Source organism: Astyanax mexicanus, chromosome 10 (assembly GCF_023375975.1).
Source record: "Astyanax mexicanus isolate ESR-SI-001 chromosome 10, AstMex3_surface, whole genome shotgun sequence".
In the NCBI taxonomy this organism is placed as follows: domain Eukaryota; kingdom Metazoa; phylum Chordata; class Actinopteri; order Characiformes; family Acestrorhamphidae; genus Astyanax; species Astyanax mexicanus.
In genome coordinates, this window is record NC_064417.1 from 27,838,077 (window position 1) to 27,898,573 (window position 60,497).

General features: G+C 37.6%; 3 protein-coding genes and 1 long non-coding RNA gene across 4 annotated transcripts; 2 read left to right on the plus strand and 2 right to left on the minus strand.

Annotated features, from left to right (window-relative positions):
• The first annotated feature begins 7,909 nt into the window (after positions 1-7,909).
• LOC111195708 (uncharacterized) lies at positions 7,910-8,526 on the plus strand. The gene is made up of 2 exons (XR_002651745.2): positions 7,910-8,122; positions 8,332-8,526. It is a non-coding gene; the product is annotated as an uncharacterized LOC111195708 (long non-coding RNA).
• Positions 8,527-9,680: 1,154 nt separating this feature from the next.
• On the plus strand, positions 9,681-45,253 carry zgc:154054 (Glyco_transf_54 domain-containing protein). Its single transcript, XM_007229860.4, has 15 exons — positions 9,681-10,027; positions 14,521-14,670; positions 14,763-14,882; positions 16,944-17,077; positions 21,915-21,961; positions 25,571-25,684; positions 25,822-25,897; positions 26,594-26,708; positions 28,425-28,555; positions 30,692-30,799; positions 30,948-31,141; positions 38,546-38,624; positions 39,873-39,948; positions 41,412-41,524; positions 44,153-45,253. Exons 1-15 carry the CDS (start codon positions 9,934-9,936, stop codon positions 44,168-44,170), a joined length of 1,569 nt encoding a protein of 522 aa, XP_007229922.3. The 5' UTR covers positions 9,681-9,933; the 3' UTR covers positions 44,171-45,253.
• A 1,905-nt stretch (positions 45,254-47,158) lies between these two features.
• On the minus strand, positions 47,159-50,337 carry scocb (short coiled-coil protein b). Its single transcript, XM_007229862.4, has 4 exons — positions 50,219-50,337; positions 49,244-49,313; positions 48,910-48,990; positions 47,159-48,653 (listed from the first exon to the last, which is right to left on the minus strand). The coding sequence occupies exons 2-4, from the start codon at positions 49,260-49,262 to the stop codon at positions 48,511-48,513; spliced, it is 243 nt and encodes an 80-aa protein (XP_007229924.1). The 5' UTR covers positions 49,263-49,313; positions 50,219-50,337; the 3' UTR covers positions 47,159-48,510.
• A 1,185-nt stretch (positions 50,338-51,522) lies between these two features.
• Positions 51,523-57,452, minus strand: mgst2 (microsomal glutathione S-transferase 2). The gene is made up of 5 exons (XM_007229864.4): positions 57,302-57,452; positions 55,905-56,004; positions 55,115-55,185; positions 54,736-54,817; positions 51,523-52,619 (listed from the first exon to the last, which is right to left on the minus strand). The coding sequence occupies exons 1-5, from the start codon at positions 57,363-57,365 to the stop codon at positions 52,496-52,498; spliced, it is 441 nt and encodes a 146-aa protein (XP_007229926.3). The 5' UTR covers positions 57,366-57,452; the 3' UTR covers positions 51,523-52,495.
• Positions 57,453-60,497: the final 3,045 nt, after the last annotated feature.

The window sequence follows — 60,497 nt, forward strand, 5'->3', positions numbered from 1 at the left end:
GTTACAAACCGCCCGCGACCGTTAGAACCCTTGGACGAACGTTAGAAACCCCCATGACCGTTAGAACCGTTGGACGACCTTTAGAACCCTTGGACGACCGTTAAAACCCTCAGACGACCGTTAGAACCGTTAAACGACCGTTAGAAACCACCCGCGACCGTTAGAACCCTTCTACGACCGTTAGAAGCCTTGGACGACCGTTAGAACCGTTAAACGACCGTTAGAAGAGTTGGACGACCGTTAGAACCCTTGGACGACCGTTAGAACCGTTAAACGACGTTACAACCGTTAGAGACCGTCATAAACCACCCGCGACCGTTACAACCGTGAAACAACTGTTAGAACCGTTGAACGACCGTTAGAACCGTTAAACGACCGTTAGAACAGTTGGACGACCTTTAGAACCCTTGGACCTCTCTGGCGACCGTTACAAACCGCCCGCGACCGTTAGAACCCTTGGACGACTGTTAGAAACAGTTGGAACAGTTGGACGACCGTTAGAGCCCTCAGACGACCGTTAGAACCCTCAGACGACCGTTAGAACCCTTGGACAACCTTTAGAACCCTCAGATGACCGTTAGAACCATTGGACGACCGTTAGAACCCTCAGACGACCGTTAGAACCCTTGACAACCGTTAGAACCCTCAGACGACCGTTACAAACCGCCCGCGACCGTTAGAACCGTTGGACGACCTTTAGAACCCTTGGACGACCGTTAAAACTCTCAGAAGACCGTTAGAACCCTTGTACGACCGTTAGAACCCTTGGACGACCGTTAGAACTCTCTGGCGACCGTTATAAACCACCCGCGACCGTTACAACTGTTAAACAACCGTTAGAACCACTGAACGACCGTTAGAACCGTTAAACGACCGTTAGAACAGTTGGACGACCGTTAGAGCCCTCAGATGACCGTTAGAACCCTCAGACGACCGTTAGAACCCTTGGACGACCGTTAGAACCGTTAAACAACCGTTAGAAACCACCCGCGACCGTTAGAACCCTCAGAAGATCGTTAGAACCCTTGTACGACCGTTAAAACCCTTGGACGACCGTTAGAACCGTTAAACGACCGTTAGAAACCACCCGCGACCGTTAGAACCCTTCTACGACCGTTAGAACCCTTGTACGACCGTTAGAAGCCTTGGACGACCGTTAGAACCGTTAAACGACCGTTAGACCAGTTGGACGACAGTTAGAACCCTTGGACGACCGTTAGAACCCTCAGACGACCGTCAGAACCGTTGGACGACTGTTAGAACCCTCAGACGACCGTTAGAACCCTCAGACGACCATTAGAACCCTTGTACGACCGTTAGAACACTTGTACGACCGTTAGAACCCTTGGACGACAGTTAGAACCGTTAAACGACCGTTAGAACCCTCAGACGACCATTAGAACCATTGGACGACCGTTAGAACCCTCAGACGACCGTTAGAACCCTTGGACGACCGTTATAACTCTCTGGCGACCGTTACAAACCGCCCGCGACCTTTAGAACCCTTGGACGACCGTTAGAAACCCCCCGTGACCGTTAGAACCGTTGGACGACCTTTAGAACCCTTGGACGACCGTTTAAACCCTCAGACGACCGTTAGAACCCTTGGACGACCGTTAGAACCATTAAACGATCGTTAGAAACCACCAGCGACCGTTAGAACCCTCAGACGACCGTTACAAACCGCCCGCGACCGTTAGAACCCTTGGACGACCGTTAGAAACCCCCCGCGACCGTTTGAACCATTGGACGACCTTTAGAACCCTTGGACGACCGTTAAAACTCTCAGAAGACCGTTAGAACCCTTGTACAACCGTTAGAACCCTTGGACGACCGTTAGAACTCTCTGGCGACCGTTATAAGCCACCCGCGACCGTTACAACCGTTAAACGACCGTTAGAACCACTGAACGACCGTTAGAACCGTTAAACGACCGTTAGAACAGTTGGACGACCGTTAGAGCCCTCAGATGACCGTTAGAACCCTCAGACGACCGTTAGAACCCTTGGACGACCATTAGAACCGTTAAACGACCGTTAGAAAACACCCGCGACTGTTAGAACCCTCAGAAGACCGTTAGAAACCTTGTACGACCGTTAAAACCCTTGGACGACCGTTAGAACCGTTAAACAACCGTTAGAAACCACCCGCGACCGTTAGAACCCTTCTACGACCGTTAGAACCCTTGTACGACCGTTAGAACCCTTGGACGACAGTTAGAACCATTAAACGACCGTTAGAACCCTCAGACGACCATTAGAACGATTGGACGACCGTTAGAACCCTCAGACGACCGTTAGAACCCTTGGACGACCGTTAGAACTCTCTGGCGACCGTTACAAACCGCCCGCGACCTTTAGAACCCTTGGACGACCGTTAGAAACCCCCCGCGACCGTTAGAACCGTTGGACGACCTTTAGAACCCTTGGACGACCGTTTAAACCCTCAGACGACCGTTAGAACCCTTGGACGACCGTTAGAACCGTTAAACGATCGTTAGAAACCACCAGCGACCGTTAGAACCCTCAGACGACCGTTAGAACCCTTGGACGACCGTTAGAACCGTCGGACGACCGTTAGAACCGTTAAACGACCGTTAGAAACCACCCGCGATCGTTAGAACCCTTGTACGACCGTTAGAACCCTCAGACGACCGTTACAACCCTTGTACCACCGTTAGAACCCTTGGACAACCGTTAGAACTATCTGGCGACCGTTACAACCGTTAAACGACCGTTAGAACCGTTGAACAACCGTTAGAACCGTTAAACGACGTTACAACCGTTAAACGACCGTTAGAGCCCTCAGACGACCGTTAGAACCCTCAGACGACCGTTAGAACCCTTGGACGACCTTTAGAACCGTTAAACGACCGTTAGAACCCTCAGACGACCGTTAGAACCCTCATACGACCGTTAGAACCCTTGGACGACCGTTAGAACCGTTGGACGACCGTTAGAACCGTTGGACGACCATTAGAAACCACCCGCGACCGTTAGAACCCTCAGACGACCGTTAGAACCCTTGTACGACCGTTAGAACCCTTGGACGACCGTTAGAACTCTCTGGTGACCGTTATAAACCATTCGCGACCGTTACAACTGTTAAACGACCGTTAGAACCGCTGAACGACCGTTAGAACCGTTAAAGGACCGTTAGAACAGTTGGACGACCGTTAGAGCCCTCAGATGACCGTTAAAACCCTCAGCCGACCGTTAGAACCCTTGGACGACCGTTAGAACCCTTGGACGACCGTTAGAAACCACCCGCGACCGTTAGAACCCTTCTACGACCATTAGAACCCTTGTACGACCGTTAGAACCCTTGGATGACCGTTAGAACTCTCTGGCGACCGTCATAAACCACCCGCGACCGTTACAACCGTTAAACGACCGTTACAACCGTTGAACGACCGTTAGAACCGTTAAACGACCGTTAGAACAGTTGGACGACCGTTAGAGCCCTCAGATGACCGTTAGAACCCTTGGACGACCGTTAGAACCGTTGGACGACCGTTTGAACCCTCAGACGACTGTTAGAACACACCACTGGCCGTTAGAGCTCTCGGGCGTCCGTTAAAACCCACAGGCAACAGTCAGAACCTACCTGCGACAGTTATAGACTACCGGGAGCCCTTCGAGTAGACCATGTGTGATCAGTGTCGGATGCGTTCGTTCAGTAGAGTCCAGTGCAGAGGAATCGTCTGGGCGCGGCTGGGCGGCCACTGTGGAAGCTGGATCTGCAGCCCTCGGAGATGAAAACGCCGAAGCGGCCGAAGAGGTGAGCACCGTGGTAGCAGGGGATGCTAACTGAGTTAGCCGCGCCACCGAATAGAAGGCTGGAGCTGCAGCCACTGGAAACGCTAGCAGGTTAGCCACTGAAGCTAGCTGAGGAGCCGCTGAAACGGAGCGCGCCATGGGAGGCAGGCGGACAGAAGACGGCGTCTTGAGGACCGGGGATGCTGGAGATTCGGTTCGGGGCAAGGGTGGCCTCCTCCAGGAGGTCGAGTGGACATCGGAAAGCCGGGTGCAGAACAGACCCTGGAGGAAGCGGCAAGCAGGCTTGCGTAGGAGGGTAATCTTCTTCTTCCGAACTGGACGCGGCTGCCACGTAGTTTCAGAAGTCCTCATCGCCAGTGTCTCTGACCACCTCGCCTCCCCCGCGGTTCGAAACAAGGCCAATAGCCCCAACGGTGATGCCCCCCCCAAGAAAATCCTCCGGAATTCGGGATCCCTTAGAGCGCCTAGACCGAGGCCCTCTCCGGCCTCGAGGCCTCGGATTTTCCTGCGCCGGGATCCCGAAAGGGGGGCGGCGGATGGCCAGCCCGGACTCAGACAGAGATCTACCCGCTACGTCCATTTTTTAAAGGTCGGTCTTTACGTAACGGAGGGGGAGCAGACGGGAGGCGGACGTAAATGCGGGTAAGCAAAGATTTATTAAATAAATAACAAAAACAAATAAACAAATAAACATAGAACAGAGAAACAAACCAAAACAACCGAAGGGTAACGATAACAAACCAGAGATAAACTAACATAAACAAACAGGGAGAACAACAAAAGGCAAAGCTAGACAGATAATAACTAAAGAGGACTGGTGAAATAAACATGGAAACAAACTAGTAATAAACAAGGAATAAACGGAGATAAATACTAAACGAAGAACTAAAGTACGTGGAAATAACAATAGCAAACGTGGCAAGACAGACAACGTGAGAAGGTGCAAAGACCGACAGATAAACATGGACTAAAGTGTACTATATATGGGAACATGAAACACTGAACACTATTTATTGATTTATATATTTATTTATTTATTCATTTATATGTGCATATATTTATTTATTCATTTATTTATTTCAACATTTATTTATTTATTCATTTATTTTAACATTTCCACATTTATTTATTGATTTATTTCCACATTTTTTCATGTATTTATTGATTTATTTCTTTTTTTATTTCTTTTTATTTATTTCTTAATTTATTTATTTCTGTATTTCTGCATTTGTATGGTAATTAGGTGGGCGGTCCTATCCTCGCTCCACAGCACGATTGGTTGCGGCTCGCTTGCGCGCCAGGACACACAGCAGCTGGCGCGCCGGTGTTAAGTGAATTCAGTCCCCCTGTTCCCCATTCACTGCACATGTCGTAGCGCAGCGCAGCTCAGATAGGCTCCATTTGTTCTCATTTGCCCTCTTTTTTTCTGATTCTTCGCGTCGGCGACTTTTTACTTATGTTGTAAAATAGTGTGCACGTACTTTAAAATGTAAAAAACAGTCAGAATCAGAATCGATTGCTCTAAGACTGCAAGGGAAGCTCAGTTTCCCCTAAAATATTAAAACATAAGTGATCAAATATATACTGTTGTGTGTACATGTCATTGACTAAATATGCGCTACAACGAGCTCAACTTTTGTCCAGAATCAGCTTCTTATCACTGGTAACGATGCTGCTCTCCTCTCACTCATTCCCGCAGCTTCACAGTCCTTTAAACAGTGCGGACGCTGAGCGTCCACAAAAATCAATAAAGAAACAAAGAGTGAAGCGAAACGAGACGAATAATTGGATAAATGCTGGCCTTTGTCCCGCCCATCGGACGCTCAGCATCTTTGGGGGTCTATGGGGCAGTGGGCTGGCCTCAGCTGGTCTGGACGCTCAGCTTCTGCATGATGATTGGATGATCTGTCTGACCTCTATCGCAGTTTCTGTCCCGCGGGTGCTGCTGAGCCCATTCACCGTCACAAAGCCCTCACAGACGGACATGCCCCTAGCTAGGTAGCAAGCTGCACATAATGTCAGACAGTTTTAATGTTGTGGACAGGATTTTGGAGAAGCCATTTGATAGTCTTCCTTATGAAGAAAAACAGGTCTTTTCAGCTGTACAGGGGCCTCATGTGCTAAAGGTGCGTACGCACAAAAACATTGCGTACGCCATATTTCATGCTCATGGTCAGATGTACTAAATTTGACTTGAACGTGAGAAAGTGCGTTCCCCCACGGCACTTTCGTTTCAGGCGTACGGCTTTTTTTGTAGGAAGTCCACGCAAGTCTTACTACATGAGGCCCCAGGGGGACTGAATTCGAGCGAGCCGCAACCAATCGTGCTTTACAGTGAGGATAGGACCGCCTACCTAATTACCATACAAATGCATAAATACAGAAATAAAAAAATAAAAAAATGTGGAAATAAATAAATAAATCCACAAAGAAATGTGGAAATAAATAAATCAATAAATAAATATTGAAATGAATAAATAAATAAATACATGTTAAAATAATAAATAAATAAATAAATAAATATATAAACAAATAAGAAATGTGTTTGTCAATGTATTGTGGCGTGAGGAGGCGGGGGAACCGTGGGTCCGCCCCACGCCGGAACTCACAGCCATGTCTGTCCCAGCCGGTGTGCATTCAGGACTGATTAAGCCGCCAGCTGGGACAGGCATAAAAACTCTGCCTCAGCTCACACTCGAGGGAGACTTGGACTTGGGAGGAGTGAGCTGAGGCCGCACGGACCTTTAAAACGACCCCGAAGTGGTTTATAGACTCTAGAGCCCCATTGGGCCGAGCTATGTTCTTTTAAGTTTGTTTCTGGGTGTGGTGGAGGGCGTTAAAAGAAAATAAAGGTATGTTTTGAGTTTCATTTACTCCCCGTGTCTGTGTTCTCTGTGTGCTTCCTCCTTCCGGGTCACAGTGGTCACGCCCCTAACCCCAGGGGCCTACCACAGTATTTATTTACCTATACAATTATTTATGCGTGTATTTATTTATTTATTAATTTATATGTATATTTATTTATATATATTTATTTCAACATTTATTCATTTATTTATTTATATTTTTATTTATTTATACATTTATATGTGCATTTATTTATTTATATTTTATATGATCCTCCATAACACTATGCCCCTTTTACTAGAACTGTAAGCCTCTTGGAATGGAATGCTGGGGGTTGAAGGAGGAGTGGCTAGTCGAAAAGTCCATAATCATTGTCATGTTTCACTACACCCTAAGTGCATTTTACACCAGATTTCTCCTTTAAATTTGCAGAACAGAAAATAAGAGCAAAATCTTTGACATATGCCCCACTAAAGACCCACTGTAGCCCACAGATAAAAAAAAAAACTGTTATGGTAACTCAACCTGCAGGGTCTTTTCCAGTTCCAGTTCCAGTGTTACAGTAATTTAATTATATTTTGAGTTGTCTGTATAGCTTCCACCCAGGCATACCTGTCTGTTCACAGAAAGCAATATAACAATACTGGATTTACTGCCATCTTGTCCTGACTGCCTCACCCTGAGACAGGTGGGAGGGTGACCAGAGGTCTCTTTACGTTTTGAGTAGGACACTTTTATATTTTCTGCTTTAGAATTTTATTTGTCAAGAAACAATGTAAACCAGTTTTAATGAAAGGGATTGGATTAATTGTGCCCACATTTTCTACAGTTATTGGTTTACAGTAAGAGTTTAATTCCTCTATTTTAAGCTCTCAGTAACTCACCTCATCAAAATACTGAACTTTTAAAAATATACTGGGAAACACCAGCATTTACATTTAATCATGACTAATCACAGAATATTGTTTTGATTTAATACATCTGAAACCAGTAACATAAATATAATTACTTTATTATTAAATAGTCAATATAAAAAAATATCAGAAGAAAATTTGTAAATAATCACAATTTATCACAGAATTATTTTGTGAATTATTTTTATCTAGTAAATCTCATTTAGTACCACCAAATGAGTAAATGAGTTGTCCACAGTTCCATCAGAAAAAATAGGGACTGAACACAGGCCATTATTATTGCAGCCTAGTTTGCAAATTTGTAAACTAAAGAGTAAAACGTATATTTAAAACATATATACATTGAAACTACGTTTTCATACATTTGAGTATAAAGTGAGTAAAGTACGTTTTAAAAGCTTTTATGTGCGCTGGATATAACGTGTTGAATGCACCACTAGAGGGCACTGCATACACACATACGCTTCTTTTTTATTTATTAGCTATGACCATCACCTCTATATTTTAGCAAAAGAACGCAAAGGCCCCGAGTCTGGCGTGGACACATACAGGAAACAACTGAATCTGATGATGAGGGAACAGGTCAGTATAGTATGTAGTAAATGGTTTTATACACTAAGATTATAGGAATAATAAGCATATATTAGGGAAATATTTGTTTTCTGTAAAAGGGATTTTACTTTATAGTTTGTAGAGATTTTCCTCATATACTGAATATATACAAATCTATAGGATGACATAAGTTGAATTCCTGCATTATTCCCTGCTAATTTTTTTTTTTTCCTTCACAGAGCTCTGTGAGAAGACCGACATGTCTGAAAGTGAGGCTAAACCTGAACCAGAAAAGAATGCTAAATAAATGCTGGATATCATGATCATGATTCTTCAGGTCTGGTTAACTAATAATGCCCCAAGAATCATATTTGCTATTTTCTTGTGTGACTTTATCAATTTCAATAAATATTCTGAAATTAAGTAAAAAAACAGGGAGCTTGATCTTATTTGCTTCAGTAACAGCGTCTCCTCTACTGTGAAGTCCTCAGATCTATTAAAAATTTGACTGTATTTAGATACAGAAGACCATCAGTGAGGTCTGGTACTGATGTTGGGTGTAGACCTGGACGAGTAATAGAAAATTAATTTAAATAATATGAATGCTTTTTTTTTTAAGTCATTCATAATTTAGAGTAAAATGTTAAATTTGAGTTCATATTGGATAGCAAGTTCTGAGACTCTAAATTATTCCAAAGATATTTAATAGGCCAACTAAATACATCCAAGAGATAACTGTGATGCTAATACTTCGTGTATCCTTTAAAGAAGGACATCAATGTAATTTTATTTGTGAACATTTCTGTATCAAAAGATGATTTTGAGGCATTCAGAATATTTTGACATATGGATCCCTTTAAAAGACTTGGAACAATTCTGACTCTGATTGATTCTAAAACTGCAATTCACACTAAAACTGACATTAGTCGTTTAAATAAAAGGACCAATTATAAAACATTGGTGTAATTGTTCCTTAATTGACAAATAAATTATTTAAAAACGATTTTAATAATTTAATAAATGCATTTAAAAATGTGCTTCAGTTTTCACAAAGCCGTATTAAACATAGTGTGTTCCTAATAATTAAATTTATAGGTAAGTGTACTTTCTGAGCATTTTTTTTTATTAAAATGTGTGTACGGAAAGTATGTAAAAAATGCATGTGTATATATTTATAGTGTATATTTAAAAACGTCTCCAAAACATTAAGTAGATCTGGTGGTGTGATCCCAGTATGCAGTAGTCAGTACCTTCCAGTGAAGGAGAACACTGGAGAACCTGGGGCAGGGAGAACCTGGAACCTGTGGTCACTGATGCTCATGGTGGTCCCACCTCACAACGTGAATACCAGGGCATACATTATCTGAATGTTGAACTTAGTCTTAGTACCAGATACCACAGGACTCATTCAGAAGTGTTTGTGCAGTCAATGCCCTGATGGATCCGAGCTGTTTTTTAAGCAAGGTGGACCTACACGATATTAGGCGGGTGGAATCAATGTTTTGGCTGATCTGGTGGATGAGCGTTTTTGGTGGACCTGGCAACCCTGATATATCTGGCCACTCCCTCTGGTTACTCAAGCATGGCAACAGGTAGGAGGAAGGAGGCGGCAGAGCTGCACGTCGCCCAGTCAGTCTGTCAGTCAGCCTGTCTGCTGGAGTTAGTTTACAGTGAGGAGATGAAGATGACACCAATCTGAGACTCTTCACACCACACCAACCGGTTCCATCGGACAGAACCCGCCAGAAATGAACACAACTTCCTCCGGACCGTAGCGGCGCACACCTTCATTTCCCGGTCTTGTTTGAGTTGGACGTGTAGCTGGACGCGTGTGGACTGAGATGAGGTGCCCCCGTTATGGCCCATTTCTACCAACAGTGCTGGCCCTCTGCGGGTGTATGTTACTGTTGAACACCTGGCGCTCTGTTCGACCAGGTAAGACCCAGTCAGGATCTGACTCAGCCTAAAATCACACCTGCCATACTAAATCAGTATTTACTAGTAAAAAACAAAATTACTCAAATTACAATCGCTGAAATGTAGTTTTTACTAGTAAAAGCCCAAATTAATCAAATTGCAATCTCTGAAATGCAGTTTTAAGATATTACAGAGTTAAGATATTACATTTATACTCGGTCATAACTTAATGAATCCATTCTGACTAGATATTTGATCATATCATTAACATTATAACATTCATAATCTGAATGTAATTTTGCCTAGTCACAAATAACCATTTATTTACATGAAGTCACTCGCTCTGTCTTATCTATAATATTTTTTTAATTAGCAAAAAAACTGTAGTTACATATGTTTGCTATTACATTCTGCAATTTTGGATATCTATACTGTAATTCTGTACAGTAGAAATTGTTTTAATTAATTGTAATATTACTAATTAAAACTTGAATTGTATATGTCTGTATTGTTGAACATTTTGTCATAATCTGTTTGCAGATATGGAGCTTTTAAAGTCAGAATTAGTGTTAATATGTTATTAATTACATTTTACAGTTTCTACTAGACAAAGAATATCTATCTAATCTAATTGTTTTTACTACAAAAAATAATTATAGATAAAAAAAGAGTGAAACTCAATGTCACTACATGAAATATGCAAATCAGCTGTAATATGTGACTAGTCCATATGACTAGTGTTGGTAATGTGGCAGTAAACTGTTCTAATGGCTGGTTTAAATGGTTCAATTGATTAATAATTGAAATATACACTATTCTAGAATGGGCCATATACCAGTTATAGTGTTCATATAAATTGAGCTTCTTATTATTACAAGACTCCAGAGTGAGGAATAAAGTTAGTTGTTCTGGGTGAGCGTTTGGCCACCGTCAAAGTCAAAGTGGTTTTTATTGTCATTTCAGCTATATACAGAGTACACAGTGAAACGAAACAACGTTCCTCCAGGGACCATGGTGCACATAAACACAGTGTAGACAAAACAATAAGTGCAACAGTACAAAAGTGCAGACAGACAATACAACACAATACAGACAAACAATAATAAATAACAAGACCGTATGCAAATTATGCAGTGTGCAAAAAAGACCAGTGAGGTAGTAATTACCTCTATTTCACAGTGTGCAATAGAGTCCAGTGAGGTAGTAGGGTTTTTAGTGCTTTCCATTTTCTGGGGTAAGTGGGGTAAGAGTGTGTGTGCATGTACAGAAAAACCATCAGTTCAGTCTCTGCAGTTGAGGAGTCTGATGGCTTGTGGGTAGAAGCTGTTGCAGAATCTGGTCGTGCTGGACCGGATGCTGCGGTACCTTCTTCCCGAAGGCAGGAGGGAGAACAGTTCGTGTGAGGGATGGGTGGGGTCATTCACAATGCTGGTTGCTTTGCGGATGCTGCGGGTGGTGTAAATGTCCGTGATGGAGGGGAGAGAGAAACCGATGATCCTCTCAGCTGTCCTCACAATACGCTGGAGGGTCTTGCGGTCAGAGACGGTGCAGGTCCCAAACCAGGCAGTGATGCAGCTGCTCAGGATGCTCTCAATGGTCCCTCTATAGAAGAGTGTGAGGATGGGTGGAGGGAGACGGGCCTTTCTCAGCTTCCGGAGGAAGTAGAGACGCTGCTGGGCTTTCTTGGCTGTAGAGCTGGTGTTCAGGGTCCAGGTGAGGTTATCTGCTAAGTGGACACCAAGGAACTTGGTGCTTGGTGTCCACTTAGCAGATAACCTCACCTGGACTCTGAACACCTGAGAACTTAGATTCAGTTAGAAACTCTGTTACCAAACTGAGCCATAAAAAGCATACACCAGAGCTAAACATCTACTTAAACGGCTGGTTTTATAGCTTCATAAATGTGTGAAAGGTTAAACCAGGCTAATCTTATTCCAGGTGTTCTCAGCAAAGTGTACTTTCATTTGCCCACTGTACTCTACTGACTGTACTACTGACTGTACATTACTGGCTACACAACTGGCACTACTGGCTACTCTACTCACTGTACACTACTGGCTACTTTATTGACTGGACTACTGACTGTACACAACTGACTGTACACAACTGACTGTACACTACTGACTGTACACTACTGACTGTACTACTGACTGTACTACTGACTGTACACTACTGGCTACACTACTGGCTACTCTACTGACTGTACTACTGACTGTACACTACTGACTGTACTACTGACTGTACACTACTGACTGTACACTACTGACTGTACTACTGACTGTACTACTGACTGTACTACTGACTGTACACTACTGGCTACACAACTGGCTACACCACTGGCTACACCACTGGCTACACAACTGGCTACACCACTGGCTACTCTACTGACTGTACTAATGACTGTACACTTCTGGCTACATTACTGACTGTGCTTTCAAATATGTTACTGACTGTACACTGCTGGTGACATTACTGACTACATTACTGACCCTTTACTGACTACATTACTGACACTACTAACCTCACACTACTGGCTACACTTCTGGCTACACTAATAACTGCACTTAGATGTTTTGATAAACTCTGTTTAATAATATTAGATTAATTACCACCAAAAACCACCATCATTACTTTTTTTTATTATTCTTATCATCACTTATTTTTGTGGATTACACAAGCAAAGTTGTGGGTGTTTTTTTTTTATTATTAGTAATTTGATTTATTGGTATCCCCTGTAAGTCTCAATCCATTGCAAGAGAGGACTGACTTAAAATTTTCTCTATAAATCAGGAGTTGTCTTTACTTATGTATCTGCAAAACAAATTCAGAGCTCATCTCACTTTAGAACAGGACTTGTGATTGTTCATAAGCCCTATCAGGTCACGCATGGAACATATTTGTATCATAGTGCCGGTCCAACCAAATCTATCTACTAAATGTTTTACGCCTGGCCAAAATTCTTTTTTATCTAAATATTTATAAATCTTTTTTCCATCTAAAATTGATAGATCTGATTTGAAAATTATAATGTATTAAATACCCTATTAAATATTTCAAGTCTATCAAAAGTCAAGTGAATTTAATTCAGATATACAAAATGTGTATTCAAATACAAATACAAATGTCAGCTATAAAGCTTCATACTCATCTTACTGTATTTGGACAGATGATCCAGAAATTGCGTACATCAAGAGAATGATGTTTGGACACATGATTCACAAGGTGTGCTCCACCTTCACACTGCAGCGTGTTGTGAAATGTGTTAAAGCATATTCTAGGCTTTAAAATGTCTCCGTCATTTAACTAGCATTAACAAATTCTTTATGTAGCAATTTCTACACTGCAGAGCAATCCAGGAAGGTGGCTGTAGAAAACACCTGCTGTAACCCTGAGACAAATCATTGACTAACAGGCAAAGTACTGAAAACAACATAAAACATGATACCACAAAACAGAATAAATACAGATACACAGATCTGATATTTTGTTTAGTAAAGGAAATGCATGCAACTCAACTCACAGGGTGGCAAATGTTTTGCCTGCTCAAAAACAAGGAAGCAGGTCCCGGCAGACCAATAAACAAATAGAAATGTAGACCCAATTTATGTGGATGATGTTTTTGTCAAAGTGTGCTAAATGTTGATTACAGGTACATGAGATAAGTAATCTTTTAGAAACCATGAGACAAGATTAAGCATGGATTTATATAGAGTTCACAAACATGTTCCAATCATTGATAAACAAATGTTTTAACATATAACTAATAATAGTATATGACTCTGGAAAAAAATTAAGAAACCATTTTAGAATGTTCAGTTTCTATTTTATGTGTCTTGGCATGCTCTCCATCAATCTTTCGCACTGCTTTTGTGTAGCATCATGCCACTCCTGATAAAAACATCCAAGCAGTTCTATTTTGATGGCTTGTGACCATCCATCTTCCTCTTGATTACATTCCAGAGGTTTTTAATGGAGTTCATGTCTGGAGATTGACTGTCAAGTAATTTGAATGACAAAACATTTACTTTTTTATTTTAATAATATACTACTGCAACAAAATAAATGTTGATATAAGAGTTTCATACCATTAGTAGAAACGGAAATAATCTAAAAACATTTGTCTATTTCATTAACAGTAACTTACCAATACCCTGATTTTGTGTAAAATTGACAATAGTGTCACAAAATAAAAAATGTAGCAAAAATAAAGTAATATAACAAAAATCAACCTCAAAAATTAATTGAAGCATATTAAGTGCATGCATATAAACTGCAAACAAACAATAAAAAGTAAACCCAATAAGTAACAATATAAATACACTTCTTTTAAGAATAATCATGATCTGGAGTTTTTAATATTATGTTTTGCAATATTATTTCTTACAATATGATATAGCACCCCCTAGTAGCAGCTTTGGAAAATGGGGTACAGTACATCTGTTATAGCCAGGCCATTTGGTTTTATAACTGATCAGAACTTTATCTGATTAAGGTGTGTTTCTGACATTTAGAAACGGAAGCGGTTGATCTGCAAATAGTCTATGAGAGACTGGTGAGAGCTGAACAGCGTGGAGAGGCCTTGACCTACAAACTGCTTCAGGTACTGGAGAACCTGCAGAACGTGAGCTTCTCCTCTAATCTCACCTCCAACGGCTCCGTGGGTAGGTCTCATTTTCATTGTCATATATGTTCAGATTTGTTACCCGAGTACTACTAACTCTTTGCACCTATGCACTCTTATTTTGCCTTCTAGCTAAATTGCCCCAGGGTATTTTCCCTGTACAGCCCAACGCTTACCTTTACCTGCCTCACCTGAGAAAACACCCAAACAGCCTGAAGCCCATTATCCACCTGGGCCAGGGGCGCGCTGGAGGTCAGTATCTGCCAGGCTCTGTTTCACTCAGTGGTGTAATATAGTCTCCAGTAGTGGATATACTGTGACTATCTATAGCACACCTGCTATACTAGTTGGACAGAAGTATTGGGACACCTGCTCTTTTATTGTTTCTGCGGAAAGCAATGACTCTCTGCTGTCTGTGGAAGAGATTCTGATGGATGTTGGAGCATTGCCGAGAGAATTTGATTGTATTCAGCATCAATAGTGTTAGTGTGGGGTGGGATGCACAAAAATTGAAAAAAATGAAAAGTCAGTTTGAATGTGTGTGTTTTTAGCAGGTTCTTATATTTTTTTACAAACAATTTCACAAATGAAATACTATAAGTGTATTTTAGTTGTGCTTTTCAAAGACAAAAATATAAACTATTGATATAAGCTGTTCAGTATTTTGATTTGTTTGGCTGAGCATAGAAAGTGTTTATTTTTTTAGTCATTTTTAGTAAAATAAATACAAATGACCAAATAATTGATACATCCCTATTCTTCCCCACCTCATCCCCAATTCCCTAACTCTTATCCCAAAAGTATAAGATTGAGAGCCATCATTCCAACGAACACATTTCCACTTTTCCACAGCAGGCGGGTTTATACCCTTTCTACCTAGCCCACACCTGGCATTAATCATGTTGCCAATAGGCTTATGTTGATCTGCTCCAGAGTGACCTATTCTATTAACTATGCATCCCAGCTGTGTGTATGCATTTTTACACCTGTCCATAGCAAAGGGTGTCACTTACAGTAACTGTATGTATTCATTAAACACATTTGGATCCATAGTGTATATGACCAAAAGTCAGGGGTATTAATGGTGTTGCTCCTATTCATCCTTTGCCCAACTAACAACCTCTACTTGTCTGAAATGGTTGAAATGTTGCTGTAAGGACTTCATACGTTATACCACCATATTTACATCTACAGTTACAACTATAGTACCACAATATTTACATCTACAATTACAACTATAGTCAATTTGTGTGGTTATCTTATCAGCTTAGATAAGCTCAGTCAAACAGGCTACCAGGAGTGAGCTGCATTCCATTTACCTTGAAGTTCGAGTGTCAGAGATGGGAATTATCATACCTGAGTTGTCGTTGTTTCAGTAGAACAGATAGTTTGAATAATTGTACTCTATATCAAAGCCTTTTTCAAATAATTTTACCATTGTCTTTTGTTCAATACATCCAAGATTAGCATATTTAGCATTGGCCCATTCGCATTTTTAGCAATGTCCCAGTTTAGTATTTTAGCATTGGCTTAAGTTAGCATTTTTAGCATTGGCCCATTCGCATTTTTAGCAATGTCCCAGTTTAGTATTTTAGCATTGGCTTAAGTTAGCATTTTTAGCATTGGCCCATTCGCATTTTAGCATTGGCCTGTTAGCATTTTTAGCATTGTCCAAGGTGAACATTTTTAGCATTGTCTTAGGTAAGTATTTTTAGCAATGTCTCAGGTTAGAATTTTTAGAAATGTCCTAGGTTAGCATTTTTAGCATTGGCCTGTTAGCATTTTTAGCATTGTCTTAGGTTAGTATTTTTAGCATTGACCCAGGTTAGCATTTTTAGCATTGGCCCAGTTTAGCATTTTTAGCAATGTCTCAGGTTAGCATTTTTAGCAATGTCTCAGGTTAGCATTTTTAGCATTAACTCAGGTTAGTAGTTTGAGCATTCGCATTTAAGCATGGCCTGTTAGTATTTTTAGCAATGTCCCAGTTTAGCATTTTTAGCAATGTCCCAGGTCAGCATTGTTGACGATACCTGTTTTGTACTCTCATTCTGCAACATTTTGCACATTCAAAAACCATAGAAAACATGTCCACAGATTTAAGATGTACTGTACTGTGTGTACAACAGCTTTATTGAGACATATAGATATGCTAAAGGAGGCGTTAATGAACTGTAATGTAACTACTTGGATGTCAGGAATTACAACATTCCAAGTTCAAATGGAATGCAGCATACATTTTTTTTACCTTCACTACACCAAAATACCAGTCTAATCTAAGTGAATGTTTGATTCTGTGGGTGTGTGTCTTTACAGTGTCCCTAGTATTTGCCATACCCACTGTACGCAGAGAGAAGCAAAGTTACCTGGTAAACACAGTGAGTTCTCTGCTCTTTGACCTCACACCTGAGCAGAAGTTGGACATTGTCATCATCATCTTTGTTGCTGAGGTAAGCCTGAAGTTGTGAATTTTTAATTTTTAAATTTTGTTCAGGATTTTGAATTAATTTTGCATTTTTTCCTCCATTAATGGTTTTTTATTTTGTCTTCCAAAGAAAATGCAATTCCTTAAATACAATTTAAAAATATCTATTTAACAAAGCACAATATGATTCCGTCAGCAGTTCTAATCATGAATTTTGTTTTGCGCTGCAATTATAATCATTCATTTACTTCAGCAATGCTACGCTTCACACACATTTTTCTAGATAGCTAGCTACCTCAGGAGTTCTGTTTTACTTATGCAGATATTCTAATAATACATTTATCTCGGCAGTGCTACTAGTGTTAAGACGTGAATGAAATTTACACTGACAAAGGCAGCCATGCTTTTAGTATGTTGATTGACAAATGATAAGGCATAAATTAGCTGAGCTAGCACCATTATATTCCTGTAGAGCTCACATCTTGCAGATGGAAAACAGAGAGTTTGTGAAAGGGTATTCAACTGATACTCAGCATGATAATTGATTTTTATTATAAATTATTTATTCAATTTAATTTATGGGAGTATGTCTGTAAAAGTAAACTTAAGCATACCTTTTATCATCTCTCCTTGCTGGCTCTCTCCCACACTCCCTGAGGGCTGTGTATACAGCAGTATCCCTGGGGGTCATTCTAGGCCTGCCCCTGCTACTAAAAAGTTGACAGGCAGCAATGTTGGACACACATGTGAGACACCTTTTAAAAATGAGTCATCATTAAAACACTAAACATTAGGTTTACAATTGAGTTTTTGTTCCATGTACAGAAACCAGTAGTGATTATTTAGTGACTGATTGAGGTCCCACAGAGTTCAGTTTTAGGGTTTGTGAAATGTATGCTAAATGTGGCAGTAATTAGTAGTTATGAGAGTAAATAACTGAAGTAGAGGCCTGTGTACATGGTTAATGCAGGTAAGCAGTTAAATCTGTTTTAACTTGTCTCTGACAGGCCTTCTTATTACTGTCAATAAAAAATCAAAGCTGTCATAATGCAAGACTTTGGACTGTCTGTCCAATCAGAGAGATATCGGCAGTGCGATGAATGTAGTAGGGAAATAATAAATCAACGTCATGTGGATTATAGGTGAGGGGGCAAATTGGTAAGAGGGTTGTGGTTTCCACATCTAGTCAGTTGCTATGCTGTTGCTATTTGGTCATTATAGGATGAATCTGTTTTTGCTAAGTGGTAGCTATGGTGTTCCGCATGGTGGCTATGGGGTTGCTCAGTAGTTATGCTATTACAGAAAGCTGCTATGTTTTTTTTTTTTTTTGCTAAGTGGTTCGCACTTTCAGGCAGTTGCTTTGCTGTTGTTGCTATGATATTCCAGGTGGCTGCAATAAAAGTTGCTGAGGTGTTTTTATAGTACAGTAAATGCCGGCTCTAGGGTGGACAGTTACAGGGGTTGGACAATGAAACTGAAACACCTGGTATAGACCACAATAATTTATTACGGACAGTTCTGGTGGAAACAGGAGAGTTTAGGTGCACATTGAGTTCTGCCGTGATTTGGGCAGCCGTGGTTTTATGTTTTTTTGGATACAGTCCGGGTTAGCACCCAAACATCCCTTTCAGACAGCTTCCTCTTGCATCCACAGTTAATCTTGTTGGATGTGGTTTGTCCTTCTTGGTGGTATGCTGATATTACCCTGGATACCGTGGCTCTTGATACATCACAAAGATTTGCTGTCTTGGTCACAGATGCGCCAGCAAGACGTGCACCAACAATTTCTGGAACAAACTCTGGAATGTCACCCATAATATTGTGTGCTTTGCAATATTTTTCATTCAAAACGATGCTCTTACCCTGCTAATTGAACCATGACACTCTGCTCTTACTGGTGCAATGTGCAATTAATGAAGATTGGCCACCAGGCTGGTCCAGTTTCATTGTCCAAGCCCTGTAATTCTTATGGCATTGTGGTATGCCACATATGCTACGTTATTTTATTGGATTGTTGGGTGGGTGTTCTGGCATTCCAGTCGATTGCCATAGTGCAAAAAAAGATGCTGGATTTTTACCAGATGGCTGCCACAATGTTTCTAAGTGATCATTAAGGTGTTGCGAAATGGTTGCAAGGTGATTTGTATGGTGTTGATAAGTGGTTGGTAGATTGTTGATGGGCAGCTGCTCTGGTAACACAGGTGGTTGCAGATGGTTCGAAGAAATGTGGTTGGTAGGTTGACTCCTTACCTGCTAATGTGTAATGTGAGGAACTTTGAAGTAAAAAATTTAAAAACAGCAAACAAAACCAAAAATGTTTCATAATTGTGCAAGGAAGTAAAATTAAGTTGCTCTGGGGTTAGCTAGTCAACCCAGTATCTCCAGTTGAACAGGAAGTGTTTGCATCTTTGTCATGCTAATTATGGAGAAGCCCTGCTGCAAAGACAAGTCCTATGTTTCCTCCAGTCTGAGTAGATTAACAGAAGAGAAACGCGGCAACGCCTATGTGCATATGAACACAGTTTCTGTTTCAGCCAATGGCCAGAGCTCTCTGGCCCTGCCCACTCTCGGCTCACAGTTTACTGAGGGGTGTTTGTTTCTGCAGTGTGGGCTTACCCGCTCCGCTGCAAGTGCCCAGCCCAGGTCAGAAGGCCTCTGTACTCACCGCAGAGTCTCTAGTGTCAAAAGAACCGTTACAGTGATGTTCTGGGTCTGGTTGCAGTTCGACACTGTTAATTAAACACAGGGGGGTTCCTCACTGCAGAACAATAACAAGTTAATGTGGCCCAGGAGAATCCTTTTCCTTCAGATCCGGATGTGTTACCACCTCTGTAGGCGTGCATTAGATATTAGAGAATAGTTTTGCATTATTTTTAACTGTCATACTGTTAACAATATTGAGCAATGCTCATACTAATATTATGATTTATCAATTTCTACACTCCTTAAACTCAAATATCAAATCAAATTTATTTATATAACACTTTTTTACAACTGATGTTTTTGAAAAGCAGCTTCATAGAAGTCTGGTAGCAGGACCGAGAATCGAACAAAACTTTAAACCCAAATCTCCTTTAGAACTGGATGAAAAAGAAACCTTGAGAATAACCAAGGACTCCCATTCCCTACTCTGGTCAGACTACTTATAAATTAATTATGAAACGTCATTATACATCCACATGGGTCTTATATATATTCAGGGCGATAGCCTAGCCAGCAATGGATCAATTATACAAATTCTAGGTAGTGTTAATTTAAACTTCAGTATAGTTGGTAGTGGGGGGTCAGCAATTAGTCTGAGGCAGGTGGAATAAACTTGCCGGTAGGCAGCTGATCTGTGGTGGGTGTCAGGAAAGCCTAACTACGAAAGACTTTTATCAGTCTGACCGGACAGGTAACAGGAGAACTTTAGGGTTGAACATTCTTTCAGTATCAGGCTGGACAGGCAGGCAGTCAGTAACTTGAAGAAATTTTATAGAGAACAGACAGTGTGGCTAATGACTTCGGCAGATCTGAATATAACTGCCTGAAGGGAATGAGCCTGAAGGTAACATATACAGGCTGGCAGGAACATTGGCATCCATCCATCCACTCTATCGTCAACAAACCTGAGTGAACATGTGCAATGGGTGGGACGACATCACCATCATCGCAGTTGACCACAATTCCACATGTCCAAAAAACCTGCAACCTTTATTTAAAGGGGAAACATTAAATAACTAAACAAGTATAGTTGAATATACATGTACGCATGCATTTGTTGACAAGTAAAATAGAAATAATTGTGAGGGCTGAGGCAGTAGATCAATATTACAAGTTTTATACTAATATGAATCAGCATTACAGAGTTTTCTCAAAAGATCTCTTGAAGATCCACCATCTACCATAGTTTAGTAGAAGTGTTTCAGCTCAGAGTAGGAATGACAGAAATACCATCCTTCTCAATACAGTCAGTGCAGGATCAACATTTTGATTTGGAAAGCGGTATTAATAAAAAAATGGAAAATTGATAAATAATTTAACACAAAGTTGATTTAAATGTGCTTTTGCTCTCTTGCAAGCATCTGAAGAGGTTTTTTGCAAGAATAAATAGGATCCATCATATAAACATGCTTTTATCTGTTCTTGCAAATTAACTCCTTAATTCTTAATGCAGCTAATCATAGTGCTTCAAGATCTATCTGGCTCAAAAAGATGATGTGCTCCTTCCTGAACTGATGGTTTGCTGAGGTGTGTTGATCAGCTAAAGTTCTGTTTCATTTTTACTAAAGATGCGCTAAATATTTGGCAACCAAAATTATTCAACTGAAAATGTCAACAAAAACACTTCTTGTTTTCAGCTGAATAAGCATTAAGAGAATAAAGAGAATAATTTATTCAGAACAATAACTATATCTTTAATGTCACATTGTGCTCTTTTGGTATGTTTCTTTGGATGTTAAAATATCTAGTGTTCAAAAAAACCTAAAGTAATTTTTTTACCTCTCATCAACCATATCTGTTAATCACACATGATATAAATACACTCTCATTTATTTCATACAAAGTCTTATGTCATATTGTGACTAATGGCAAAAGCTATTAATAAATAAATGATTTAATAAAGATTTATAAAGACATAATTCAACGCTTATGAATGTGTCAAATAAAGTGTTACTAAACATTATAAGGTTCCATTAGAAGCTTGTTTAAGGGATCAAAAGTAGTTCTTGTAAAATTATTCATTTGTAAGGGCAGTACTGTCTATGTTTGTTGTTTTGCTGAATATGCTCATATCCGCGTGTTCCTCCACCTCAGAGCTGTCTTGGAAACTTTCAAACTTTCATTCTTTCAGTCACAAGACTTTCTTTTTCCATTTACAGACTGATGACGCATTTGTGAGCAGTGTTTCAGAAAGTATTAAGAAGAAGTAAGTGACATTTTCTCTTTTGTTTTCTCGTTTAGCATTTTTTTAGTTTCTCTAGGGCTTATCTAACACAATAACAACAAGAAACTAAAGTTTTAGGGTAGTCAGTAAATATTGAAGGCAATTTATACTTTTGCGTCAAACATACCCCGTAGCCTACGCGTCGTTGCATAGTCTACACTGTTTGTCAACGCACACCTCCCTGATAATCTAATTATACGTCGTTATGTACAGCCGCAGCTGTGATTGGTCTGCCGAGCCTCGCAGTCCCGCCCACACATTTACGCCTTTGAGGTTTAAACTGCAGAGCAACAAAGAGCCGCAGATACGTGCACACAGAAGTATAAATGCGCTCCGCTGCGTAGCACACTCACTGACTAGGCGTAGGTTAAGTAAAAATTGGCCTTTAATCTACAAAATTGTTGCATGGCGACTTTACAACAGTAAGTTAAAAATCTTAACATTTACTGAAAGTCATTGTAAATTGTTTAAGTGTTTCTATTTGCCCATTCATTGTCACAATTCACATTTTAAAAAAGTGACACACCAAAAAAAGGGACAATACACTATATGTCCAAATGTTTATAAACAAAACACAAATACACACAGCTTCCATAGTCCCTAAAGAGAAGTATTTCCAATAGAAGTGTTCAGCTGACATCCAGACCTCACTACAAAACAAAACACTTATAGGCAAATTAGTTCAAACAGCATCTATCTTTGCAGCATGACTGGGCATTTATTTCCTGTAACTCCTGTCACAGTATGTCCTCTGATATTTACAGCAATGTTCCATCATTTTTTCTTGGCCAGTAAAGACAGTTACCCCAACAAAAGCAGGATAAACTGCTCTTAATATATGAGAGCAATAAATGAGCAGGTGTCGCCATATTTTTGTTCAAAATATTTAATTGAAAACAAGGGAAAAGGTTTTAGCCCAATACTTACAATAAAGATGTTATTATATTCTGATAAATAACTATTAAATGAGTAATAAATGCCAAGCTTACTTATAATATATAAGCAGTATGCTTAGATTTCTGTTGTTACCGGCACCAGGTTGTCTAACAGCAGCTGTATCAGATTCATGACTTCCGCTGTTGGGCAGAGAGCTGTACAATGCAATACCCAGTTAAACCCTGAGGCGGAAGTAAGTTTGGGGAAACCATGAGACAAACAGCCATGACATCAGACACCACAAATTCCACACAAGCACAGGATGTGAACAGAATAAGCTGTGAAGAAGAAACTGTATTGCTTAGTTAAACATAATAAACAATGCAACATAGGCCTGTCCTGTTTTTTTTAAATGATGTTTTGTCACATAAATTGTAGCGATAAACAACATTTGCTCAGTGGCAATAATTTTACAATAGTGCAAGTAGCATTATAACAATTACACATACAAAAAAAATAACTTTTAGGTGCTTAAGAATATTTAGACATCAGAATTGAAGTATAAAAATGTTAAATAACATTTATTTATGAATGATATAAAAATGCTGTTTTTAAACAAACTTGGCCTACCTGGCCTATTCATGTTCATTAGACCTCCTTGCTAATAAAATCATAATAGAGATTATCAAAGTCAGCTTTAAGGCCTGAAGTCAGACAGGCCTTTGTAAATTGTTAAACTTGGGCTGTTAATATTACCATGGGAGTTATCTGTAAACGTTTTTATTTTTTGGTCTGAAAATGTATTAATATATGATATAACATATATAGAATATAACATAGTATGCATATGTGGCAGTGTGGTAAATTACTTTTTTTTATGTTGACATTTATGCTTTCTCTCCCTCTTTCTGACACTCGCGCATGTACACATGCTGCTGGTGACACCACTAGTTTAAACTGGATCTTTGAGGAGTTCTGGGAAAGCTTTGGAATATTGTTTCTGTAAAGGTGTGGGAACCCGTGGGAGGAACCTGATCATGTGTCAAGGGGATAAATCTGTTGTAAGGGTCAGACACACAGGGACTAACAGCCATTGTCCTACAGAGCAGCAGGGTGTCATCGAGAGGGTGAAGAGTCTGCAATTGAAACAATGGAGGCAGGAGCAGATAATAGAGCAGACAATGAGAAAGTGTGTGTGTCTGTGTGCTCTATCCTTTAAATATAGCTGTTCATTTGCCTTAACTTGAATGTTCAACTGTCTAATGTAAAACATGTATTTCCAAAATGGTGAACTTACAGGAGAAGGCATAAATGTTCTTATAACTAAATGGAAGTTTTTCCATGTACTTCATTTCTATTGGCCAATACAGGGAGAACTATTTGTACACCATGCAGAGGATCTACATGGTCCAAACAATAAGGAATTCATGGACGTACTTCTTCTTTTTTTTATTGGACAGCATCAATAAAATACTGAACATATGTTTCCCTTTGCTTCAGCGACAGGCTTGTTCACATTAGGATGGGATGATATATCAATATCAGTATATTGATATTGTGATCTATTGTACTGTGTTGATATCATATAGGTACGTTGTGTCCAATATAAATAGTGTTAAACATAGGTGCTAACTAAACTCTCTATAAATATTCACCCCCAATTCGAATTACTGAAGTTACTGCTTCATTAGTCACATGGTGGCACATGGTACCCTGTTCATCAATCACATGAATAGGGTAAACCTATTCTCCAATAAATCCATAACTTCTAATATTTGCTTATTAAGGTGTGTATTTATTTTATCCTCTTCAGTTACACAGTTGCCATGAAGTATAGTAGAGAATTATCTTGTGATATATCATTGTTGTCATGGGCAGCATATTGTGGTTATATTATATTGTGTATTAAAGGAAAGATATCTAGTTGGTGGTTCTTCAGTTCTGCTGACATAAATCTCAAAAGAGACTCAGGTCTGGATAAAGCTGACCAATTACTTTAGAAAAGCATGGAAAGCACAACGACTCTCAAAAATGAAGCCACCACAGGTCAAGCAGTGCTGATTGCAGTACAGTATGATGTGTAGCTCCACCTATCCCCATGTGTTTCAAGAAAAAAGCATTTTTTAGTCTTACTTTTTTTTTCATTTCCAGTGCCCTGGCAATTCCAGCAATAATTCTGTGCCTCTGCTATATTGGTACATTTAAATACTGTTTTAAATCGTATTCTTCTATATCGTAAGAAGGTGGGAACACACTTAGGAATTAAATGATTGATAGCCTTCTTCAGAACAGACCTTCTGCAATACATAGAGAAGCTGAGTTGTAGTTGAGCTCTCAGATAGCTACCTTTAGTCATACTTATATTGATCATGTGTTTTATTGGGTGCTGTTTGTTGCATTAACAAAGACACTCTGTACACAGTTCTTTGCAGGTTTTTTGGTAAGACTAATATTTGTGTAAAATGGCCAATGTGATCTAAGTACTTGTTATCCAGCCAGCTAACATTTGTGTAGTTAGATGTGTTGGACTCTGTCTTGGCTACAGCATCCATGTTTTTGTACAGTCATTGGAGCTGACAGAAAGGCTATAGTAACATGAGGGTTATGGACTACAGCTTACAGCAGAAGATCAAGTCAGGATCCATGTATTGTTATTAGTAATGTGCTTAGTGAGGGTATACAATATGTAACATTTGTTTCTGTATTTTTCTCTAGTTTTCCAGAAGATGTGAGTTCCGGCCTGGTTGAAGTCATCTCCCCTTCTCCATACTACTACCCAAACTTCACCAACCTGAAGGAGACCTTCGGAGACTCCAAAGAAAGAGTCAAGTAGGAGCTTTTCATCTCCTCACCTGTTTTATGAATACATTAGGGATTATATTAATCACATTAGTGTTTTAGTGTTTGCTTATTGAAAATATTGCAAACATTCATTATTGCTTATGCTTATTATCTCGTGGTTCCAGATGGAGGACCAAGCAGAACCTGGACTACAGCTTCCTGATGCTGTATGCCCAACAGAAGGGCATTTATTACGTTCAGGTAAGTGTTTGTACCCAGACTTGTACCAACTTAAAGAATAGCTGTCTAAAGTGTGCACTTACTGTTTACTTTTAAACACAAATCCAGCTGTTTAATATACTCTACTGTTGCAATGTCCGGTTTTATCATTGATTTTATTTAATTTACACAAAATATAAAGATATGATCTTACAATTCCAACAGTTAGTAGCATTTACTTCACTCTTCTTCAATGGCCTTTACAGAGCATCCGGTAATATAGGCAGCATAGACACTACTTATATTAAAACAAAAGCATATAGAAAAATGTAAAAATCATTCATGACGATATGGTGTTTTGTCATCCGGAACATGTGGTCATATATGTAGAAGAGACTTTCTAATGTAATTAATGGGATTGGCCGATACATCTGAAAAAATTAAAAGATCTTAGAAGTAATTGATCTAAACTGAGGTTCTGTAGCTGAAGAAGAGAGTTAGGAATTGAAGTGGGGGCTCTTCATGGGCTCTTTTAGTATAAACATCTGAATTCATGTTGTAAGTTTGTAGTTGGCACCATTTTGTTTATGCCCATATTTTATAATCTGGATCTTAAATAGGGTTTTCAAAAAATTGCCTCTATCACATTCTGTGGTAAATAAATAAAACACTGTGTACCACTAGGCTTAATTCCTGTCTGGTAATCTAATCCAAAGTGTCTTTGTTTATTTGCCGTAGTTGGAGGATGATATTGTGGCAAAGTCAGGATATCATGAGACTATAAATAAGTATGTCCAGGAGGTGGTCACTGAGCGCTGGCTCTACCTGGAGTTCTCTCAACTGGGCTTCATTGGTACGTCTCTTCTCTTCTCTTCTCTTTTATTTCGTTATCATCTCCTTTCATTCTCTTGTCTTTTACTCTCTTCTCTTCTCCTATATTCTCCTCTTTTCTCTTTCTATTATCCTCTCTTCTCTATTCTCCTCTCTTTTCTTTCTCTTTTTTTCTTGTAATCACTGCTTTTCTTTTTTCTTCACTTTTCTTCTTTTACTTTCACTTCTCATGTCTTACCAGTTCTTTTTACTTTTACTATCTATTCTCTGTTAATTCCTCATCTCGTCTTTTTTTGTCTTTTTACATCACGTCTCTTGGCTTCTCATTACTTTTATTTTATTTTATTTATTTCACCTCTCCTTCTTGTCCTGTCTTCCAATTTATTAGTTTCTATTATTTGCTTATTCTATTATTTATGTTGTCCTCTTCTGTAGCATTAAGTTTTTGTTCTCTATGTCCTTGTTCACACTTATCTTCTATGTTTGCCATCAGTTTACACCTATATAAAGAAAAAAACACTATGTGTATAAAAACTTTGTCTGACTAAAGGATTCCTTGTGAGCCTCAGACCTTGGATTGGCTATCGAACATTTACATTGTTCCATAATCTTCTTTATTCCTCATCACTCTTCTTCTTAAACATCTCCCAGATGAAGCTCCACAGAGCTCTACTCTACATGTTATCAGCAGACGGGTCAGAGATATCAGTCCCATCACAGCGTGTCTCTTAAGCTTTGCACCATTATATAGAAGTAGCTGGACAGGGTTTGTCCCATCAGAACACCACAACAGTGGTCTTTGTGTTCACGGATCTCAGGTGTCCTATAGTGTTCTGGTTATAGGCAAAGTGGCGTCAGTAGATACAATAGCTCACAGTTCCATTCCAGCATGGTTTCACAAAACGCCACAATGAAGAAACATGATACTAGCGAGTGAATCTGCTGTTATCTACTGTCCACAAAGACAGATCACATACACACACGTTTGTCTTACTATACTTTTGAGGACCTTTCTATACTTGTGAGGACCTCACTGTACTTACCTCTACTTTCTTGCCCTGTCTTCTCAATTATTTTCCCCTTTTCACTTCTTCTCTTCTCTGTACTCTTTACTCTTTTTTCTCTTTTCTTTTCTAATCCTTGCCTTTTTTGTTATGTCACCTCTCTTTCCTGATCTTCTTTCTTTTGCATTATTTTCTCCTTTCCCTCTTCTTATTCTCTTTCCTTTCTTTTTTCTACCATTTTCTTCCTTTTTTTTCCTTTCTTCTCAATCCCTTTTGTCTTCAGTCCATAAGAAAGCAAGACAATCAGAGAGAGCGATCAAGATAAAAATGTCCTACATAGAAGTTACTCGTTTGAAAAAGGGTTTTATAGGAAAAATCAATCCTTGTAAAGCCCACCAAGGCTTGGGTTGGTTAGCAAACCTCTACACTCCTATTTCCTTAAACTCGGAAACCAAAAGCAAATTCCATTTTTTTAGTTTTAGTATAGAACCAGTTTTGTTAAAAAGCACTATACCTTTTGTGGACCATAAAAATTGTCATAAATTGTGAGGACATCTGGCCTCACTAGTATACAAGACCATCATGCTTTCATTTACACACTCAAATAAGAAGAGCAATTTTGTGGTCTCATGAAAGAATGAGTTTTCTGAGCTTTTTTTAAGAACAGTAGATGCCCCATCTCTTGGTTTCTCCAACCACAACTTCCTCCAGTTAATGTTTGCTGTTTTTTATAGGTAAGCTTTTCCGAGCTGCAGATCTGCCGAAGATTGTGGAGTTTATTTTGATGTTTCACAAAGACAAGCCCATCGACTGGCTGCTGGATCACATCCTCTGGGTGAAAGTGTGTAACCCGGAGAAGGACAGCGTAAGATGATCTATTTTTCCTGTATTAAAGGTTCTAGGTCTGGTTATAATGCTAAAAATAAACTGGAAGACATTCTTTGTTTAACATGAAAAAACATGATTAGCTTTGGATATCCTTTTGTATAATAGGTTCTGTGTTTTAACCTCATTTGGATGCTTTAAAACTGAAACCGTTTTAAATCATAAGAAAACTTGGATCATACATGATACATGCGTTTAATATTAATGAATACAAACATATGAATGTATTAATAAATTGTCTGCTTTGTCCTCACTAATATTTTGTAATATACAGTGCCCTCCATAATTATTGGCACCCCTGGTTAAGACGTGTTCTTTAGCTTCTCATAAATTGAGTTTTGTTCAAAATAATATAGGACCACGATGGGAAAAAAAAGTAAAGTCCAACCTTTAACTCAAGTAAATTTTAAGGGGGAAATAAAATCCCTGACTAAGAAATAATTATTCTTCATAAAATCACCTGTTCCACAATTATTGGCACCCCTAACAATTCTTAGGAAATAAATTTAATAAAAGTATTTCTGTCACTTCTACAGTAGTTTACGAAGTTGATCAGAGTATGTAGGAACATTTAATTAGTAATTCACAACTTCCTGTTTCCCTGGGGTATAAATATGACGTGACACAGAGGCCATTTATCTTCAACATGGGAAAGACAAAGGAACATACCATTCAAGTGAGGCAGATGTGTGTTGACCTTCACAAGTCAGGCAATGGCTACAAGAAAATCGCTACTCGCCTACACCTGTCCATATCTACTGTCAGAGGAATTATTAAGAAGTTTAAAACAACTGGAACAGTGGTAAACAAGCCTGGACGAGGACGCAAGTTTATTTTGCCACCACGCACAGTGAGGAGGATGATAAGAGAAATAAAAAAGTTCTCCAAAGCTCACTGTTACAGAATTGCAACAAATGGTAGCTTCTTGGGGTCACAAAGTCTCCAAAACAACCATCAGGCGCTATCTACATGCCAACAAGCTGTTTGGGAGGCATGCACGGAAGAAACCATTTCTCACTCACAATCATAAACGCAAACGTTTGGAGTTTGCTAAGCGGTACTATGACTTCAACTGGGACCGTGTGCTTTGGTCAGATGAAACAAAGATAGAGCTTTTTGGCAACAAATGCTCTAAGTGGGTCTGGCGTAACACAAGAGCTGAGTATGCAGAAAAGCACCTCATGCCCACTGTGAAATACGGCGGGGGATCAGTGTTGCTGTGGGCCTGTTTCTCTTCTAAAGGCCCTGGGAACCTTGTTAGGGTGCATGGCATCATGAATGCTCTAAAATACCAGGACATTTTAAAACAAAATCTGGTGGCTTCTGCCCGAAAGCTGAAGATGGGTCGTCACTTGGTCTTTCAGCAAGATAATGACCCTAAACATGTGGCCAAATCTACACAGAAATGGTTCACCGCACACAGAATCAAGCTCCTCCCATGGCCATCTCAGTCCCCAGACCTCAACCCCATTGAAAACCTGTGGGGTGAGCTGAAGAGGAGAGTGCAGAGGAGAGGACCCAGGTCGTTGGATGATTTAGAGAGAATGTGCAAAGAGGAATGGTCAAAGATCCCTCTTTCTGTATTCTCCCATCTTGTGAAACATTACAGGAGAAGATTAGGTGCTGTTTTGTTGGCAAAAGGGGGTTGTACAAAGTATTAACATCAGGGGTGCTAATAATTGTGGCACACATGATTTGATGTTAAATAATTATTTCTTAATGTGGGATTTTTTTCCTACTGAATAAATTCACTTGAGTTAAAGGTTGTATTTTACTCTTTTTTCCATCGTGGTCCTATATTATTTTGAACAAAACTCAATTTATGAGAAGCTAAAGAACACATCTTAACCAGGGGTGCCAATAATTATGGAGGGCACTGTACATGGTTAACAGACAAAAGGTCTGTATTGTAAATGAGATGCTAAACTGTTTTCATAGTATTACCACCATAATTGTTTTAAAGAGAAGAAAGTCAGTCTGACAAAGATCTCAAAAACAGCAGAAAGGGAGATACAATGTTTTGTTTTTTTGTTTTGTTTAATCTACTGGTGTATTAGTCTGTCTGTCTGTCTGTCTTATCGGAGCATGCTGATTAATCAGTTTTCTCTGTTTACAGAAACATTGCAGTTTAGAGAAAGCCAAAATGAAGCGCACTTTCAAGCCCTCAATGTTTCAGCATGTGGGTGTGCACTCTTCCCTCCCTGGGAAAATACAGAACCTGAAGGTTAGTCATGTTTTCACTGTATTCTCACTTTTCTAATATTTCCTGATTCACAGTCACAGTCAGCTGTTTAGCAGTCACTACGGTTTACATTTCCTAGAATTTAAATCATCTGTGTGTGTGTGTGTGTCATGTCTGTGTCATTGTTTAGGATAAAGACTTTGGAAAGCAGGTTCTGTTCAAGGCCCACCCCAACCCTGATGCTGTTGTTATCAGCAGCTTGAAGGATTATCAAGGTCACTCTGTGGAGAAGGCTTACCTCGGACAGGACTTCTTCTGGGGTCTCACTCCTATCAAAGGGGATTACATCCTCATCACCTTCACAAAACCTCAGATCATTAAAGGGTGAGAGAATAACACCATGCTGTGATGCAAATAATATGTACTTTTTTTTCATACACACATGATATAATCAACTTGCCAACAGGATTCCTAATCTGGAAAAAATAATATAGACTTGAAGTAATAAAACAAAACTTGAAAATTTGCTTAATTTGCTTAACAATTGCTTAAAATCTCCATAGAAAAAATATTGAATACTAGTCCTACAGAATTAGTGACTCTTCTGTCCTGAGTGACTGAGATTTCTTTGTTTTAGTCAAAACATGGGAAAATAGATTAAGCCCTCATTACTGATTGAACCCACAACCCTCTGATCAGTGACCATGCACTGTAACCATTTATTCACATGTACACCAGTTTAGAAAGAGAAAGAAAAAATGTCTTGTTCAAAAGCCCAACAGTTGCTAACTTAATGGACCTGGTTATTGAACGTTTTAAACTTATTGATTAACTATCTGATCAACAAGCTAGCACTCTATTTGTTGAGTAACCCAAAAGAAGTCACTTCACTTATAACAGCTTATACACCAAATGCAATGTTAATAGCCTTGCTCAAATGCTCAGCACTGGCATGTGAAAGAAGCACATGTATTGAGCCCACATCCCTCTGAACAAACCAGTAATCTAACCACTGAACCACTCTAAAAAGAAGTCTCACCAGCCTGCTACATTGACACTTGAGCAAAGAGTTATAAGTCCTTTGCTCTATAGTTTAATGGTGACAGCTTAGTGGACCTACCGTTGAACTCACTATCCAGCAAAGACTAACTTGCTTAAGGGCCCAAAAGCAGCTTAACAGGCCCGGGTATTGAACCCACAAACTTTTGATCATTACCCAGCATTCTGACTACTGAGCCATGCTTTTTTTATACATATACCAGCTTAGAAAGCCAAGGGTAGCCATACTCTGCTGCCCCTAGAGAGGATTAATAGCTTTGCTCAAGAGCCCAACAGACCCAGGTATTAAACCCACAACCCTGTGATCAGTAACCCAGCATTTTAACCCATGATCCAGCCTAAGACTAGGTTTATTTTTGCTATGGTGCCCTTGAGCTCAAGAGTCTATATACCTTACTTAATGGGCCTGAGTATTGAACCCACAATGCTATGATCAGTAACTTCACTAAGTCACTCTTGAAAATAAGTTTTTCTTCACATATAACCAGAGAGTAATTTGCCATGCTCATGGCCCCAATGCCAGCTTAGAAGGAATGACTATTGAACCCACAACCCTCTGATCAAAAAACCATTAAATAATCCTTAAATGAAAGATTTTCTACACGTACAGTTTCTTTTGTTTTTGCATTTTTGTCATACTTACATTTTTCAAATGATATAAAACAAACTTTAATAGGGGACAAATATAACCTTAGTAAATATAAAAAACACTTTTTGAATGAGGATTTCATATATTAATGGGAAAACTATCCAAATCAGTCTAGCACATTGTGAAATAGTGTTTGCCCTCCCATAAATTAATTGGAATTACTCATCTAGGAGGTCCCAAAAGAACCCAGAACAACATCTAAAAAACTGCAAAGCTCACTTGTCTCAGTTAAGATTAAGATTAGTATTAATTATTCAATAATAATAAAAAAGAGAATGGTCAAAAATGATCTCCATGAGAGAGTTCCTGGGCAAAAAATATTGCTGACCAAAAAGAAAATAATGGCCCATTCCCCAGGACTTTGGGTAAATATTTTTTGAACTGACATGACAAAAATGTAACTTTTTGGAAGGTGCATCTCCCATTACATCTGGCGTAAAATTAACACAAAAGTTTAGAAAAGGCAGCATACTGAACGTTAAATTTAATGGTGGTAGTGTGATGGTCTGGGGCTGTTTTGCTGCTTCAGGGCCTGGATTACTTGCTGTAATAGATGGAAGCAGGAATTAGCAGGAATTATCTGCTTTACCAGACAATATCTGGCTATTTGTTTGTGACCTCAAGCTCAGGCATACTCTGGTTCTGCAGCAGGACAATGATCCAAAGCACACAAACAAGTTCACCTCCTAATGGATAAAAAAAATAAAAAGAGAGTTTTGGAGTGGCCTAGTCAAAGCCTGATTGAGATGCTGTGGCATGACCTTAAACAGGCAGTTCATGCTCAAACCCTCCAGTTCGGCTGAATTAAAACAATTCTGCAAAAAAGAGGGGTTCAAAACTCCTCCACAGAGATGTGAAAGACTCATTGCCAGTTATGGGTAAAGCTTGATTGTAGTTGTGGCTGCCAAGGATGGCAAAATGATGCTATTTGCTTTATTAGAAAAATGACAAAAAAGCAAAAACAAAATGAATCTGTAGAGAGGCAAATACTTTTTCATGACACTGTATACCAGCTTGCTACATTGCCACTGGAGCGGATAGCGATATGTGTCTTGCTTTCAACCCCAGGGACAGCTTTACAGGCTTGGGTATCAAACCTACAACCCTGTAATCATTAGTCAAACACTATTGATTAATTATGTCCAAGAAGAGAATATTGTTTTTCTTATTGGCACAAAGCTCCACAGCCTAAAAGAGGAAGAAGTTCTGATTTGTAAGCACATACTGGAAGGGTGGATGAGGGGAGACAGGATGTTGTTCCATCCCCTAAGCATTGCTCTTTTCTAAAATGGGAGTGGTGACAGGAAACATAGGAGCGCTTAAACTTAGAGTTTCCCCAATTCGTTTAAGCTTCTGTTGCACTTTGTTGAAATTTTGGGTAGGGCTGTGCTATTGTGTGTACATCCCACAGGGCTGTTCTTTGCTTTCATCATAGACCTAAATTCATTAAATCCAGTCAGGCCACCTGTGTTTGTAATGGTTGTAAATGAGGTTAAGAGGTTGTTAGTTGAGTTAACACAATAAGAATTTAATTACAGGAGATTATTTATGAACCCCTATGACCCTGTATGATAAATCTGGGCTGGTTTATTACACATACTAGTCCTAACAAAACATTACAGCTGTAATCGAAAATGCTCAGCCTTTGTTTCACATCATGTACTTTTTATTATTGCACTATAGTAGATTATTTTATGATTATAATCATGTTTGATGCCACACTTTAAACAAAATCCAGCAATGTGAGCCAGCCATGTCGTTCCCACGGGTTTTATTAGCGCTGTGAAAGTAATTATGTTATTGACTTATAACACAATATATGAACATGGGCTTGATCGTTTTTGCTGACCTAAAAATAAAACATATGTTGACTTTGTTTAAAAAAAACAGTGGTTTTATTTGATTTACATATAACCTATTATCTAATATTATTTTATTTTTTGGCTGGATTATTGTTCTAGAAATAATTTCATTAAAATGTAAACTATAATATTGTCTAAGGCAATATTTGTTACACTAATGTATTGATAATGTAATAGCATAATCATATAATAATATATTACATTCCAAACGTAATAAAAAAGCATTTAAAATGTTTTAATATACATATGGCAAAAAAAAAATATTTTATTTGATTTATGGTTTAATAAAATAATAGCATAATAAAATAGTATGGTTATCTGCTATTACTATTCATATTTTCATTGGGCTGGTATATTGTTCCAGAAATAATTGCATTAAATAAAAAAAATGTTATATTGTCTATTTTAGAACATGTCTGCCATTGATATAATATAATATAAAGATAATATAATGGCATAATAAAATAAAATGTATATATTAAACTTTTTGATCTAAATATTAAATACAGTGTTTTTATTTTATTTATGTTATAATAGAACAATATACATAGATTACTTTATTAACAGGCATAGGTTTTATTATATGTTTTGAAAAATTTGTTCCAAGTACTGGGATTGTTTTAAGGCATTTTGAAAGCCAAAAGTCATTTGAACGCATAAACTTTAAACATAGTTAAGAAGTTTTTTTTCCTGAAAAATCTGGAACTCTAACCAGGAACCCTGTTTAATCATATTTTACTGGAACTGTGTGATCTGGGTCTGTCTGATTCAGCTGTTTTGGTTGTGATTAAGAAACTCTGAAGCAATAGTTCTGTAGGAATTATAGTATACAATTGGTTGGTCCTGTACTATTAGTCACAGTCTTACACAATACATTTGCCTTAAATCAACACTGTAACTGTTTATTAAAAACCTTGACGTAAGGCAGATTTGCTCTGTACAGTAACAGATCTGATAGCCTGACCTAAAGTTTGAATTTCTTATAACTTTTTTATCTTCATCCTTTCTTTTCCACTTTCAAGTTGTATTTTACATCATTTACATTGCAAAATACATTTTAGCCACATGAATAAAATGTAATACAAAAAAATGTATAAACTGAGAGAACACACTTTACAGTAACCGTCATTTTTAAAATAAATAATTACATCAAATAAAACCCCGTTAACTTTTTTAATAGCCCCAAACAGTTCCTCAGTTGAAGACTTAGTTACAAATATATGTTAAAGGTTTTTACTATAAATATGTTTAAAAAATTAAATTACTGAAATATAAATGCTAATAGTCAGCAGTAGTAATAGAGTACATGACCGTTCAAACAGCAGTTCAAGACAGATGGGAAAACCTGTATTGTTTGTGAACATTGTGTATTTATCTTTATTGGTGAAATTAGGCTTAGTGTCACAGAATAGTACCATGCTTTATGGTTCAGTAGGCCCAAAACACACAGGCAGTGCATTAAAGCTTAGTGTAAATTTACACAGCTGCAAGTGGCTTTCCATACTAAAGTGCAGGTCCATAGAGTTTATCTAGATTGTATTTATAGTTGGTTTAGAGTGTGTCTAATAGTACACACCCAAAGCCTTTGCATGAGTCCAGGTCCAAAACACTTACTGTATAATTGTGTCTATTAGAGAGTCCCAAAACCTTTATTGTAATTGTATGTCTGATATTATAGTCCCAAAACCTTTACTGTAAGAGTGTTTCTGTTAGTACAGGTCCAAAGCTTTAACTGTAAGAGTGTGTCTGTTAGTATAATCCCAAAACCTTTAGTGTAAGAGTGTTTCTGTTATTACAGGTTCAAAACTTTTACTGTAAGAGTGTTTCTGTTAGTATAATCCCAAAACCTTTACTGTAAGAGTGTTTCTGTTAGTACAGGTTCAAAACTTTTACTGTAAGAGTGTTTCTGTTAGTACAGGTCCAAAGCTTTAACTGTAAGAGTGTGTCTGTTAGTATAATCCCAAAACCTTTAGTGTAAGAGTGTTTCTGTTATTACAGGTTCAAAACTTTTACTGTAAGAGTGTTTCTGTTAGTATAATCCCAAAACCTTTACTGTAACAGTGTTTCTGTTATTACAGGTTCAAAACTTTTACTGTAAGAGTGTTTCTGTTAGTACAGGTCCAAAGCTTTAACTGTAAGAGTGTGTTTGTTAGTATAATCCCAAAACCTTTACTGTAACAGTGTTTCTGTTATTACAGGTTCAAAACTTTTACTGTAAGAGTGTGTCTGTTAGTATAATCCCAAACCTTTACTGTAAGAGTGTGTCTGATAGTACAGGTTCAAAACTTTTACTGTAAGAGTGTATTCAGTAGTACAGACCCAAGTCCATTAGCAGACGTGTGTGTCTGATAGAAAGAATCTATCTGATAGAACATGTAAGCGTGAGTCTGGTAGTACAGGCCCACAGCATTTACAGTAAATGTCAGGCTAAAAGTGTCTGTACACTCAGACACACGCTTACTGTGTATTGTAGTTTACTGGACCGAACCCTTTATTATAAGAGTGTGTCTAATGTTACAGGCCCCAGGCCTTTACTGTAAGGCATATGGTTTTTTTTCTGTTGTTTTTATTTGCCTTGCAAACAGATACACGTCCATGGCTCTTGTTGTCCTCCTCAGCTCATGCAAATTCAAGGCATGATGTTACACATTGCTATGATGTTTTACACAAAACTAATAGAACATACAGAAAGGGTTGTTTGTTACTGAGGGTATTAATTACCAGAAACACTCTCAGAGAAAGCCTGGGGGGCTAGAGATGTGAAAAATACTTCTGTCATAGAAAGTGCAAACCTGTCTGGCATCATTATATTCACAGACTGGTCCACAGCGCTGTCAAACTGCTTAAATTAGTGCTGGAGTTCTCAGACTTAGAGTGCTAAAACGGCCTGTCAGACTTGTACTTTTAAAGTTACATATCAAACTTTTTATGAGTGGCATTAACAGGTTAACAGAAGTTTTTCCTTTTTGCTAGAATATTCAAAGGTATTTTTCATTCCATGCGTGATTACATGGTTAGTTACATAAAGTTATGTTTCATTGTTGACCTAAATCTAACGTTATCTGACCTGAAGCTGTTTTGTAACTTACTTTGTAGTTTTTAAAGAGAAACAACCAAAATAGAACCCCACATGCATCTATGCACAACATTTAAGGACTTTTATCTCTTTAAAAACTTTCTAACATTGTATCTTATCATTCTAAAAGTCATCAAATATCAGACAATATGGAAAGTTTAACTTCAGCAGCAATAAATTAGCTTTATATGATTATTTTAAACATTTTATTGTTTCTGTATATATACTGTATATATATATACTACAGTTTATACAGTTTGGAAACTGTGTTTTCAGCAAAATAAATTATTGTCTGCAAATAAATGTACTTCCTGTGTTTCATCATGGGTTATAAATAATACAGAAATAAGTAAGTAATTGTAAAAACAGTAAACCATTGTTTATACCAGTGTTTATTTCTTTTATTGTTGATGATTATGGTTTACAGTCAATGAAAATCCAAAAATCAGTGTCTCAGAAAATTTGATTATTATACAGTCATATGAAAAAGTTTGGGCACCCCTATTAATCTTAAACATTTTTAGTTCTAAATATTTGGGTGTTTGCAACAGCCATTTCAGTTTGATATATATATGATCTAATAACTGATGGACACAGTAATATTTCAGGATTGAAATGAGGTTTATTGTACTAACAGAATATGTGCAATATGCATTAAACCAAAATTTGACCGGTGCAAAAGTATGGGCACCCTTATCATTTTATTGATTTGAATACTCCTAACTACTTTTTACTGATTTACTGAAGCACAAAATTGGTTTGGTAACCTCATTGAGCTTTGAACTTCATAGCCAGGTGTATCCAATCATGAGAAAAGGTATTTAAGGTGGCCAATTGCAAGTTGTACTCCTATTTGAATCTCCTCTGAAGAGTGGCATCATGGGCTCATCAAAAGACTCGCAATCAAATCCTCACAGCAATGCTCCAGAATCTAGTAGAAAGTCTTCCCTGCACAGTGGGGAGTTGCTCCAACAAAAGCAGGATAAACTATTTCTAATACCCTTGATTTTTTTTAAGAACTGGTTAATGAACAAATGTCTCAATACTGTTTTCCAGCTTGAGATGGCAGCACTATGAAGCTAAAGTTCTTATCAGACACTCAGTATGTTTCTCTCTCTCTTTATCTCTGTGTCTCTGTGCAGGTACCTGTTCAGGACTGGAAGTATTGAGACGAATGGAGATAAGTTCTACAACACCACGGTGGAGGTGCTACCCAGTGACGTAGGTCCCTAGTAACCATTTTAATGCTCAGGTTTCCAGAGTGACACTCAGTGTGATAAGGCTGACACGCTGTATCCAGTGACACGTCTCACTACGTGATCTGTGCATGTATATCTGTTTGTGTGTGTGTGTGTGTGTGTGGCTCTACCCTCCCACTTTTTCTTTTACACAATTACAAAAAGTCGACACCCTATACTGCTCCATCTAGCAGCTTCAACTGCGCAACTGGAGTAGATACTGTGTCTTTATTAACGCCCATCATTCATTCGTTAATTCATTCATTCATTTATTCCAAAGTGGTTCTTCTATGGTATCACTCAAAGAACAATGTAACATTGCTAAAACCAGACTGGTAAGGTGTGAAAAATGTGATTTTTCTGGGGCACCTATAAAAAGATGTCAGGGGCTAATTTTAGGGGGCTAAGTCTGAGAGATCACTGCTAGATATAGCTTTACAACTCATCCGTAAGACTTTTTGGCCAGTTCACAGACTTTGCACTGAGAAAACCAGCATGGTCATTTCAACAAATTGCCTGCCATGTAGGCCATCCATCAGCCAGCCACCATAGTTTTGTGTCTTGTTTGTAATGGTGCCGTAAACAAGCAACATGGACTGCTATGGAATAGACCTGCATCGTCTTTAGCGACTAATCCAGGTCCTGTGTGGGATCTGATGGTGGTCGGGTTTGAGTATGAAGGCCTCGTGGTGAGCTCTTCCACAGTGTCTTTGCTGTTTAGCTACACACTGCCCTCACATACGACAGTTAGTCGTAATGATATGTAATGATATGTTCAGGGCTTCCTGTGTTGCCTCTCATAGCGGGGCTTCCAACAGCCATTTTTTAACAGGATAATAATCACCACACATAGCAAGGTTTCCCAAGAATGTCTCTGACAGATTGGAGCACGTTCTTGTCCTGCCTGGTTGCCACATTTATTGCTAATTGAGCATTTGTGGGTAAATGTGCAGCTGGATGCAATAGGGAACCTGTATACCTCCATGTTCAACCATATATTATCTTGAAATGTGCAAATGGCAAATAAAGATTGAAACTTCAAACTTTATATTTGATGCTTTTGAAACTAAGAGTTTACAGACCCGCTTTCTTGTATCTGCTGTCTTACTGATCACCCTTATGTGTCATATAATAAACACAAAGTGTAAAAAACACAGGATTTTGACAGATGTCTGTGTTTGTGTGTTTATGTCTGTGTTTGTGTTTGTGTGCGTGTGTGTGTGTGTTTCAGACCTCAGTGAGCGGGCGGGTACAGAGAGGGGAGCTGCCATGCTGTAGACCGTCCTCTGAAGGCTTTGTGGTGATAGGTACACAAAAGTCATTTGTTTTACATTTGCTTTCAGTATTTAAAGCTTCCCCTGTTCTTCACCCTGTTCATTTGAATGAACACAGGAATTTGAATGACTTCTCTGTGTCCTGGAGAATCACCGGGTTCTGATAGGTCTGAGATAAGAAACAGTGAAACGTGTGTGTGTATGTGTGTGTATGTGTGCAATGTCATCATTGTATGGTTTGTTGTATAACTGTCTTTAATTCACGTTTCTGAGGAATCAGAAATGTATCTTTTAAGGTCCATATTATAAAAACGGCAAGCTGTACTCTTTTTGTCTGTGTTGTATTTATTTTGCTGTTTTTTATGTTACATTATTTATTTTGTTACATTATTTATTTTATATAGATTCAGAATTGGTAAGTTGTTTACAAAATAAGCAACAAATTAGTTTTTACAGAATGTTCAGAAATGTTATATTGATACTAACTAAAACTTTAACATTTAAAAAAAAAATCGAGTACATTTAGCGTGTCTGTTATAGCCATGACAGTGCACTAAAAAAAGCCACCGTTTGAGACTGTTTATTTCCTGTACATTCACACAAACTAAACAAACTACATTGGCTTTGAACTAACATTAACAAAATGAGATGTGCTTTTTCTACGGTGGCCGAGAAAGCCCAACGCAGTGCAAATTGAAAAGCGCTGCAAAAGCACAAAACACATCCATCAAAATTACAACACAGGCGCAGCAAATAGAAAAACGCGCTGCAAAAAGAAAAACGCGCTGCAAATAGAAAAACACGCTGCAAATAGAACCACAACACAACGGAAGTGAGTCACAACACAACGGAATTTTCCAGGGGGACCTTAAAAGATGCTGTACCAGCTGTATACAAAGGACAGTACGTGGCAAACAAGCTTCTGAAAAGTAAGTTATGTTTATTACCTGTGATTACCACGGTTGTGTGCATATTATTAAAAGTTCTGCTTCACAAAACGCCTTGTTTGCCACTTATTGTCCTTTGTACACATAGTGAAGTCCGAGACGTTACTGAAGACGCAGCTTAGCTGATACAGTATCTTTTAAGGTCCCCCGGGAAAATTCCGTTGTGTTGTGACTCACTTCCGTTGTGTTGTGGTTCTATTTGCAGCGCGTTTTTCCATTTGCAGCGCGTTTTTCTATTTGCTGCGCCTGTGTTGTAATTTTGATGGATGTGTTTTGTGCTTTTGCAGCGCTTTTCAATTTGCACTGCGTTGGGCTTTCTCGGCCACTGTATTTTTCTGTGTAACAACAATATTAACATATTTTCAATATATACACAGTATAATAAAAGTGCACGTGTGTTTATACGGTACACAGGTTTATTGATGGGCTTTCTAATCTCCTATTGGAAGATTTTTATAATCATGTTTTTTTTTCCTTTATCAGCAATATAAAATACATCAATATTTCATAAAAGTGTGTGTGTGTGTGTGTGTGTGTGTGTGTGTGCAGGTTCCTTTGTGAATGGAATAGCAGAGGGAGAAATTGACAGTGCTCTTCTGGAGATAGCTGCCTTACGTCTAGTCGTTCATTCAGACTCCGATGTCTGGGTCATTTTGAGTGAGGTAAGGCTCTTACTCCGCTATTAGCTTATAGTCATATTATGTGTGCCTGATTGTTACTACTATTTTAAAACACAAAAAAACAGGATTAGAGAATTCTCAATTCTCAAATCTCTACGATACTTCACAGCATGGAGTAAATAAACAGTAACTTTAGTCAAATTGGGGAGTGACACCACATACCAATTATGTATGGCATTGTTATTTCACAGTATCGATATATACACTCTTAGTTTGTATATACTATGTATAAATATATAACAAAAGCACCTCACATGCACGATTTCAGGATTTGTGATACATCTGTTAAACATTAAACTTATCCAGTGTTATCAGCCATGCCATAAACAGGTTAAGCCATAGTAACTTCCCCAACTCCTGAACATTGTGAAGCGAACATTGCCAGTCTACTGTAAACCATCTCCACCTGTTCTGACCTGCAGACACTCAGAGTAGCCTTGTACCTTTATCTCAGACAAACATTAACTCTTATCTAATGAGAAGTTATAGGGTGTAATAAAACATATGAGTGAGTCTCAGAGGAGCGAGCGGCTGATTAAACAGCTCAGCCGTTTCACTGGAAAATAAACAGCATGGCCTTTAGAATCTGCAGTTGGGAGTTGGCAAAACTTGCAACGGACTCCAGTGTGATCTCTGCCAACTATAACTGACTGGGGGGTCAGATAGACATGTAGTTGGGTAATACTGTAACTGTGAACACACGTTTTAAGATACTTCAGACTTCAGCGTTTAAATATGCAGACATTACTTAAAGGTAGAGATGGCGCCTAATATATGGCAGACAAAAATATTTTGTGGAAAAAAAAGGAAAAAAAAAATTATTATTGTAGTTTTGTAATTTGTTGTCTTTTAAAAAGGTCCAAGCTCCAGGTTTGACTTTTTTTCCACCAAAGCACCTGTTCAGGACTGTGCAACCCTATACACAGCTTTCATATGTTGTCATTTACCAACATTTCACCAGCACTGCTGTTACAATACAATCATCTCTCCATCCTGTGGCATTTATAATGTGGCTTAGTTGTGTCGCCTGTGTAGCGTCATTGTGTAAACATGTATTGCACACCTCTCGCATTTTTTTAGTCTTTTGTCTTCAATAAGTAAATCAGGTTTTTCGGGAATGACTTACTCTTATGCAAAGCATCTGGAATGTTTGGATTCTCTGGAAATGTTGCAACATGTGGTGTTATTTCAGTCTCTAGAGGCCTAATAACCAACGTCACTGTCCAGAAGCTACCTTTTACAATATTTGTTGTTGTCAGTTGCGGTCAAAGGCTTATTTTAAAGTAAGGTTTCTCTTAAAAGTAAGTCTTTTATATTTAATACAGTTTATTTAATGTAGGGGTGATTTTTACCATATCCGCAGTGCTGCCTGGTTAAATTGAATAAATTGAACAAATTTTATTCTATTAGTATATTGTAATAGTTTAGGCATTTTAATGAGTTAAAATGCCTAAACTATGTTGTTAACTATGTAATGTTATTTAGCTGTTTAATATCAAGCTATTTCAATGAGTCCACCCTGTGTCCACCCTGTCATCGGGGGATAACTCCCCCTAATGTTTGATATCAGTAACATCACAACCTTCATATTGTATTATTTTCAAGGGACTAAAGATTTTACTAGTTGTAAATAATATTTATTACATTGTTAAGGTAAACCTTAAGCTGTCCATTTTGTTGTGGTAAAGTATAAAATTAATAAAATTGTTAAACATTTAAAATATATTTTTGACTCAGAACAAGGACATCATGAACATTTTAACATGTCTGCAGCTCTAGGTCAATGCCATTTTTCGCAAAAATTCTGCACCTTGGCATGCAACTTCTTGTGATAGGGTTGATACGTGCATGACAGGAATTAAAAAGTTAAAAATACTGATTGACCCTAGTAGTAATACAAAGTGATTAAGCTGGAGAATATTATTTCTGTCTAGTCTTAATTTTTAGAAATATGAAAATAATTAAAATGTTACATATTTTTTGTTTGTTTGTTTCAAAGGCCAAAAGGCACAGTATTCTGATAATGACCCACCTACAGAATAAAAACTTGTCACTGAAAAAATCATGAAGAAAGAGAACTATTCTTCAGCATAATCCAAAAACAATCAGATAGACCGTTGCCAAAATGGGTTCTAAAAGTTTAATAAACCCAAACACTTATTAGAGAGGGTTAAAAAAATCATAAAGCAGGCTAATGTTAAGGGTTTTGTATGGCCTTCTCAAAGTCTTGTCCTCTATCTATTAAAAATAAAAATCTACAACAAAAACACTGACATACCAGAATTCCCACAAAAAGTTGTGAGGTGTTATCTTTTGAGTGAGGCTAAACCCTGGTCAGCATGCTAATGGCAAGGCAATGTGAGTTATGGGAGTTGGAGTTAGGTCTGATTGTGGATGCAGATGGATGGTGACGGTACCGTGATAGGATGCAGCACCTGTGTCCAGTGGTGAAATTTCCTCACTACGAAATATTTCACATCCAAGCATTACATCACCAAAGCAATGCAGGCAGGCTGAAACTTTTGGTAATATAGTGTATGTATGTTTGGTCAGCAGTGTGGTTACTAGAGCTAAGGTTTGGTTAAGAGTCACTTCTCTTCTCTCTGACAGGTTTTCATTAAAGTTTGATCAGCGGTGAAGTGTGGAGGAATCATCAAGCAGGATCGACTCCTATAGTATAACAGCACCTCCTGCTGGTCGGGAACTGGTCACCTACTACTCTCCAGAGATGCACATCATTCTCTTTGCATTATATCTGGTTTTTCTGCACTTTGGACAGATAGTGTGTGCAGGGATCTGAAGACTGACCACTGAGTGTGTCTGAACAGTGAAATTAAATTATTTTCAGAGTAATTATAACTCAGGAGCTGTGGTTTGGAAGAACAGGGTGAAAACTACTGATTGAGTCACTGTACAACACTGGAAAAAGGGAGGTGTGGTGTTTTAAGAAGACCACTGGAAATACAGAACTTTGGATTAAGCCTGTCACAATAAGTATATTAGGGACTTCACCCAATATATGGGCCTGACCTTTTTTATTAATTAGTTTACATGTAAAGTTTGTTGCCAGATAATCTCATCTTATTTGTTGTATTTAATCCCTGCACACTAGAAAGCAGTGTTTTACTCTGTCATTAGAGCCCATTGTTCTGATTGGATAAAAAGCAATATATTGTAGTATATTGAATCATAATCACTTTAATGTGATGCATATCGTATCACCAAGTTCTTGCCAATACACAGCCCTATACTTATATATATATCAGTAATATTATTTATTTATTAATGATGAGACTATATATTGCCCAAAAAAAAATAGTTCTCGTGACAGGCCTACTTTTAACTATAAGCAAAGTTGGTGAGTTTACAACAGGGCTTGGGTAAGGGCTGTGAACCAACTCTGACTTTAAACTACACACTGGACAACCCCAGATTTTATTTATATAAAAAAATGCAAATTACTCTTTATATTTGTTTTTTATTAAGAGCAATGCATTGTTTTCTAGAGCCAAAGCATCTAATATTGTTATTATTATTTAAATGGAATTTATTATCAGATTTATTGACATTGTATGCCAATTCAGTCAGTCTTACAATAAAGCCCAATATGAAGCCATATGTCATATTTATTTGAAATATGACAGTAAATGATTCCTATGTATTGACTTGCTTGACTTTGTTTCATACACAATATAGACAAAAGTGAAGGGACACCATGCATTGTTTGCTCATTCATTGCTTTTTTGTGGAGTAACAGTCTTCCTAACAGATTTTGAAGCATTGCAGTGAGGATTTGATTGCATTTATTAACAAGAGCAGTATTAGTAAAGATGTTGGATAATTACCACCCCACCTCATTAGATCATCAAGGCTTTACATTGCTTTAGCCCATGCCGGGCATTAGGCACAGTATAGCAGTTAGGGGTGGGACAAAATATTGATATTGCAGTATATTTTATATTTTCTGTTTAAAATACATTACAGAATCACAGTACCGTGATATTGTTATCATTGGCAACTTATCATAAAATGCCATCTATGTCTGGAATAGGTTGCTTATGTAACTTAAAGTAGCTAAATCGTGCATTCATTAAAATTCTTTTGGGGTATCCACAAACATTTGGACATATAATGAATGATAACAGCAGGAAGGCAAATGGTTTTAAGTTTCCAGGTTACTTTAAACACCTGCTGTTCATTTCCAAATGCAAACAGTCCACCAGAACCATTAAAACATCAATGTCATCCACCTCCTTATAGAACTGGCTTCTGTAGGGATTATTAAGCAGAAACCAAGCAGCCTTATTTCTCCTTCCGAACACCTTTGGAAACCCTGTGGAAAAGTGAAACGTAAATGGGATGGAGGTTTAGTGTGAATCACTTATTACAAACAAATTACTTCAGTTATCTGATTGTATTGAGTAGTCAAGTGAACAGCATACTATTTTTAGAGAGTAGGTAGGAGAAGGGTCTAAACATCTGATTAAGGATTCTGATAAAAGAGAGCTTGATTTAGCTTATTAATCAATCAGGAGTTGCTGTCCAAACAAACTAAAGCCTACACTGTAATGACTTAAAGATAATCTTCCCCTTCTGACGTAGCTGATGTACACTCATTGTCAAGAGATTGTTGCACCCAGAAGAAATCATCCAACAAAAATATATCTAGTGTAGTTGTGCCAGCCTGTCATAGATTCAAGATGAATAGTTTATTGTCACACGTCCAGAAATTACTTTAATAAGGTCTTGCAACCAATGGCCCTCCTTTTCTGAGCACAAACTCCAGTGCTCGTCCACATACTGATGCTGTCTCAAGATCTTGCTTGGAAGCCACAGATAATATGCCACAGCCAGCTGCATCACCAGACCTGTCCACGATTGAAACGGTGTGGGATGCTATTAGGTGCACTGCCAACATGCCTACCACAAAATCTGCTGGACCTGCGTGAGAATATTCAAGCTGCACAGGATGGAATACCACAGGATACCATAAGGAATCTCTACAACTCAATACTGAGAAGTCTGGCTCTACTTCTGTAGCTCAAGAAATATGACCATGAGTTGCTCAAATCAGTCTAAAGTTTTAGTAATTTATTTCTTCCTGACAACATTTATCATCTTTCTGAATAGCATCGCAATCCCACAATTTCTTTCGGATGCAACTATTTCTTTATAGAGCGCATGTTCATAATGTAGCTTAAATGCTGAAAAAACAACAAAAAAAAACAATGTGAAGTGTGAATCTAATTCTGAGGTTATTGTCTGGTTGCAAAGCAAAAATCAAATTACATGTATTGTAAATTTGGGTTTTACTAATGTCTGAAAACTCATATTTGTGATATTTTAGCAGTAATCGGAGTGAGAAAAACATTAAAAAACACTCATTCAGGTGGAGTTATAAAATAGGGAGAAGGAAGGGTATATCTTGCATTCTACTTCAGCAAATTCAGTTCCCCACTCATCAGGCTTCCTGCTTCGGCAGTAAATTTTCTCCACTGTTAGTTAATTATAGCGCTCTTCTTCAAAAACACCAACCATCCATGCCCAGGTGAGATGAGGGGACTGAATAAAGGCAGCGCACATATGCAGGGGGACTGACATCACTGCAAGGACTCATTCAAAGGCAAAACAAAAATATTTATTAAAACAGGCACTAAAATATACTGAACAACAGTAAAACACTACACAAACATGAAATACTGTTCAGGGATTTGGGGTACACACACAACTGTAATGTTGGCCTGCAAAACTCTGTAGTAAAAAGCACCAGGAAAAAAGGGTCACAAATTCCATTCCCTGAATTACTGTTACCTAATTCCTCAGGTTACTCATGACACAAGGTGACACACAGGCAGTACAGCAGCGGGTAGTTCTGCAGGTCACATCAGAGTTGTGCCATCCCAATAAAAACAAAACAGCTAAACATAAAATACAACAGCACCAACAAAAATTTGAACAATAAATTAAATTAAACACAGGTCAATACAGTTCAATTAGTTCTCTGAAATGTTAATATCCTGCCCTAACATAAGGCAAAAAAACTACAATAGAAAATATTGATGGAAAAATAATGGGAAAAAAACATTTGCAAAAGCTGCCCCTGCACTCGTCAAAATAAAGGTCCTACAAATTGTTCTTTAGCAAATGACACAGAAGGTCTGTCATAACTTTAGGTCAATATTTTGTACCAGAAAAAGATTTTTATTATTTTTTGCCACTGATATAATAATTATATAATAGCACAACTTTAGTTTTAAAAACGAGCAATTTTGAGTATACATCATGGATATTTGAATATACTCAACTTTGAATATATACTATGTATTAAAAAATATTTAGAATTAGTACACAACTGGGATGCACACATTTATTGTGCAACTGGCTACAATTCCAGTAATGTTTGTTTTCATGTAAGCAATCACACAAGGAAAAGTAATCAACTATATAACTTACTATATTATGTATCAAATGTAACTTAATGTTAAAATTTGTGAGATCATATCAATATATTGTTTAATGGCACAATTATCATGATACACCTATACAGAATAACCATTTTAGTTCCATAAAGGAGTACAGTATGTTTATGATAACTTTAATTTGTTGAAAAGTTTCTTTAGACCTTTAGATGCTTCTTAATAGAGACTTAATGTGGTTCTTCTATGGCATCTTCTAAATGACTCTTTGTAGTGCCTTTATTCTGAAGTGTGTGTGGTCATGGAATAGAACAACTCGCCCTTAAGTTTAGAGATGTTTTGCAACACACACTATATAATATTATATAAGTTAAGCAGCATCAAAATAAACTTATTAAATAAGCTTGGTGATCATGTGAAACACGCCAAGCAAATGTAAACATTAGCCAATTTAGCTGCATGTGGGTAAGACTAAAAAGTAAACTGTGCAGAGTTGGCAAAGGGGGTTCTGACTCAAACTAGACAGCAGGGGCAGAGGAAGGGGCTTCTCCCTTACTTTCGTTTGCTTTTGGAATCGGTGGTTTGAAAGACGCTGGACGCTGACATGAGGTTCTCGATGTACTGACCCAGAACCTGGTTTTCTGACTTTAGCTTCAGGTTCTCCTCTTTCACAGCATCCACTCGAGCCGAAAGGTCTGTAAATAGAGAAAGAAAACAGGTTACAGCCCACAGGCATCAGTGGAACATCTGCGTTTAAATGCTTTGGAGCAGTTTCGAGACTGGGTTAAGCATAGCCTTAACTACAATGCATTTTGACTGAAGATTCTACAATATAGTCTTTACTATGGGAACTGCTCGTTTCATTTAAACAAACATATTTTGACAGAGGTTTTAAAGAGTGCCAAGGCCTCAGTCTGTGGGTGTTTTAAATTGGACATATATTTCTCCTACCCTCGAGAGTGTTCTGCAGCTCCAGGACCTGGTTTATGAGCCTTGTCTTCTCCTCCAGCTCCACCTGATTTTCCATGTCACCTAAACAGACGTGAAAAGTCCTTCTTGTTGGATTAAGGACTTCTGATTACTACTTAGAATTCCTTCTGTTTTTTTTTTTTTTTAAATATTAAAATATAAATCAGTTTTTTTGCAATCTATTTTTCCAATACTATACAGCCCTAATTTAGTTATATAGGGTTTGTTATATTTTTATGCTACTGCCCTGCAAAAAGATAATCTAAGTTGATCCAGTTCTGCAGTCTAGTTTACACAACTAGAGTAGTTTACTTACCATCCACATCGGAGTTCATGGTGAAATAATCGTCTTCCTTTTTGGAATGCAGGGCTGCGACTCAGGGGCACTGAATAACAAAGGCAAAACAAATTATACTCCAAATCAGTGTTTTCCATTGCATGCTACTCAAATGTTGTCGGGCACGATAGAATTTCGGCTCTTGTTCAAGAATATTCATACATGCAAACATATCGCCTCTGATTGGCTAACAGCACTGCGACACCAGGACGCAGCGAGACGGACAACAGTTAGAAATGTTTTAAAATAGACATTTTTACACTAATAACAGTCTTTGCAATGTCATATGTTTCTTTACAACATGTGTAATGCCCTGCTAAGAGCAGTTTAGTTACTGACCCAGTCTTAAGAGTCTCTGTAAAATGCAAAATTTGATTGCATTCATTGAGCTCCGTTATTCAAACACATTCAAACAGTGCCAATCTTTATGTATCTGCTCCTATTTTAGTGGCAGCACATCTGAGCAGTAGCTAAATGCATTTTTTGGTCAGAAGCGATGTCAACATATATTCTAACATATATAGCTAACCTAACCATGTGTTTTAAACGGCAGTTTAAGGTCAACTAGGATAAGATTACAGATAATGCTAACTAACCTGGATGAAGCAGCTGTAACCAGGGTGAGTCTTTATGCTAAGCTAACATTAGCTACATAGAAAATAGTGGTGATTTAAGGCTAAACTCAGATAATAGGACAAACTGGCAATACTTAAACACTGCTAGTAACGCGACTATCACAAAAAAGTATTTCGTTAATAAATAGTATCAGCCCTACTTGTGGACGCTTGCGAAGCTAAGCTAATAATCTTAACAGAGAACTGACTGACCAACAGCTGACATAATAAACAAACAGGCTTTTCTGCTCAGAAACTCATTATTTCTTCTCTGTATATTTATACAAAACTGCAGCACTCCTTAAACCCCCGAATACACCTTTAACAGCTGAATACTCACCTTATAAAGAGAATAAAATGTAATATTTTATTATATTTATGCCTGAAGGGCCGGTCAGTGCTGCGGTCTTTTTCCCACCCGTATTCGCACAGGATATGCTAACATCCCCTTCTACCCCAGGATTGGCTAGCAGCTCACGTACAAGAAACAGTCCACCAATCATATCGCAGAGGATTAGCTGCTATCAGCCAATTGTAGCACAAAGTGGGCGGGATAAATAGGAATAGAGGTGTGAAAAAGAGGTTGTTTAATTCATTTTTTAAAAGGACCGTTTCTATAATATACACATGAATTTCAAACTATTCATGAAGGAATACTGTAATAAAGGAATATGGAATGTCAATTATTAGATAAAATAAATAAATAAATAAATATATTCTTTTTAAACCTACCAATTTCTATAAAATATCGTTTTTTATATAGTTCTTATAAAATATATCTTCTAAAAAAATATATATATAAGTTATTTTAATGTTTACGACTCAAATCAAGATATATTTTAGAAGCCTAAACCAGATCTTCTAAATAACAGCTGGCATGTCTGATTGGCTCCTATAAATACTCTGTAGTTAAGGTAGCTAGGTAAAAAAAAATTGCCAATGGCACATTGGATTAAACAATCCGGATCATGTTTCCCATAATCTGCACTAGGGATGAACTGATGTGGGAATTCTGGGCCACTTTCATATTTATAAACATATTTATAACTTACACAGAGACAAGACACCCTGATATAATTTTTAAACTAATAAAAAAAATAATTAAAAAGATTTTAAATCAAAGGATTTTAAAGTTGCATGGCCAGTGTTGGCCAAGTGTAGTAGTGCAGCCAGAGTCGCTTGGTCCTTTACTGGCATACAATCAATTTGTAGTAAAGTTTGAAACATTGGCCATATCAGCCAATGTCGACGATTTTAGAAAATCATCTACATAGTCTAGTGTTTTTGTCACAACACCCAAGTTGGTTAGACAGTAAGATTGTGTGAAATGTTAGAGCAATAGTACACATACATATTTTTTTATTACCCATAACATTCAAATCACTGAAAGATTAACTGAATTACACTGATGATCCGGATCCAAACACATCTGTGGATATAGGGGAGGATATATTAAGCAGTGATCGAACAATCAGTTCTTGAAGGCAGATCTTGTCAGTTGTTCCTGGTGTGCAGTGGTCAGTCCCTACGAGCGCTCCAAAGAAAAACAACCAGTAAACCAGCAAAAGGGTCATGGACACCTATGCCACTTCCAGGACTTAAATAATAATGTCAATCATTTTCAGGAAACAATGGCAAAGATCATTATGAGTAAATAGTTATTTTATTTTTTCATTTTGTAAACAATGGAGTCAAAGCTGGCATTTCGATCTTAGTTTACAATGGAATCTAAAATCTGTGAATCTGTTACTTCATGTCTGTTTAAGTGATTCAGAGCTCAGTTTTAACAATCATATCTATTACAAAGTTAGCCTTTTACCACTTGAAAATCATAGCAAGATTCAGAGACTTAATAAGGGCAGAAGATCTAGAAAAACTCTTTCACGCCTTTATTTTCAGTTGATTAGCTTACTTTAACGGCCTCATCACCAGCCCTCACAAAAATGTATCAGACAACTGCAGCTTATTCAGTCCACATAAGTCTGACAAGGAGGCAGGACCACATCAGTCCAGTGCTAATATTAATACACTGGCTCCCGATAAGCTGGAGAATAGAGTTTAAAATACTGCTCCTCGTCTACAAAGAATAAAATGGGTTTGGACCGGCTTACATTTCTGATATACCGGAGAAGTACAGGCTCTATTAAACTACTCAGATCTGTAGAGGCACATGGCAAAACAGCCTTTAGCCATTATGCTGCGGTCAGCTTGAATAAACTCCCAGAAGATGTGATGTGTGCTCAGACTGTGACCTTGTTTAAGAACAAGCTAAAAACATATTTATTTACCTCTGCTTAACTGTTTAACTTGCTGTACTCTTGCAGACTTTTAGTCCTTTGTTTATTTATATTTTCATTTATTTTAATTCCTCTTAAATAAGTCTTAAATTTCATGTTCATTATTTTTATTATACTTCTTTTTGTTCTCACTTTTTATTCTTTTTTATTCTTTTAATTATTTGTTTTGTAACTTTCTTTTTAAACTGTTCTGTATTCTGTATTTCTTAAATCTTTTTGTAAAGCACTTTAAATTTCCTCGTTGTATGAAAGGTGCTTTACAAATAAACTTGCCTTGCCTTGCTATCAATAGTGCAAAATGAGCTCATGACAAGAAGTCTTTATTTAGACCTGGAGAACAATTTGATGTTGAGATATTTATCCAGGAGTGAGAGAATGATGCCTCCAGCAGCTGTCACAGTCAGGGTGAGCATAACAACTATGATCAGGTAAAATCCTGGTAATCTGGAAAGAAACAGATCCTGCCTCAGAGATACACAATATATCTAAATGCATTCAGATACCAATTTGATTGATTGATTTAATCAATGGTAGAGACCCCACAGAGCAGTTATTATTTGGGAGGTATGTCATAATATTCTCAGCAGGGCAGTGACACTGGCATGGTGGTGGTGTATGAGGTTTCAGATGTGCTGTGCTGGTACGAGAGGATCAAACACAGCAGTGCAAACTCCTGTGGGCAGCGTCCTTTAACCACTGATGAAGGACTAGAATATGACTAACACAAACTCTGCAGCAACAGCTGAGATTCTGTCTCTAACTTCACATCTACAAGGAGGAGCTGATATAGGCAGGAGTGTAAGTGTAAGGAGCAGTAAGTGAGCAGTGTTTAAAAACTCCAGCAGCACTTCTGTGTCTGATTTACCACTTGTACCAGCACAACACACACTAACGTCTCATACACCAACACCACCATATGTTAGTGTCACTGCAGTACTAAGAATGAATGACCCACCATCTAAATAATACCTGCCCTGTGGTGGTATATCCTGTGGTGTCCTAATCATTGAAGAACAGAGTGAAAAAAAGATAAACAGGTACAAGACTACAGAATGTAGCTAATGTTACTGTAAACTCTTTACTGATTGTTTACTGCACTCTGGCCTTTACTAAAGTCAGTGAACACAATAAAACAGTAAAAGGCAATATAATAAACACATAAAAATCTCCTTCCTTATACACAAAAGTAATCTCTTTTCTCTGGTGTTTAAAATGGTGCTTCATGTTATGCTGAATCTGCAGGTTTATGGGGCAGCTCCAGCCTTTCTACTCTTTGGCCTCTAAATGTCAGTAAACTTGAACTTGTGTGCAAACATGAACTTGAGGATTTATGAGTAAGGAGTGGAGAGAACAGAAAAATATAAATATGCCTTTGAACTCAGTGAATTACATTTATTTTAATAATAATAATATTATTTTAAGCATCTTTCAAGTAAAAGTAGTAACAAAGTAGTAATAGAAATAAATGGTAGTATTAGAAGTATTAGAAAAAACAGAAATAGATAAACAGAAAATAAAAAAAAAACAGAAATAGATTTTCTATAGTCTACAAGTAGTATTAGTAGAAACAGTAGTAGTGGAAGTACTAATAAAACTATTACTGCACACAATAGAATAGTAGTAGTAATATTTGTAAATTACAGTAGTATTAGACGTTATAGTTGTCATCGTAGAAGAATACTACTACTTTTAAAACTGTAAAAGTAGTAGTAGAGTATGTAATTGCACTACATGAAAATGTAATATTACTTCTCTATATAGAAGTGGAGGTAATAGTGATGTAAATCTAGTAATAATCATAAAAAACTAGTAATACATCAAAAGATTGATGTAAAACTAGTAATAATCATAATCATATTACCAAATGTGATTAATGGTGATTGCTGTGTGTTTACGTAAATATGTATCACATGTTGGCAACTACTTAATAGCATTAATAGCATGCCATTAATAGCAATTAATGGCATGTTTTCAGTAATTAATAGTTTGTTGTGATAATGTTTTTTATTTCACCTGTAATTAAAATTAGAATATTTTAGGGCGGGGCTACCTGTGTATACATACCTCCTAAAAATGGAGGAATGGGGTTCTTCTTCACTGATAGGAAGCAGACGCTAGCTACAACTAGGTGAGGGATGTATGTAATTGTGTGTAAGACTTAAATGACTTTGCGGTCATAGTATTTTTCCTCTTATTAGTGTAAAAACAGATAGTAAAAGTAGTATTAGTAGTTAGTAGTAGTAGAAGTTGTGCTGGAGAAGTAGTAGTAACAGGAACAATTCTAGTGGTAAAAGTACACGTAGTAGTAGTCATAGTAATACTAATATTGAAAGTAGTAGTAGTAGTAGTAGTAGAAGTAATGGGGTACAAGTAGTAGTAGTGTTAAAAAAACGTAGTAGTAGGAGTAAAAGTAGACTCTGGATTAGATTAGAGGAATATGAGTTGTAAAAGAACTTGACTGTTATAAATGTATTATAGAGTGTAGAGGATTTGATTATTTTAAATAAAATCAATTTCACAATGTTTGTTTATAAATGATTTAACTTCATATTGTTCTTACCTCCCTCTGGATGAATTCGAATAGCCAGTAAAATAGATCTCTCTGCCCACAATATACACCAGTCCAGCCAGCGCAGCTAAAGCTGCATAAAGACATACAATATAAAAACACATCTCTGAGGGTAAAACATGACAAGATAATATTGCTGATAATAATGTTATTCTCCTGATGAAATGTGTGAAGTAAAAAGTGAGGTGCAGTAATCAAGTTAGAGTGATTTTACAATAACAAAAATAACAGAGTAAATGTATTAATTTAAAATATAATTAAAAATTAGGACAGATCAAAGACAATCTTTCCAAAATACCAAGCATGAGTGAAAGTGGTGTAATTTCTCTAACATCACTGTCACTCACATATAACATTACATTACACATACCTTCATTACAAAACAGTCCAGATGCCCACAGCACCACCAGAAACATGGGAAAAAACTCCACTCCATTCTGGCTAAAAAAAAAGAGCAGAATGTCTTTTAATACAGGAGACATGCGCTGGTCTGCAGAACACACGTGTGTGGGGTTCAATGAGCTCAAAGGCAAAAAAGAAGCAATAGTAGTTAGAGTAAAAGTAATAGTTTAGAACAAGACTTACTACTGATTATCTACTAATTATCTCTTATTAGTAGTAGATAGTTTAATCTAAAACTAAGCTTTATTCATGTCTGATAAATCAACCCTAGATTTGATGAGATTAGATTAGTAGGAGTACTAAAAGTAGTTGTAAATGAGTTGTATATGGATATGTCCTGTGCAAAACTGAAGTGTAGTAGTAGTAGAAGTAGTTAAAGTCATACTAAAAGTGGTAGTAGGAAAAACAACAGACACAAAATTAGATTAGGTCAGATTGCTAGGTGTAGTTAAAGTAGTTTAAACATTTAAATGAGTTGTATAGTATGCACAAGCATAAATCAGATGTAAATTTAGATTAAATCAGAGTAGGATTTAATAATACCTCGGTTTTTGTTTTAACTTAAATAAATTAAATGTTAAAGTGATCTTAGTGGCTGAGATTTGTCATATTTTAGACAAAACTGTCATTAGAAGACCTTTAGTGGTCGGATTGAATCACACAAATCCTTATTTAAAGGTTATTCTAGAAAAAATGTCCAAGATCAACAGCAGGCTTAATTATTTATATAAATTTCAGTCTGGGTTGTTTTAACTCACTGTGCCCGAAAAGTCCTCTCAAACTCTGGGGGCCCGTTCACTGCAGGGGGCATAATTTTATGCTTCATCCTGGACCAGCCGACACGCCTGGCCTGGAACCCTTCAGATACAGAGCAAAGCTGTACTGTAATACTGGAACATTAACTCAATTCACAGTAAAAATCTGTACATTTTTAGAGTTAAGAAAGAGTTCTTTTATAATTATAATTTAAATCAGTGACAGAGTTGACATATTTGCCTTTCTGTTTAGACTAGATTCCAAACAGCAGTGTATGAAATAAATAAATAAACACAATAAACAATTCAACCAATAAAAAGCTACTATTTATGCATCCTCAACACTTAATGTATCAAGATATTATAGTTATTAGATAAATGTTGAACATACAGCTCTGGATTAAGAGACAAACATTAAGAGACGCTGTCCAAATTTTTAACATTTATTTGTAAAAGATTCAATGTAGTATTTTTGTATAACATGTTTCCCGCCAGAAGGCAGAGTGACGTCACCGAGTGCTGTTACATCCTTTTTTAAATGAGCACTGTTTGCTGTTTATTTGGAGTTTTAAATCAGAAAATGGTGACACACTCAAATATGAATAAATTTTTATTACTGAAATAACAGATAATTCAATGAAGTTGGTGTAATTAGTAAGCATAATTCTGATAGTAAAGTATGTTAAATAAACCTCAAATAAAGTTTTGGTTGCCTTAAATCTTTTAAAGTTGAAGAAGGACAAACAACCTTAAAAACACCATTTATTTAACAATGCCTATTAAACATCGGTAAATGTACACATTCTGACGCGGAATCAACGTTCATTAAAAGGTTTTGACTGGTTGTACTGAGCTCTGAATATCTACATTCACTATATGCTTTTAACTGAAAGGTTTTTCCTACAAATAATATTAAGAATCAATAATCATTATTTAAATGTCCCTTTTAACACTGCAATACCACAGTAGAGGCAATGGGAATAGAATACAATTGAGATACACATATTTAATGTAAACATAGTTTAATACAAACCATAAAATCACAACGTTGAATCAATGCTGAATTAATATGCACAAACAAATCAATTCTGACGTGAGAGAACAACAATGTATGCACGATGGGAAAAACATATTTAATATAAAAATGAATGTTGAATGTATGAATCAGGAGGTGAAGATGTAAAAGTCAAAACTTTACACATCAATGTTTATTAATAGTGATTAATAAATGTATTATTATTATAACTGATTCAGAGTGAAAGTGTTTTTGGTAAAATAAGAGAGTTATCTGATACACATGAACTGTTCTCTAAATTTATGAATAAACCACGAAATCTTCTATTTCCAACATTATTGATAACTGACACTTTCCTCTAACCAGTCGAGGTTCAGTCACTCACCCAGGAGGAAGGCTGACATCACGGACACTGCGGCCAGAAGAACAGGTTGATCTGTGCTGCTCATTTTTATTTTTAGGAAAGTTTTTCTCTCCGATTAAAATTGACTTCTGCTCCACAATCAGCTCAGTGTTAAGGTGCTTGCACACTGCACGCGGTAGGTGCGGCGCGGTACGCTGACCCCCATAGGATTCAATAGTGTCTAGAGCGGTAGAGCGGTGCGTCGCTGCCGCGGAGCAGAGCGGAAAGCGGCGCGTTTCCCCGCCCATAACCACGCCTCCACCGCGCTACCGCTTACCGCGGGCAAAGTTCAACATGGTTCAACTTTGACCTCGCGGCAAGCGGTACCTCGGCAGAAAACGCATGACGTGAACTCACGCGACTAGAGAGAAACTGTAGTCCAAACAACAATAAACGTGCGCGAGAGACTAATAATAGCGATTAGTGAATCCCCTCAGCTGTACATCACTTCCCTACACTCATATAGAGATAACAGGAGGAAGAGAAGAATCAGAGCTTTGTTCTGAGGCTGAGAAACATATACAGATCCACAGAGGCTGTAGAGACTCAAAACTACAAAACACCGCTCGCAGAGGTGATGGGTTTTAGAAAACTCCGCCTATTATCAGCAGGAGACGCTTGGCGTCAGCAGCAGCCCAACGCAACAACAACTGGCCAGCGTAGAGCAGAGCGGCAGCACAGCGGAATGCCGCGCGGCATACCGCGTTCAGTGTGCAAGCACCTTTACACAACCGCTCAGCACAGATCACAGGGCGTTTAAAGGCCACACCTATTTCCAGGGGTGGAGTTTAGATAATGGATGGATAAATTATTTATAAAACATTATAACATTTTTGTTATGAGTGATAGTGTGAGAGTTTGAGAGTCACATCGATTTAAAATAACCCAGATTTGATTAAATTACATTTCTTCTTCAATAAAATCTTTTCTCTATCACTTCATATGAGTCCGTTCTTATGGACTTGCTCTGGAGCGCCCTCTGGTGGGCTGACCAAAACACATTATTAAGTGGGTATTCTCCTCTCTAGAGGTTCTCTGGTGTAGATCACTGAAACTCACAACATCCGGGTTACATATTCCAGATTTTACATTCCACCCGTATTCCGTAAAATCCCGCCTTCGAGGGTAGTTAGAAGACCCACTGAAGAATCTGTTCTGGGTTTGTTACACCGTCAGAGGGCGCTCCAGAGTGAAAACAAAATGAATATGATTATAGGAAGCAATAGAGGAAAATCAGTGTTTATAAAGGTATAATCATTTTCATACTGAAAAGTCTACTATATTTCTTTTTTTCACTTTCTAAAATTTAAGTTACTACTTTTAATTTGACGTTTTATCCGTTTAGCTTTATTCACCCCCATTCATTTTGGACTCATGATATACTATAGAAGGACTTTAAACCGCTAGAAGGAGCACGCGAGTAATTCCAAATTATTGGGGTTCAATGAAGCTAATCAGCTAAACTAATTAAAAATAATTAGCAAGTAACTAATAAATAATTCAAAATATTCATTTAATTTTAGAAAGTATTAAGTATTTCCTGGTAGTAAGTTTTACATTTCAGACCTACATTTCTACAGTAAAAGGATTTTAGGCTGTAAAGAGCATTACTGCTACTGGGAGCTGACAGCATATCATAATTAGAAGGTTTTTAATTGGAGTTTATTTTTTTTAATTGTGTCTTCAGCACTGAAACATTTGGTATTGTTCTGTTTTGAGGAAATTAGTAAACTTTCTTAGTATAAAAATATAAAACATTTATAAACTATGATTTTGCTCTTTTGCTTCATATGAACCCATTCTTTTTGTACTTGCTCTGGAGCGCCCTCTGGTGGCCCGATACATTATTAAGTGGGTATTCTCCTCACTAGAGGTTCTCCAGTGTAGATCACTGAAATGTGTACTACATTTCTCAATATATAACCATATTAAATGTTTCAGCACTGCAGACTCATTTTAAAAGGTATTAAACTCCATTTATAAACCATTTAAACGTGCACTGGCATTCACTTTAGGCTCAGCTCACTAAATAGTTAGTTTACAGTAATGGTAGTGAATCTATTGTCTAAAACATGTTTATTGTAAAACAAAATGGGCAAGTTAATGTAACGTTCTTTGCTTTTTTGTTGTTGCAAAATACATCATTCCACTTTCCAAAATTTAAGTCACTATTTTTTAATTTCACGTTTTAGCCGTTTGGCTATATTCACCCCCCTTTATTTTGGACTCGTGATATAGTATAGAATGACTTTAAACCGCTAGAGGGAGCCCGCGAGTGAGTCCAAAATAATGGAATTGAATGGAGCTAATCGGCTAAAACTAATTAAACATAGTTAATAAGTAACTAATAACTAATTCAGAATATTACTTTAATTTTAGAAAGTCGAATAAAGTATTCCCTGATAGTAAAACTGACCTACATTTCTACAGTAAAAGAATTTTAGGCAGTAAAGAGCATTACTGCTGCTGGGAGCTGACTGCACAGCATAATTTTTTATTATGTCTTCAACACTGAAACATTTGGTATTGTTCTGTTTTGAGGAAATTAGTAAACCTTTCTGTACAAAAAGTATCAATAAAAAAATAAAATATGATTGAGTTTACATTAAGCAATAGAGCACATTCTTGTTGGACACGCTCTGGAGCGCTCTCTGGTGGCCCAACAAGCCCAAAACTCAGGACTTTTAAAATCCACCCGTATTCAGTAAAACTTTGTAAAAAAAATTAGAAGCTTTTTATCTGGACTTTAAAGTTTTTTAAGTATGTCTTCAGCACTAAAACGTTTGGTATTGTTCTGTGGTGATAAAATGAGTAAACGTTGAAGAATAAAAAATGTCAAACATTTATAAACTATAAATTACTTTTCTCTATCACATTATATGAGCCCGTTCTTTTTGGACTCGCTCTGGAGCGCCCTCTGGTGGCCCAACAGGCCCAGATAACATAATTAAGTGGGTATTCTCCTCACTAAAGGATCTCTGGTGTAGATCACTGAAACTCGCAACATCAGATAGGACCCACTGATCTCTTCTGGGGTTGTTATACCGCCAGAGGGCGCTCCAGAGAGAGAAGAAAATGAATATGAGGGTTCATATGAGGCAATTAAGCAAAATCAGTGTTTTTTTAAATGTATAATAATTTTCATACTGAAACGTGTACTACTTTTCTCAATATATAA

What these genes read in the sequence shown, in the direction of transcription:
- scocb (XM_007229862.4), bottom strand. An exon ending in GCTGCAGAACACTCTCGAGG is followed by an intron (nt 48,654 to 48,909) that starts GTAGGAGAAATA and finishes CTCTATTTACAG; the next exon opens with ACCTTTCGGCTCGAGTGGAT.
- mgst2 (XM_007229864.4), bottom strand. Translation starts at nt 57,365, where the DNA reads ATGAGCAGCACAGATCAACCTGTTCTTCTGGCCGCAGTGTCCGTGATG. An exon ending in GATGTCAGCCTTCCTCCTGG is followed by an intron (nt 56,005 to 57,301) that starts GTGAGTGACTGA and finishes CTGTATCTGAAG; the next exon opens with GGTTCCAGGCCAGGCGTGTC. An exon ending in TGGACTGTTTTGTAATGAAG is followed by an intron (nt 54,818 to 55,114) that starts GTATGTGTAATG and finishes GTCTTTATGCAG; the next exon opens with CTTTAGCTGCGCTGGCTGGA.
- zgc:154054 (XM_007229860.4), top strand. Translation starts at nt 9,934, where the DNA reads ATGAGGTGCCCCCGTTATGGCCCATTTCTACCAACAGTGCTGGCCCTC. An exon ending in TCATCATCTTTGTTGCTGAG is followed by an intron (nt 17,078 to 21,914) that starts GTAAGCCTGAAG and finishes TTCCATTTACAG; the next exon opens with ACTGATGACGCATTTGTGAG. An exon ending in GTAACCCGGAGAAGGACAGC is followed by an intron (nt 28,556 to 30,691) that starts GTAAGATGATCT and finishes CTCTGTTTACAG; the next exon opens with AAACATTGCAGTTTAGAGAA.